Source organism: Mytilus californianus, unplaced genomic scaffold (assembly GCF_021869535.1).
Source record: "Mytilus californianus isolate M0D057914Y unplaced genomic scaffold, xbMytCali1.0.p SCAF_11, whole genome shotgun sequence".
NCBI classification, from domain to species: domain Eukaryota; kingdom Metazoa; phylum Mollusca; class Bivalvia; order Mytilida; family Mytilidae; genus Mytilus; species Mytilus californianus.
In genome coordinates, this window is record NW_026262593.1 from 39,801,820 (window position 1) to 39,873,908 (window position 72,089).

The window sequence follows — 72,089 nt, forward strand, 5'->3', positions numbered from 1 at the left end:
CGATATTAGTGCCAATGTAAACTATATTCAAAGATCTAATTACAACATTGGTAAGATAACCTTTACTAATAAGCCTGTTTAAATGTTCGATGAGTTTACACGGATCACATAGTGATTTCCGCGCTTTAAGTACAATATTACCGTAAAATTTAGGATGTGAAATACCGTTTTTGATCAGTTTTCTACAAGTACACCCAAATTTACTAATCAAATCTTTGTATCTATGAAAGAACTTAGCAAAAGTTTTACGTAATTTATGGTAACGAAATCCTTGATTTAATAATTTACCAGTGATGCATTGATTACGTTCGTTAAAATCTATGACATCACTATACACACGGGCATAACGAACGAGTTGGGATATATATACACCGTAAGGAACATCGCCGTCTAAAAAAGGAAAATTAACAATAGGGAATGAAAAATCGTCTCTTTTGTCGTAAATTTTCGTATGGAGTTTTCCTTTAGAGATTGAAATGTCCAAATCCAGTAAAGGACAACTACTGCTGTTTATGTTAGATTTAGTTAAAGTAAGTTCTATTGGGTAAATTTCGGTAGTATATTTAGAGAACTCTAGATTATTTAACGAAAAAATATCATCTAGATAACGGAAGGTATTGTTGAATGTATCAACCAAATGTAACAATGACGTGTCTTTACTGAGTTTGGTCATAAACTGAGATTCATAGCAATACAGGAATAAATCTGCTATTAATAACATAAGCATTTGCTATTACCACTGAGTAGAAACAGATATAGTTATATGGACTGGTCTTATTGAATGGCTTTTGCATATGAAGGATTAGTATGCAATTTTAATTGTCAACAAAGAATGTAAAGGAATTATCTAATGTAGGAAAATATTTAAAATACGCCACACAGATATAAAATTTTCAAGACAATCCTTTGAATGATTTATACTTTGTAGTCTTGCCTCCGATTGTATTTAAAATGTTCTGTTAGGATAAACATGTATATATTTATGATATATACCTATAAGCTGTATTGCTTCTGGTTTGAAATAATCTAAACTATATTAAATTTGCCTGCCTTGGTTTGACAGTACGTCAATAATGGGGTAGCGTTCTGATGGTACTTTTAAAAGTGTGCTATGAACTTTTTACACTATACTATCGTGATACAACTAGGAAATTACTCAATAAATAAGTATTGGGAATATGGTTGTATGCTTAAGGTAAACATGACCCATTAGTATTGATACACTACCTAACTGTAATTTTTGTGCAATGCTCGAATCAGAATGTGGTGCTCTTACACTAAGGTTGTTGATACTCAAGGGTAAGTTTTCGTCCCTTGGAAGACTCAAGGGCACAGGTATTTTACACATAGGAAGCCAAGTTAGTACGAGAGTTACAAGAGTTCAGAAGATAGTTCGTGTTTGCAAAATATTGTTACAATTTTCAACGGAAATTGAAAGTGTATGTGTAATAAAGATCTGTGTAAAAGGTCACTTTTAAAATCTTAAAGACATTCAGCAATATCTTAGGACTGACTTTTTACTTAATCAAAATTAAACGGATTCATAACTCTTATATTTGCCGAATCAGTGATATTCAAATCATATTGATTCTAAAATGTTATTATACCATAATGCTCGCTGCGGAAGCCTCTGTTGAGGACAATATTTCAACCAGAATTTAATTTGACACTTTGAACTTACTATGAAGTTTTCCGAAAAATAATAATACCCGTCATAAAAGGTATTTGTAAAAGACAATTTATGCAAACAAAATTATATGATTTTTATCTTTATCAATTCATTCCGATGGGTTGTCGGATGATTAATACATTTTGTATTTGTATATTTGTGGTTCTGTCTCAGTTGCAGTTGAAAGATCTTGATAATCAGTCCCACAAGCGGTGCCACAAAGTAAGGGTAAAATCTCGGCGGTTATCGAACATTTTAAATGGGGAGAAGGTCACTCCCTGATGATTTAACATGAATGACATTCAAATTTTACCCCAAAGTATGAAGCATTGAAAACTTTTTTCTTATTTTTATGAGTTTTTTTAAATTCTAATTTCTTTATCTATAGAAAATAAATAAACAAATAAATATGCTATTGGTTATACCCGTCATCACAATATAATGAATTTGTATTATTACTTGATATGCTTAGTTTTATTTTGCATACTAAACAAAGTCATTTGAAGAAGAAACTGGGATAACGGGGTATCCACAACATTAATCCATTCTATTTTTGGTAATATGTCAATAGCAGCAACCATATTAACCTACATATTTATTTTTGATCGTCAGCAAATTTAAATAAAAACCTGGGAAGAAATGTCTTGTTTACGTTTTGTAACTAAGTACTGGATGCTCTAGATATTTTCCATTCATGAATTAAGAAATGATTAAGCAGTCCGCACTATTATTTAAATCGAACACGTATACTGCACCCAAAGAGAACAAATCAAGGTTTGTTTATTGTTACGTGAACAATTTGATATTAATATTGCCAATTTATAGATGTATATAATAATAGTAACATCATTTTGAGTCTTTTTGTCACTTTAAATACTGATTCTTCAATTTATATTTTATTTAATGCAGAACTCAAATGTAAGTTCTGAGAAACCAATTGGAATCCTATTGGTATAGACAGACTGAGTATAGACGTTATGTATATGTGTTCATTGGTTCTACGGAATGTACCAACTTTAATAAGCTGAAGTTAAGATATAGTTGTTTGCCGTAAAGTATACAATGCGTGGCATAAACAAAAATCGATCAGCTCGAATATATTACCAGCAGTACAAGTCAAGAAATTGAAAAAGAAAACAAGTGTTCTGCTTGTTTAAATCATTGAGAGATAGCTCTTACTTTCTCTAAAATAGATGCAACTTAGATATTTTAAGGGGTCTTTTAAATGTTGTGCGTCATTATTTTTGAAATTCTATTCTATTCATAGAACCTAATGCATTCATTCTTTCAACGAATTCAATGTTTTAAATACTTTCACAGCGGATCTACGGATCTAGGAAATAGGACATAATCCCTTTATGTTGCCCCCTACTCCGCCACTGATTATAATACAAATTATTGGATCTTTAGACAAAGAAAATAGGACAATAAAGTAAGATATAAACTATGTTAAAATGTGAACTATATATTGAATGACTGACTAAATACTTGCGTGATGGGTCCAAGACCATTGCAATTCAAAGATATAGATGTAGACGAGACGAAACACAGGCTGAATCTAACTAAAAAAATAGAAGTTGATTGCAAGGAAACTGAAATAAGCCATCATTTTTTGTCAAAGAGCCTTTTCTGACTGTCCATCAGCCTCCATCATGTTCGTGTCTGTAAAAGGTCGATGTGAACAAACCTTCATGATTGTGTCTGTAACATCCTTAAAACATCAATTTCTAGTCCCACGGGATATATGAGATGTAATAACACAAAATTTGACATCAATTTGTCTTCCTAGTCTTATGATAAATAAAAAAAAAATCCATTTGACTAGCAGTTAGATTGTTCTACAGGAAGAATGTCAGAACAAGTGTAATGATTTTGTATGATATGCAGTGGATGTTCACTGTAAACTTTTACATGTGAATTATATTGATGAGTTTTGCAGGCTTTTTTCATGTTGATTATTGTGAAGGAATGTCAACCTTGATTTTTGTTTAGCATTGAAAAACAAAAACTTGTTATAAGGTACACCTTTATAAGGTACACCTTTATTATTTTATTTATTCTTTAAAACAGGATCTACTGTGCAAAAACAAAAAGTCAATATTTTTATTAATACAAGTGTTTCATTCAGAATAAATAGTTACAAAAAGTAATCAGTCCAAACTTAATTTATACAACTGCATATTTGAAGCCACAGTATTCTTCAGATGGGAAACTGTCCCTAATTTTTTTTCACAACACATGCAGGCAAGATCTTTCTGTTGTGACGTCCAAGGCGATGCCATATCCACTGCACAAATCTTCTATATGCCATAAACCTATATTTCCTACAAAACAAAACATCAATTATATTCATATACAACTTTCAGTAGCTTACTCTAAACTGATATGTTAATATATTCATCAAGCATACAATGTTAGTTAGAAAGAAAAATTTCTTAACATTTTTTTTTTTCATTTTCAAAAGACCGAAACATTTTAATTCCGTTGTACCTGTCATTTTGTATTGTATTATGGTTAAAAAGAAATATTTAAGATTGATAAATATTACCTAAGGTGTACTGCCATGTATATATTTTCTACCTATGTATATTATTATAATGACACGAAAGAACTTGGGCCTTTCTACATGTTCAATATGCTTTGAAATATATTATGTATAAACAAATTGTATCTGTGATATTTGAATTATGAATTTATCTGTGATATTAAATTATTATTTAATTCATGTTATTTTCTTTATTAAATGGTCAATGATTGTACTTACTCTATGTACAATTAAAAATGTTGAAGTCACTAGTATTGTCTCGAAAACAGTGAATGATCATCATGAACATGGATCAATAAAACAATAACTGATTTGAAATTGGTACATCATGAACAAGAACCTAGCCTACTACTATCATGACTTATTTCAAAACTTACTCATTGATGGGTTCATTGTCGTCAAAGGGACCAACATGCTCCATGTATGCATACATGCTGACTTGCAACACATGACGGTTTAAGCAGTTTGCAATAAAGATCTCATGCTCTGTGATGCAGTTTAAGTCATCTGGTTGCATTAAATAGCTTACAGCTGATATGTCTGAACAGCATACACATTCATCTGCTGTTGTCATGGAATGGCAGTTTCCACAATCACACCTATAACATGGAAAGAAAAAAACTTATTTATATGAAACCAGCAGTACACAAAACACAATATAGAAAATGTTAAAACGCAAGAGTATGTTTCACAAATAAACTTTTGGCCAAGGTTGATCATAAGCAGGTGCGGATCCTAACCCAGGATAAAAAAAGGGGGGGGGGGGCAACTATGTGTCCCCCATTCAAATGAATTGATTGTGGAGGTATATATATCTTGAATTAAACTCTATAAAAAAAAGCAATATATCATATAAATGTGGTAATGTCTAATGCATTTATACGTTGGTATTTTATGCTCATCAAATCTAATAATATATATATATATATAGTATATATGGACACTATTTTCTTCCCATTGCCAAAATTTTATTACTATTGACAGAACGTCTAGTGACTGGTTTACCCCAAAACTTCTTCAGGTGTTTTGTTTATACAATAGATAACAGGGATAATATTTTCTTCCCACTGCCCATTTATTATTTTTGACAGTTCGTAATGTCGTATATAAATGAAGCTGTAACTGTATTTCAGAAGAATAAAAACGTCGATCTATATATAGTGCCTGTGCGTTGTTCCAGGGCAGAGCACAGGGGTACCCCTGTGGGCAGAGTGAAACGAACTATTTTCGATGGATATATTCATCGTAAAAAATCAGAAATTTATATTTTCTTAATTGTTTTAAATGCATCTGCCATTAATAAAACACTGAAAGTGTTGGGTTTCAAATATATTTATTATACGAACCAATTTGTGTTTACAAGGCGATCGGCATTGCTTGAAAGATCGTCAATGTCGGACTCTTCGGATGACGAATTTATATCTTCTACTTGATTATTTTCAACAAGTAACGGCTCAAACTGATACGGTCGAATATCTAAAGTTTGAGAGTTGTCTTGAAAACTGCTGTCAACACCGTCCATTGTTTAATTATGCAGAAATGTGATCGACTTCGTCCATATTGAGACATTTTCTCAGCTTGGATCCACTGACGTCATCACGATCACCTATATCTAATTAAAAATCAAAGATTACGACAAGCGCTGGATTATTTGACCATAAAAAGGCCGTTTAATGAGGTTTTGACAAGAAAAATTTATTTAAATATGTTTTTTGACCAATATTAATTAATTAATTAAAAAAAAAAAAATTGTGTCACGTCTCCTTTAACGATACCAATCTTATTGTACCAAATGCGCATTTCGACAATTAATTTGTCTCTTCGATAACTTGAAAATAAAACACATTGATAATTTGTATATCGATAAGGATTTTGCTAGAATATTTTTCTTCTTCCCTACCCCATCAATCATTTTATTTGTTTCATCATTAATAATATTTTCAATTTGAATCTTTGCAAGTAAGGCTTAGGAAAACAAAAACATACATTCTTTTCTATTTCGGTAATTTAATCTATTTTTTTATTTCATATCCATGTTATATCCGGGAGTGTAAAAGAATAAACATTAGACATGCTGGTTACTAGGAAATCAGTGCTATTTTCAACCTATTCATAAATTTAAATTCCCCCATTTCTATTCATAAAGTACCTAATATTAAAATACTAAGTATAATTTATGTTTATTCATGATTAACTGAACAAGTCGGTCTGAAAAGGAAATAACGAATGTCATGCATGCATCGTGCTGCATAATAATGCCTAGACAAAATAACAATACTCCCTTAAAGTTATAAACATGGTAATATGATATTGAAATTATAATCGAGGGGATGAAATGTTCACTTCTAAAAAGTGTAAATTTGTAATTATCTTTTGAATTATGATAATACAATTCTTTGAAAATTCCCTTGCTTTTCGGGTATTTTCCGTCATCATGGTCATTTGGGAAAGTAAATTTTGATTTTTAGGGAATATTTTAAACTGATTTAAAATATATGATTGAGTTAGATCCACAGAAACACGGGCTGTATTTATTATACTCTATTCAGTATGTATTTATTGTTTATTTTTCATTTTTTATTTCATTTGTTTTCGGGATAGACGAGTTGTTCTATTAAACATTTTAAAGAAAAATGGCTTTTGCTTTTGGATTGCAAAAGTACCAAAAAGACAACATAAATGTTTACAAAGCTAGCTTTTCTTATTCTTTTAAATCAAAGATATGGACAAGAAGAAGAAGAAGAAGAATCGTTTAAGATTGATTGATTGATTGGTGTTTAACGCCACTTTCAACACTCTTGTGCTATTTCGTGGCGGTCAGTTTTTATTGGTGGAGGAAGCCGGAGTGCCCGGAGAGAACCACCGACCTTCGGTAGGAAAACTGACAATCCTAGTCAATTACGATTGGAGTCGATTGCACCTGCCCCGTGCAGGATTCGAACTCACAACCTCAGTGTTGACTGGCTAGTGATACAGTAGTTCGACTACTTAGACCACTCGACCACCGAGACCCCCGAATCGTTTAAGAAGATACAAATCAAGGCAACAAACAAAGATGATGGTATCAGAGGCGGATTATGGGGGGAGGGGGGCAGGGGGCCCGGCCCCCCCCTTTTGTTGGAAAATTTGGTTTATTATATAGGGAATCACTGAAGCATGACTGGAGCGGGCCCCCTCTTAGGCAGTCAGTGGGACCCCACTTATGAAAGTTTCTGGATCCGCCACTGGGTATCGCATGATCTTAAACATGAGCGAGATGGGTTGCTTCTTCGGCAAGACAAGCATCTCCTGTTATTTATGCATCACCCGCCATGCCAATCCATACTCAGTCAAAAAGTCACAATCGATAATAAATGGACACAATTGGTAACACTACAGGGCAGATCTAAAGATCTAAGACCGCATAAACATGTCGCTATACTGAGTGGAGACACAGACACATCGTATAGGTCAACCAATTCGTGGTGGTGGCAATAAAACTTATTTAGTGTTGATTTCAGTCGTTTTTCTCATAACTCTTTTGGAGCAGTTTTGTTTAAAGACCACACCCCTGTCGATGAAGTGCGTCGTATAGCGTGAACATGCACGATCATAACGTATTAATTGAGGTACTTTAACACCAGACGATTGGGCAGGGGGTATTTTGTTTAATTAAGAAATGACTAAGAAACTAAGGTATTAACTTTCTCAGGCAAAATCTAAGCTTAATTTGGCTATTCTTTTGGGTCCTTTTTGGTCATAAAGCCTCAATGTTCCTACGTTTTACACGTTCTGGGCTTCAAATGTTTGGTTTAGAGCGTTCCTGGTGAAGGCAATCCAAGAAAAGGGCTTAAATTTGGACCCATGAAATTTGTAGAAGCGTTATTTTCATTTACTGTTGAGAAATATAGAAATTGACAATTGGACAGTTGAAATCATTACGTTTGACATAGAATCTAGTTAGAAATCGTACATCTGTAGTAATATCGGGAGGGGGATCACGGCATCAAGCAGAGATTGTAGTTTCGGTAATATCCTTCATCTCAAGTTCATTAGGTATTAGACAGAGTAATCGGTCTCTTGTGTGGCAAGAGACAGATTATTCGGTCTAATTGGATATGAGATGCAAACACTCACTGATTGCGTTCGAAATGTGGGTTATTGGGTGACAGGACTGAACCTATATATCTCAAAGTGAAATTAAAGAACTTCACGATACCATTCTTTTTATTGTTGAGAGTATGAATTTTATGAATTCTGCTTCATTTGAGTACAAAAACAAGTCGGCTAGTAGAGATGCATAATTAGTAACCAACAGAATACCGACTGTATCAATTAATCCACAACACTCAACAAATATGTTGTCATCAAAATGCCAGCATTTTGGATATGTGATCTTTGGTTTATTTGTTGTTGGAATCAGTGTGGTCACAAAGTAAGTTTTTTCTCTCACAGAGGACAAGGATGTTAAAAGTCAAACGTCACTATACGGCATAGGAAAGGGAATACAACGATGCTTAAGATTTACTTATATCAATTGTTGTCACAAACACTTTCATAAGAAAGTGGTAATCTGATACACACCGTTCTCCACACGATATGTAACATAAAAAACTCAAGAGATCTTAAATTGACTGGTTATCAAACAACGAGTACCAAAACACAACTAAACTTGCAAAATGGTGGTTACAAATTAATCGGCTTCAGAACTTATCATGACTAGCATATTTTACATGTTTGGAGCAACAACACAAGTATGACCGATAAAATGTCTATTCTAATCTGTGTTAGGAGAATTGCTAACCTTTTTCATCTGCTTTCGAATATTTGCAAGAGTGATTAAGACATACCGGTATCAAGTTTTATGTTCTATTAAAATTTAAAATTCATGCATTCAAAGACACATTTAAAAAGTATGATGGAAAATGAGTATAAATATTTTTAATCTTTCAAGAACCCAGAGATTGGGGATAAGTTTTCCTCTCTTCATGTCAAATATGCCGTTGTTTCAGCAGAAAAAGCATAAAACATTTTTATTTATATGTAATTGATGCAATTTTCATGTGTAACAATTTAAGCTTTAGCTTGGAAATAAAGAAAAAACGATGTGGTAAGATTGTCCATAAATAAAAATAAAACAGAGGACAAATTTGTTAGCAATTAATCGTCACCATATGACACAGGAAAGAGCATACAACGATACATATGAATCAAACTGACTGCCTAATTCATCTGTTGTCCCATTCATTTGTTCATTCAATCTGTTACACACCGTTCTCCACACGATATGCAACATAACAAATTCAAGAGATCTTAAATTGACAAGGGTATCATACAAACGGTTACCAAAAACAAAACTAAACCTGCAAAATGGTGGTTATAAACTATTCGGCTTTATAACCTTTCATGACTAACAGATCTTACATCTGTGGAGCAACAAGACAAGTATGACCGATAAAATATCTATTCTGTTCTGAGTCAGGAGAATTGCCAGCCTTCTTCGTTTTCTTTCGAATATTTGCAACAGTGATTAAAACATATCAGTTTTATGTTCTATTAAAATCTTTAATTCATAAAAAAAACGTATATTTTTTCTTTCTTTTATTTTACACATTCTTGTTAGACAAACTATTTAGTTGTGTGTTACATCAAATTTGTTTTAGAAATAAAATCACCTATAAATAATTCCCGCTCTCGTTAAACTACCCATTGTTGCTGGTTTTGACCATGAATATTGCAAAAGAGGAAATATATACTCTTTCCGTGTTCTACGTCAGGCAGTGTTTTACGAATGGCCATCTTATCTGAATATGTGTTTAGTTTGTTGTTTGCATACTCAAATTCTGAGTTTGTTTGTTATTGTTTGCAGAGAAGTTTTCTCGTGCTTATTTTGTCATAGCAGAAAACATTGTATGCCACACAACAAACGTGACTGTTTTGCAAATGTTAAAGAGTTCAACAGGCTCAACATAATGGCTATTCGTTGCAATGTCTTATGGTTCATGTTTTTGTAATGTTATTGTGGGCTGTCTGGCTTTTTAAATGCATCCTTCACATTTGGTATTTCTTTCATTGTTAGTTATTTTCAGGAAATTGTTCTTAATAAAAAGATAATCAGAACTTCGGAAAAGAGCTTTATTTATGCAACATATTTCATAATGCTGACAGCAAAACACCCGAGAAAATGTAGAACCATATAGATATTTTCCTTCCCATCAAGTCTTAGTCCTCAACCATACTATATCACCTTGTTCCAATACAATCGGAAATACTTGGCTCATATTGGATTCATTTCCTCCTGATCCATCTGCGACTAGCTAAAATATTATGTTACCATTCACAACCAGATCCAATGCTATTTTTTGCCCAGCATGATTTTCTGCGAAAGTTGTCACAGATATGAGATAAATTCCCCTTTTCGGGGATATGAAATGTCCATGCCTTGCATCATACCCATTTCCTACATTTGTAATGACTTTGTCGTACTCAATTGTTTGCTGTGTTTCCAAATTTGAAATGGTGTGTGTAAGTGTTGCACAAAAGGCTACGTGATCTGTTGTAGGCGGGTCATTGGCTAAAATGATAAATGGATAGGTAATACAAACTATCATATGTTGTTGTTAAACAGTCGGTTTACCGTGGTTAAGCATGAGCCAGATGAACCAAAACTGAAAACTTAATCTTAATGTTACATGAGCACACGGGTTTCCTTTCCTTTCTAGAAGCCTGAGGTTATGGTGATTTATCACTCTTCAAGACGTATATTTTGTTTTTCCAGCATACAAAGCCAAAAATGTTTGGATTTTTTTGTTTGCAAAATCATTATTTGGAATGCTTAACAGAATAACTTAGAATTCACAGCAAATTTGGGATCCAAGACAAACCCCTACATCATTCACAAAAGAAGAGATCTAAGAAAATCGCACATCAATCCTTCTCTCCTTTGGTATCAACATCAATCAAGACGATGAAAACTTTATAAAAATACTTATAAAGAACGATATATAGTCGGTCGTCTTCATGTTCGACTAATCATCTTTCTAAAGTAATAATACCATTTTGACCACAGTATAAAATGGCCTTAAAAAATATTGTGCTGAGGTATACACAACCAGGTGTCAATCAGATGCAGATTCTTAAACAAAAAATATCTATTCCAAATCCTTCGATCACAAACAGTACAATTTTGCAGTATTATCAAAACTTGTTCTACGCTCTACACCAATGTTTTTCGTGCTCAATTGACAGACAGACTACATCTTCCCATTACAGAGTACTATAAAAATGGGGAAAATAATATTTGTTTTAGGTCATGAAAAATCTCACTTTGTGCGGAAACACGCTGATTCCAAAATGTTATGCACCGAAGATACTATCATCAAACGCTGGACATTTTGATCGACAATTTATTTGTTAAGTTTGGTGGATTGAAATTTTTACAATCAGTCGATTAATTGTGCACCCTAACTGGTATTCTATTCTAGTACTCACATGAAGCAGAATTCACACAAAACCTTCTCAAAGACAAGACAAAATAGCATATTGCCAGTATATAAAAATAATGAGATGTAGTGCGATTGTCAATAATATAACTAGCCTAATATGATTTTTGAAAAGGACGTAAAAAATTCTTCATTTTGGGAATATTTTAATTGCGTAATACATAAATGAAAAGAGTTTTCTCACAATACTTTAAATAAACGTTGTGTAGTGTCATGTTGACATATCAAAAGAGGGTCATCATATGCAGTTAACATCTCTTCCTCTGGAGATCAAGAAAAGTGTTTTCACATATCAATTAATATTTTCACACCAACAATGAAACGACACTAAACGCAAATTCAAATAAATGATGACATTCCTAATTTTAGCATTACAAATTTTGCTATTAATTGATAAGCTTCTTTTTTATATTTATTTTAAATCATTTACGATTCTGTCACCAAACAATAAAGTTTGTTTTCTATCATACCAATACATTTCGTGTATATAACTGTTAGTATATCAGATCAACATGTAAGAATCTAATGGAAGTTAACAAAAATAATACTGTATAAGTACAACTTAACATATATGCAACATGAAATGTTGAAATTCTTGCGAAACATATCTTTTCTTAATTCCCACCATGCATTATTTGAGCATAAGCCAGAAAAAAATATGCAAAAAGTGCTAAAAACTGTTATTATACTTCACGTAAAAATGCCATATTTTGATTGGCTATAATACGAGGGTGTTAATTTACTCTATCACATGGCTGAGCGGGTGGCAATTTTTTTGAATGTCATCCTCTCTTCCAGACCAATAAAAAAAATCGATAATTTAAAGGACAATGAATTGAATTTACATACAATCCTTAAGTTCTGCGTTTTGGCTCAGATTTTATTATTTGACTTTCAAATTAAAAAATAAAACATCTTGCCTCACTTTTGTAGTTTTTTCTAATACACGTAACGTTGTTATGTACGTGACGTCACGGAAAATACTTTTACAATAAAATAATCTGTAAAAGACAATAATGATGGGACATTCAGTATAATAAATTAAATAACACACAGCTGAGAGGGTGATAGAGCAGATTGGTACTCCTCGAAATAGCATTGTCAACCTTGGCTTCGCCGCGGTTGACAATGTTTTCTCGGGGTAACAATCTGCTCTATCACCCTCTCAGCTATGTGTTATTTATATATTGCTGTATGTATTATCCAAAAGGGCAAGTTCCACGATCAACTGAAAAATTGAAAGTAATGTATGTAATGTTGGACTGTTTTTAATTTTATACGATATCAATATAAATGGTTAAGATTTTAAAACCAGACAAATTGATATATAACGTGAACAAATATTAATCATAATTCAAATATAATAACATTTCAGAGAAGACAGAGAAGGAAGAAATTAGCATTACCATTAATTTCAGAAAACCCCTTTTCAATCAAACATTGAAACTAAGCTCATCTTTGAATCATATATCATGTCTCATAAAAATATATATCTAGTGTTTGAAATAGCCGTTTGCACTTATCTGGGTGTTCAGTTATGTTAAATAAGTACGAAATTATAATTTGTACACCAGACACCAGACATAACACTCATCAGTTGTACTCGAATTAAAGCAGTTGGAAGGTCAAATCAAATACAAAGAAGTAGAGCTTTAGAAAACGAAAATTTTATGCCAACATACGGCTACGCAATCTATACCTTTTTCAGATAATTTCTGTTCAGTTTGGTGGTTTTCTTTTGCTCAATCTTTAGATTTTTTTAAATCAAATTAAGAAATGTTTTAGTCTCCTCGTCTTTTTTAAACTATGGTTTTTCTTTCTTATAATATATGTACAATTTTGTCATCTTCAAATTGGTAGTTTTCAATTTTACCAGCATGCACGCATTGTTGACGTCTTGTTCGTGTTGTGCAAATTTTATAAAAAATTCAAAAACAAATCAATCGTTTTCCTTCTAATTTTTTTATTGACCTATTGGTGTTCAGATTACAGTGTATACATACATTGTTTCAAGACATAAGTTAGTAAAATATATGACATTGTTATAGTGTGACTAAGAAATAATAAGGATTTACAAGTCATCGGTGCATATACAGTTAGTGTATATAAAACTATCTTTAGATTACTTTCTTTCTGTTTGTTCATGTTATTCATAATGCAAATTACAGACCCTGCGTATAAATATCACAGTATTTTAATATAATAAAATGTGAATGAATATCAAGATTGAATGATAGTATTTACAAATTAAAAACATATTTAAATACATTAAATAATTGAGCCAAAACATTAATCGGCAGTTAATTAAGTTGTTAGTTAGTACCCTTGCAAATTGGCAAAAATAATAAACGGCAAATATAATAATGCTTTATAAAATTGATGATGCTGATTAAGTATCCAATTGGTGACATTCTTCACAATATTTTATTTATATGGTAGTGATGTCAACACAATAAATGCAAACACAAACAAAAAAAAGTACATTTAACTTGAATATAGCATGTTTGTTGTATTTGGTACGTATATTCCATTGAGGTTTGACATTTTACTTGAGGATTTTAATCAATCTAAACAAAATAACACTATTCATACAATATTTTATAAAAACATGTCGCTCTCTCTGTTTTATTTACGGGCGCAAATTAATTTGGTGTATTCTAACGTAATTCTTACTTTCGTATATTTTTTTTTTATTAACTTCGTTAGCTCTAGTGTCACTAGTATAGCAAATTTAGGAAATTAAATTAGATATGACATTCGATTTCATTTTGGTCTTTAGTGAATAAGGACACACGATACGGGCCTTATTTTGGTATTATATTTTACTGAAGTTTGAAATTTACATTAATGTTTATGTTAAAGATCAATTTATACAACACTTAAAAAACATCAAAGGTTTTAATCATGTTGCAATAAATTGAGTATGGATGTCATAAACAGTAGCTAACTGATGTTCAAATCTCGTAATATAAAAATAAGTAGATGTCCATGAGACAACTGTCCAACAGGGACCAAATGACGTAGAAGTTACCGTACGGTCTTGTGAGCTGAGCAAAACCCATAGCGCATACAAGGCCCCGAAAATTATTATGAATTTGTATAAATTTTCGAGTATCTACATAATTTATTTTATTAATTCGTACGTTAATTTCTTTCTTTTTTTGACATAACCAAACACGCAGATTAGTAAAAGGCTATACCAAACGCCAAATATTTATTTTTCTATGACGTACAATAATTTCCCTCTTTTTGCAATTGTTCATCCTTTCGTAAAACTATTTGATTCATAGATGAGTTTAGTTTCAATATTCGATTTGAAAAGGGGCTTTCTCAAAGTAATGGTGTCATGAATTTCTTTTTTTTTTGTCTGAAATTTATAAATATTTTAATTATGATAAATATTTGTTAGCTTTTGATAAAATGTCACATTTTTTTGTAATATTTTGTCCGTTTTGAAAATCTTAATTATCAACATACCTCATTATGATACATTACACGTTACCTAAGGATGTAGAAGAACCGAAACAGGCGAAGCGCTATATGACCAAAAATCCCTAAAAACAATAGCCATCTAAGGTCAACTTTGCCTGAGGACGTTGAAACCTTAGTTCTTCTGATTTCTAGATTCATTGTAACAATACAACTGCTATATCATCTTCAAATTTGTAGACTTTTTTGTTAGCATGTACGCTTTTTTGACGTTTTGTTGGTTTTTTTTCAAAATTTATAGAAAACTGAGCAAGAAACTGTCTAAATAGAAATCAATCTCTTTATAATTATTTGTTCTCGTTATTCATAATAAAAATTGCAGACCCCTATATTTAGAAATCACAGTATTTGAATATAAACAATTTTGAATGAATGTCAAGGTTGAATGATAGTATTTACAAAATAAATGCATTTAAATACAACACTTGCTTGGGGAAAAACCTAAATCGGCAGTTCTTTGAATTGTTAGTATGTACCCTTGGCAAATTGGCAAAAATAAAAAAATAAATAAAAACACCTTGTTAACTAGTTGTGCTTTATAAAATTGGGAATGCTGATTAAGTTTCCCTAAGGGGATTTTTGAAAACATTATTACAATGTTTTTGTATCTATGACCGTGATCTCAAATCAATAGATGGAAATAAAAACTAGTAAGTATACATAACTTAAAATATGGCGTGTTATATTTGACATATATATTTTGTTGTATTATTGATATTTTACATGTTGATTTTAATCAAACAAATAAAAAATATCGTTTTTCATACAAAATTTTAAATAAACAAATATCCCGCTCCATTTCATGTTTAGAAGGAAATGCAAGACGAACAACACATTAATTCGATGTGGCCTTATGTAACTCTCATTTTCATACGCTTTTTATTGATTGAACTCATTCGCGTTTGTGTCACTAGTATGACAAATTAAAGAAATTGAATTAAAAATGACATGCAATTCAATTATAGTCTTTTATGACTAAGGACATACAATACTGGCTTTATTTGAGGTAATAACTTATTTCCGATATGATTGAAATTTATATAGTAAAATATTCTAAAAAGTAAAGTAGTTTAGGATTCATCATGCGACAATAAATTTAGTGTTTATGTCTTGAAAGCCTGTCTCACTGAGGCCTGTCTACACGTTTTGGTGAAAAATATTCAACCACTAGGTCGATATCTTTGCTGTTGGGGTTTACCTCCCCAAGGGTATCACCAGCCTAGTGGTAAGCAATTTGCACTTTTGTGCTGACATTAAATATCATTGGTATTTTCATTTTCTGTAAATATTGAAATATTCAAAACACTAAGGCGTTTCTACCACAGGTCACATGATAGATTGCCTTCACCGAATTTACCACATCTATTCGGAATATTTGGTTATCAATTTTCTTCAACTTTGTTTTTGATTTGGCTTTCAAACTGTTTTGATTCGAGCGACACGTGGTCAATGATTCTTAGGTAGACGAAACGCCCGTCTGGCGTACCATATTACTTGCCTGGTCACGTCTGGCGTACCAAATTACTTGCCTGGTCACTTTGATGAGTTTATACATAAGTTTTGGGTTAATTTAGAGTAACCATTTTCCTTTGAAATTTAAATAACTGTCACTGCCACAATAATATCAACAATGAGAAGCTTAATTTGTTAAAACGTCAAATAGCATAGATACGATATACTTTAGTGAAGAGAGGGAAGCAATTATTTGGCCTGTGAAATCGCCAATTTTAATAAAACCTCCGACCCTTAAAAATTATGTTTATGGTATTGCTAAATGAATGGACTGATGTAATCTTGGCACTTTTTTTACATAAAACATTATCGGATGTCATTAAAATGTCGAAACGTGACGTTTGTGACCGAAAGTGGACATTTTACACAGATATTTTGGCAGAAAAAAAAATTAGTGTACCCTCATTAACTTCTTTGTATAAAACAACGTGTAGCAAAATATATTTAGGATTAAAACCTTGGCTTATATCTAAATGCATATGACAAGATCTTAAACAGTAAACTCACAAAAATACTGAACTCCGAGGAAAATTCAAAAAGGAAAGTCCCTAATCAAATGACAAAATCAAAAGCTAAAACACATCAAACGAATGGATAACAACTGTCATATTTCTGACTTGGCTATTTTTGCAGATCTTCTTTTTTTTTTTTTAGATTTTTGTTAAATTTAAAACGAATGCTTTAAGGCAAATTATAACTATACAATGTCATACTTATAACTGACGAACATCTTGAGGCTGTTATTTGATAAAAAAGACGGTTTTTTATTCAAACTAAAGGAGAAAAATATCTTATCATACTTTCTGCTTTGCTTAAAAAATTCTTCGATTACATTATATATATAAGTAGGATATGTGGTTATAACTGTCAATTAGACAACTATCCAGTAAGACCAAAGATTGTGAACAATTAATGAGGTCACCGCACAGTCTTCAACAACAAGCAAAACCCATACTGTAGGGAAAGCTATAAAAGGTCCCGGGATGACAAAGGGCGGAACAAAATGTTTATATTATTGAAAATTTGTATTGTGTTTGGAGATTTTGGAATATAGACCATTGGAATTTTAAAGAATGGTAGACCTGACCTGGTCTAGTTTATCCCATTACAGCGTTTTTGAAGGCCGTCTTTAACAGTACTGGGAATAGTAATAAATATTTTAGAAAGGTGGCATATCTAGAACATCATCTATAGATAAGAGTCTGATATGTCATGTATATTTCTAAATAAGGGTTTTTGTGGAGTTTTAGTATCCAATATCAGACAATTCCTATTGTGACCTTTTAGCCTCTTTTGATCAAAGTTTTCTTGAAAATGTAATTTCAAAATTTCGCAGGTCAATTGCTAGGAACGAAAAATAGAGTATAGTAAATAGTTGAGTCAGAAGTGTAACAATTACCATGGGATTCGACTAAGATTCCGTCATGGGTATTAATCATTTGTACATGATGCACAGTGCCTTACCAAAAAAAGCAACCTACACGATGATGGAACATACAAACGATATACATTAACACAAACAAATTTAAGTGGTCAAAATAACTAAGAAAAGAAAGACAAATGAAATCATTAAAAGCATTAAAATAATAAAAATAATAAAGTATTATTCTTCAAATTTACTTATTTACTGAAAACAAATGAACCATCATGATCTATGGAATAAAGTTGAAAACAATAATTGATTGATTGGTGTTTGCTTTACGTCCAGTGGCATATATTTCATGCGTGGTTAGGACGATTAAAACAATTAGGAAACAATCTTTTTGACTAGTAAAACATTTAGAACATAATTAAACAAAGTATTAACTAAATTAAGTTATCAATCGTTAACTGATAAGAGAAGGGAGATACAAAGGGTACATTTAAAATGATAAATGATATTCAATGATAAAACGGTTCATGATCTCGTATTGAAAAAAATGAAACGAAAAGACATAGAATACAAGTATTGAGCCGGACATTTGACAGTGAATAACCCTTTTCTTTTTTATGTACATGTAATAAAAATATAAGGTTACAATATTTCTAAAAAGTGAAATAATGTCCAAATATTGATCCTATCAGTAATACATAATTAAACAAACTAGTTATATTTCTGTTACGTTTGCATGTTGTGTAGCCTTATTTCAACATTATCCAAATTATTGAAAAAAATATACCACAATCTGTGTACATTTACATACATTTTTGTTGTAATTTTTTACAACTCAGTTAGTAATTCTTATATCTCAAAGTATATCAGAAGATTGTTGAAACAATATTATAAGTGGACTATCTTGTGAACTGGTTGTAGCCATATCATTCGCTTTTAAGATGTGGACTGCATTTTTATATATACATATATGTGTTGCATGCCTATAAAGCGCCAATTAAAAAGGTAACAGTTCTTAAACATTTATTATAAGTTTATTGAAAACGCAGTTTTGGTGGTATTTGTGTGTCTCTGTCTTTAGTTTTTATTCAGTGTGAAGTGTTCTGTCAACTCCTGTATTTCTTTTCCCCTTTTTTTGTTTTTGCCAGGATTGCATCGTCCCACTTCGGCTTTAAACGAGTTACGATTATCTTCCACCTCTTTATTTATACCGTGAGGCTGCAATAAAGCGGCAGGCGAAAAAAAAATAAAGTAACTTGAAAAATGTAGGCGGACATTTGGTTATAACAGTCATCAAGTTATCATTTGACAGGCTTTGAATGTTAAATCTGAATTTTATATTTGAAGTTATCTCAGAGAAGGATTTGTATAGTAAGATCCTATCTGTATATTAAGCCGGATTCTTACTTACAAATCCTTTCCCAGTCAGCCAACGGTTAAATTTGATTTAGCCAGGGACATTTACGTCTTTTATTTTTCCTGACACATATTTTCATTCATAAATAAGCGTATAGTTCTTTCGTTTTTAATGGGGTTTTCCACTCCCACACATATCGTTGCGAAATTGAACATTTCGGGCACCTGCCAAATTTCCCGGGAAAGTTATTCTCGTGTGTTTTCCTCGGTGTACAGAAAAGTCAAGAGGACTTACGCAGCAATGTTTACGCTGCTATGCGACTTCGTTGGGGGCCAAAAGCATTTCCGACAGTGATTCGTCTACTTATTCCGCCCCCTAAAAAAAGTAATTTCTTTATTCTGGCTATTTAAGAAGAATGTTTAAAACTTAGATTATATTCAGAATACTTGTTTCAAAACTGCAATCATTTAAATGTGATATTGGTTAATTCAGTTTAAATGTTAATTGTTTACAATCGAATATATTCATACGCTTGTCGAATGATGTGATACGGTTAATTAATGAAATCTAAAATGGCGGACTTAGAAAGCTCTCTCACAGCAATGGACTGGCTACCCCGTTTAACCGTCGGCGGGGCTATGGCTGGTGTTGTGGGTAAAGACGGTGTGTCAAATGGACCTTTAACTAAAACACAAGGTGGTAATATTGCCTTACGGAAGGCTCCTAATTCGCCTTTAGACACAACTGCAACACTTGATCAGAACGATGCAACAAGTCACAGAGACGGAAAGCCACCTTATAGTTATGCTAATTTAATAACATTTGCCATAAACAGTTCTCATAAAAAGAAAATGACACTTAGTGAAATTTACCAATGGATATGTGACCATTTCCCATACTATAAAGATGCAGGAAATGGTTGGAAGGTATGGCTTTGGCTTTACATATACTATTATACATGCTGATTATGAAAATATAAAATGTCAAAATTTAGAACTGTTACTTTGTAATAATTCTTTCATGTCTTTTGTACATTGATTTGTTAAGAAACATCCACAATCCTCAATGTTATGTATGTTTTGTAAATATCATGTATTATAACAAACTACTTTCTTTTAGTTTTACCCAGCCATACATGTACATGTACAATGTATCTGGTTACAAAATGTAATGTCCACTTTTTTTAAGTGAAGTTGGATCAATCTGAAAGCTTGGAACATTTACTTTTGAATTTTGACATGAGATTATCTAGCCAGACTACATGTTTCATAAATCACTTCATGGCTTTAAAGATAAAATGCATTTCAGCGACATGTACATGTACCTCTCTATGCAGAATAGACATTATCAGTATTTGGCAAACTGTGACACTTCTACCATTGATGTCATACAACAATTGCTTTTGCTTTGTGGCATCATTATTATGAGGTCAAATTTTACTGGAATTTCTGTTATTGCAGACAAATCTCACATGTATATTTTGACAATGTTTGAAGCGATAAGGTGTGTATTTAACCCAATTTAAAGTACAATGTACATAGTGATGCCAGGCAAACCATGTACAGGGGTCTTGGTGGCCGAGTGGTCTAAGTAGTTACTACTGTAATCACTAGCCAGTCAACACTGAGGTTGTGAGTTCGAACCCCACTCGTGCGGGTGCACTCGACTCCAATCTTAATTGACTAGGATTGTCAGTTTTCCTATCGAAGGTCGGTGGTTTTCTCCGGGCACTCCAGCTTCCTCCACCAATATTAACTAGCCGCCATGAAATAGCCCAAAAGGGGTGATTAAAAGTGGCGTTAAAACACCAAAAATCAAAATCAAATCAAACCATGTACAAAAATTTATTTATAGTCCAGATAAATACCAGTATGAAAAATTAAAATATTGCAATCAGTTCTTGACACAACATTGTCTTCTGCAACTATTTCTTGAAGGTGTAGATTGAGTTGTAGGCTATAATAAATGATGGTCGACTTTTCCATAATATTAAGGTGTCTGTGCTGTGTGTTGGATTCATTTCTTAATTCAATATGTAAGATATGGCCAAAATTATTGATACATGTTACTGCATCATAAAAGAGAAAGAAAATACTGAGGGGAATGGCAATAAAAACATACATTGCAAAGTCAAAGAAGGAAAGTACAATGTAACACTAGGGCAGTCATATAGCATTGTGGTCAGGTGGTATGGGTGCCAATAAAACAACTATCCAACAGAGTCCATGATGTGAATTAAAGCAATGTTTTCTTGGAGTAATCTCTCTTTTTATATTATATTATATTTAGCACTTGCTACATTTTTGCAATTTGGTGGGAAGCTATTAACATGATTAACTTTAAATTTATACTCACAAATTAGAAGCACATCAACAACTCATGGACTTAAAGGAATTTTTCCAATTGAAAATGATTACAGTCATTAATTTTATTTTTGGGAAAACATTTTCTAATAAGAAGTTATAAAATTAAAGAGGAAACACATGTTCCGCTGAAAAAAACATAGCTTAATTTTGTCTATTAGGAAATTGGTCTTTGATTATTGATATACATGAAGCACATGGTTATGACGATGATTAACTAAGAATTTCAAGATCATTGAGAATAAATCATAAATTTTTTTTCCTTGCAACACCAGTTTGATTTTTACAGTAAGTCCTACATGTACATGTGTATACTAACTGAGTCGGTTTATATGAGACGAGATAGAAAGAAAACATTGAATGTGTAAACATGGTAAATGCATTCAATGTAAAGCAAGTGCTCACTGTTTGAACTACATGATAATGATAATTCATATTTACATGTACATGCAATGACTAATTATAAAAATTAAACTATAGACAAAATATGAAGAGAAAATAGACAAACAAGATCATGACTTCTGATGAAAATGGTTTAAAGTCAAATCCTAAAAACATCTTTACGACAAAGAAAATTAATTTCATCAAAAGTGTATGTTTCCAATCAATCCATTGAAAAAAGGATGCATTTTCATTCAGTTCATGGAAAGGATAAGTTTCCATTAACAAATCAATACATGGAAAAGGATATTTTTACAAACAATTCATCATGTTGAGTAGATACAGTTTTATGCAGCTTAATTGCCATACCTCTGGAAAACTATTAGTTGTCTGTTCTTAGTTCTGGTGCTTATTTTTCATTTTCACATACATGTATGGTTAAGTCAAAGGATTCAACTCGTACAATCATCTCTGTAGAGTTTGAAAAGCAGAAGTGTACCCCTATTTTTTGAGAGTTTTCAAACTGCAAACAGGTGTTTCAGGCCAATTATCAGTTTTTGGTATGAAGGATATCAAACTGCATGCACTGTCAGCATCCTATGAGGCAAGCTGCAATTTCATGAATTGAATTAATGAAAACATAAACTAGTGTGTAAGGTAGAATAAATACTAGCTGTGTTGAAGACCCATTGGTGAACTTGGGCTGTTTTCTGCTCTGTGGTTGGGTTGTTGTCTCTTTGACACATTCCCTGTTTCCATTCTCAATTTTTTTCAAGATCATTTCATGAACACTGTGTTCCAGTGCATTAGGACAAGGAAAATTGGTATAAACATGATAAACCAACATTTGCCATGAAACAGTATCATCTGCTCACATCATTTGCTATGAAACTCTTTGATAGCATTTGCAGACAGTTCAATTAACAGATTAATCATGTTAATCACTCTTGTTTTTCCTTGACACCCTCGTTTATATCTACTTTTATGCCCCTCCTACAGCAGCATGTAGTTATTGGCATTATATTTCTTGTCTCTTCATCTGTCAGTTATTTGTCTGTCTGAACTTCATAAGGTTAACATTTTTGATTAAGGTTGTTTACAAATTATGAAGTTGTGGTCACATCAGGTTCAAACTAAGTCAAAATTTTCATAGCAATATGTACTTTTTATGCCCCCGCCGTAGCGTAGGGGGCATTAAGTTTTACCCTTGTCGTCTGTACGTACGTCCGTACATCTCGAAATTGGTTTCCGTTCTCAAACTTTAGTTTGCCTCAACCAAATGTTATGTATCTTATACATAATGCTTATTACCACAAAACACAGATCAAGTTTGAATTTTGGTGGCATCATTTATCGTTCTAGAGTTATGCCCTTTACAAATGGAAAAATTGCTGAATTTTTCGTTTCCGTTCTCTAACTTAAGTTTGTCTCAACCAAATGTTATGAAACTTAAACACAATGCTTACAAATGTATTACCACAAAACTCAGATCAAGTACGAATTTGGGTAGTGTCACTTTTACTACTCTTGAGTTATGTCCCTTTATAACATTATATGCAAGCGGGGGCATCATCTTTGTCCCATGGACACGTTCCCCATTTATTAAAATTTAATATATGCAAAGTTGAGGTTTATATCCAGATTTTTGAAGCTGTTCACTAAACATAGAAATGTGATATTTTGAGCAGGATATAGTGCCCTATGGACATATAATTCTTCAATCTTGTTATATGTACATATTGAGTAAAACAATCACTGCATGTTCATGAATCAACATTGAGTCTAAATCCCATGCCATCACTCTGTCTAATTACCACAATTGCAAACAGTAATTAAAAAAATCACTTTGTAAGGAGTTATAAATCAGTGGAGAAAAGAGCCATACTTGCAGTTTAGCGTATGTAAACATTGATTTATTGATCTGTAATTTTCAAAAGAAATTAAATAATTATTTATTTCACATGGGAAATAACCATCTACTATTTCTATAAATTATTAAACAGAGTAGCAATAAAAACAGGATGTAATTACACATGTTGTATGTGTACATTTGTATCTTTTAATCTGAAGGGATTGGTTCTAATTAACCTGTATTATTTTGTCATTTTCGTCAACAGAATTTAATAGAATTAAGTTTTCAAGCTATAATAGCACACAGCTCCATCTGTCCTTTCTTTAATTAACCTATCGAATTGTATAAAACAAGATAGATAACACATGTAGATGAAATAAAAAAAAGTGTACACATTTCATGTACATTTGTATATACATGATATAGGGTATACGTGTACATTGTACATTATAGTTAATAATCATTAAAATATTTTTTGATATGTGTGACATAAGGATATTTCAACTAACCTAGATGAGTAATACATGTACTCATCAATTTCAGATCGGACTTCTTTTTCCCAATTTTGACAATTGACTTTCACTAGCTAGATAAAAATCTTACAGATTTCCTAGGCCTGCAACAGTAAAGTTATAGAACAAAAATCTATAATATTTGCAAAGATTCATCACTTGCAGTTTTACGTGACATTCATGAAAACTGATTGCTAGTACTATTTGAAATCACTCACAGTTGGTAATTTAGAATATGTTTTGCATATAAAGTAAAGCAAATCTTCAATAAGCATGATAAGGGCAGATAAAACTTAATAGTAAATCAAAACCCACAAGTATATATAGTAAGAAAAAGCCGATAACACCATGGTCAAAAGAAAAAAGATGAAAAGACAAAACAACAGATAAAAAAAATCCAAACAGAAAACTAAATATTAATCAACACATAATACAAATGTTTATAAAAAGTTATAATTGAAAGAATGATTTGCCACTGGACATTAATAAAAAAAACCAATCAATTATTACCGTAGATGCATGAGTATTAAAATTATTTCTTATTTTACTTTCAGAATTCCATAAGACATAATTTGTCTCTGAATAAGTGCTTTTTAAAAGTGCCAAGATCAAAAGAAGATCCAGGAAAGGTAAGCTAGTTAAGGCTAAATATCATACTCCTTTGACAGTTTGAAAAAGAATTACAAAATATCTCAATCCCTCAAAAAAAGAAAACAGAAATAATGTGTAATTTCCAACCATTGGTTTCACAGTGTATTTTAAGAGGGATTCTGTGTAGTCAAAATAGTAAAAACCAAGGCCAGGAGCATAGTCATGGAGGGTGTTGAACAATTAGTTGATGGTACAATTCCAGAGACTCCAATGCCTGGAAAAAACTTTCTTTTTAACAGGACAGCCAATTATTCTATAGTAAAATGTATATTTTAAACAGTATTATTAAATTCATTATCCATTACACCAAAATTTGATGAATGAATAATTTTGAACTCCTCCAATAAGTTTTCATTTTGATTGAAGTTTCCTCCATATGGAGATCCTTGCTTAATGAATAAAATATTTAATTATACTAACTGAAACATTTAATTACAGGGATCATACTGGGCAATAGACAGTAATCCACCAGATGATCCACTTCCTGCCAGACATAAAAAGAGAAAATTCATAATCACAGATCGGGTAAGTTAAAAAATATGAGTTCAGGAAAAATAGGTACTGTAAATTCAGAAATTTTTGCATGCATTTTTAGTCCCCTACCGACAAACTTGGAGGGGACTTTAGGTTTGCACTTTGTCTGTCTGTCTGTCCATCCGTGAGACCGGCAAATCAGTTTTCCACACTTTTATTCTTCATGCTTGAAGATATTGATTTGATATCTGGTGTATTGTTTTATCTTGACAAGTTACAGATCAAGTTTGAATTTTGTTCCAGTCTGATGATTTTGTGCAGAGTTATGGTCCTTGGACTTAGAACATTCACTCAAATAATCAATTTTCCACTTTTTTTTCGTCATGCTTGAAGATATTGACTTGATATTTGTTATATAGTTTACAACATAACAAGTTATAAATCAAGTTAGCTTTTTGTTCCAGTACAATGAATTTTTGACCAGTAATACTCTCAGAATGCTTGTTTATTGTGATTTTTGGACAATGGACACAAATGCTAGATTTATAATTGTGATTTCTGGAAATACTTCATACAAATTATGCCATTCAAATTTGAAATGCAAGTTTTTATTTTTGCGTAACCTACATGTATCCCAGTGCAATTTTAACTAACCGATATTCAGGAAAATTGTATATGAAGATCACTGCACATTGTATGTTGCATATTTTTAAAAATGAAGCCATGATCAATTTCCCTTTCTAAGTTCAATAACTTACTAACATGGTAAAATGTACAAAAGAATGATGGTTTCAGATTTGTAACCAGTCACAAAATACACACCTTTAATGAATTGGTTTGAATGTACTTGTTTTAAAAAATATGAATTCTTCTTAATCATGTTAATCAGTTGAATTGCTTGTATAACATTTATAAATATAATTATTTCTTTTTATGTTCAGTGTTCACCATACAGTCCAGAATCTGGTAGCCAATCCCTTGGATCTCCACCAAGCTTGTCACAAGTTAATGTCCAGGTGACAACTTTACCTGCCCCGCAACCTAACCTGGTATGTATTAATTTCATTAACAGAGTATACATATAGAATAATGGCATTTTTGTTTTTGATACTGACTTTATCAGCAAGAATATCAAGCGAGCCCGCTAAGGCGAGCTAATATTAGAGCTGATGAAGTCAGTATAAAAAAATGAAATGCCATTATTCTTTTTATCGGCAATTTGTCTTAACTGTATGTTTTTTTGGTTGAGAATATGAAGTAAAATGAACTAATTAATAAAACTACTTTTACGCGTACAAAACCTCAAGATAGTTGTTCGGTTGTAAGAATGAAGTCGTGTGCATTTCATTGATAAAATGATGCGGATGGACGAGCATGTGACATTGCTTCACTGATACATGACGTCATTGCTAAATATTTTTGAGTATCAAGTCATTTCCATGATCTTAAAAATATTAGGCAGTAAGATCAAAGGGAAAATGTTCAAATTGCCGATAAACATTTTAACTAGTGGTTATAGATGTGTAATCTGAGGCGATCAACTCACAAACTGAATAATAGTCTTAATGACTTTAATGTAAAGTTTATAAGTCAGTGGCCTAGGTTTGTGAAATTAATAACCTATAAAAAATGTGTTTAATCCTTAAAATTCTCAATCCAAACATTAGTTATAATTTTCTTAGAACCCAAGGATTCACACAAAGTTAAAATGGATTAAATATTAAAATAAAGTGGTGTGATATGATGGTCAATGAAACAACTATCCATTAAAGACCAAAGGAATTATAGGTCACCGTTCGACCTTCAACAGTGTGATAAGTTCATACCATATAGTAATCTTTAAACAACCTTGAGATGACAAAATGTGAAACAATTCAACAGTGAAAATCAACAACCCAAAGATGGCAAAATGTGAAACAATTCAAGAGAGAAAATCAAGTGCCTCATTTTATGAACATTCCATTTTATGATTGAAATACTAAATAGATTTAAATGTTTACCTTGTAGGTCCAACATCAGACACAACAGCCGACACATCAGATGCCATTTATGAATGGAGGAATTGAAGATCTCAGTGCTTCTTTCAGAAGTCTCTATAAATCTATGTTTGATACACACCAAAGTAAGTTTGGTAATAAATTATCAATCATGTTTTAATATTGTTAGATTACTTCTTCATAATGAAGACATCTTTCAGCAGTTTTTATTCTTTTTTATTTCCTGTTTATGAATGCAATTGCCCCCTCTTTTTACAAACTGACATGACAATGTCATGGACTGTATGTTTAAAACAACCTAGAACAAATGTTTGGTACTTGAATTTAAGGAATAATGACTAAAATGTAGAACGTACAATATTGTAATAAAGCTGAAGTACACAGTAATTTTAAATATATAAATGTCTTTTTAGATATTTAAAGAAAAAAATTCACAACTGACCAACGTGAATCTTTCACATCAAAAATCTGTTAATCAAAAAAATTAAAAAACCCTGGTCTTGTTGTTAGTAATAAGAAAGCTGTCTTTAATTTGAGTTATGCCTCAACAGTTGTTGTCAATTCGTTTGATGTGTTTGTGCTTTTGATTTTGCCATTTGATTAGGGACTTTCCGTTTTGAATTTTCCTCGGAGTTCAGTATTTTTGTGATTAAACTTTTTCTCAAATTTATATAGGCTATTTTTTGTGTAATCCTGTTTATTTTGTAGATAACAGTACTAGTACTACTATAAATGATTGGGTGCAGAATGTAGATGTATTAAAGGAAAGTTTACGGCTGGCGGGTTCAGGAAACTTTGACTTAAATAATATAGATTTAACACAGTTTCAGGGTAGGTAAAATAGTTATTAATATAAGAAAAGCTATTTAGAAATACTTAGGAAATAGCCAAAGAGAACTCTTTATTCTAGATTCATCTTTGAAATGAAATAGAACTTTTGGCATCTTTTATTTTGAACAATTAAATCATGTCATGATAATAACAATCAACACTTATTGTACTTCAATCAAAGCACATTATGTAAAATTGTCCTGATGATGCAGCACTAATGGTGAAACATGTTGACATCATAAGGCATTTACCATAGAGTAACTAGTATCTTGTCTTTCTACAGTTTATGAAGTGTCATTAAATTAGAACCTGTGGCAACAACAAGTGTACCACAAAGACTCATTAAAAATTTACGCTGTGCACATTTTCAAAAACATTTAACGACTTTTCTCATGATTTATTTAGCACTCTTTAGCATATGATATGTTTGAAAATAAAAAAAAAACTTTTTTTTTACAGGTCTGATGGATTCCATGAAGAACTTGGACCAAACGAACTGGTCAGTGAGTCCGGAGCAGTTTTCAGATTTGGCATCATCTTTAAATACCTTCTTTAACCAAGCTGGTATACCATTACCTACAACACAAGATCCCAATTTAAGTAAGATTTCTTTACCACAGACATATAAGAAAAACTACACAAAATCTCTTAATTTGCCTATTAAACATACAGTGATATTGTTGTCTTTTTTCAGAACTACCTCTACCCTTTTATTTTGGGAAAAGTAGGGAAATTGGGAATTTTTTTAAACAGTTTTTTTCGCGTAATATTTTGAATTGTGAGACATTTTCAACCGGAAAGGAACTTTTGGGGGAAGGGAAGGAAATAAAGAAATTGACGGTACTTAATACATTGAAAACCAAACATTGAAACACTGCAATGATTCTAATAAGAAACCTGGATCTCAAAAGCACTTATAATATAAAAAAAAAAACATGAAATGAAATTTACGTACATTACTACCAGATGCCATCACCTTTTGGGGAAAATGTATAACTTTTTGGGAGGAATTTTATGCCAATTTTTTTAGTAATTGGGAATTTTCTCTAGGGGAAAAAGCCGTATTTCTGAGGTAATTTGAGGCAAACAATATCACTGACATATGATCGAAATGTCATCTACCTATAGAGGAAAAACATGGGAGATAAAAAATTTCCTCAGATTGCTTGCCTTATACTGATTTGCATGGGTCCTCAGTTAATAAGCTAAATTTTGTGCAAAATGTTAAAGACAATCATTAAGGAAATATTGAAAAGAATAGTCATAGTGTGTAATTGGTACTGAAAAAAAAAAAAATTTGCAAATATCTCTTAACACACCTGAACCTTTAAGAACCATTCAACTGTGTATAAAATATATATTTAAACAAATAACATAAGTTTTGTATTAGAAAAACCCAGACCTGACAGATACATATTTTTTTTATAATGTCAAAAAAATTACTTCCCTTTTTGGCTATGGTTCTAGTTGTATTTGAGGAAATTAAGTCATCATCAAAGCTGGTGAATAAATTCAACAGTTTTTACAATATATAACATTTTTGAGTTAAAATATATTAAAATTTAAGTTTAATATCAGCTGCAACTCAAATGATATGTTCTTTTGTGGTGATAATTGAATGAACGTACAAAAAGAAATGCATGAAAGAACAATAACAGTTAATTCCCTTTGCATATAGGTATTTATTTTATCAAGAATAGTTTCCTTTAGCATGTTAATTAGTCACACAGATATTCTGCACATCATCCTATTATATTTTTATAACATTTTTGTTGTGATCAACTCAGTAACCAATAGGCAAATTTTTATTCTAATTCAGAGATTTATAGTTTTAAATGAAAGAATAAAAAATTAAGCTGGAATCCTCTATTTTTCACTTAAAATCCCATGTTTTTTCCTAGTAAAAACATATGAAAATATCAAAATTTAAGCTTCTATATCATTACCTACTACACAAGATCCCAGTTAAAATAAGTTTTTTTTTAATAGGAAATAAAGGAATAAAAACATAATCTTATATTGTGTAAGGTTCAATATGATTCTTAAAACACTTTATCTTATATTATGAGAAATTGAGGGGGAAATGTTTTATTCCTTTCCAAAATATATAAGATATGAATAAAAAAAAACAACGTAAAATGACAAAAAAAAACTGATCACATCAAATTGAAAGCAAGTAGGAAATAATATATTTTTTCATTGGTGCATAAAGAAATTTATTTTAAACATTTTAAAAACAGTACTTCAAGTTTTAATCTTGAACTTTATCCTGCTAATTGTTGATTTACAATAATTATGAAGTTTGTTAAATATTCTGCTGTCTCCAATATTGAAATCACCATATTCTCAAAGGTAGACTAAATTAATATAAAAATGGAGATGTGATCCACCGAGATCAGTGGACGTGGATGTAAGCAACTAAATATCACTGTACCACAACAACGAGCAAAACCCATACTGTATAGTATGCCAGCTATTAAAGGCCCTGGCATGATTAAATGTGAATCAATTTAAACAAGATCACCAACCGCCTGGCCTGTTCTATGCTAAAACAAATTTTTAAAAAAAATCGCAGACAGCAATAATGACAACAACTGATTACAGGCGTCAGACTTGGGACAGTCTTATAAGAATGTTGCGGATCATTTCAAGTGCATCATGAATTTTTTAGAACACATTATTTAGTCTTTGTGGTGTAAATGCTTTGTTTGTAACCCTCAGTAACTAGAAATCTCCATTGAAATAATAGATATCCAAGATATAAAAGTTCTTCAGTGATATAATTTGTTATAAAATATCTGTTTTGTATTTCAGATAATCCAGGGATGTTTAATAACAACACAACACTGCCATCATTAAGTCCAGCATCACATTTAACCATACCAGACACTCCATCCTCAGTCAGCCCACAAATTAGTCCAAGATCATTAGCAGTAAGTATTTGATGACTTTTTTACTATTTTTGTCTCGCCTTGACGAAGTCAAAAAGCGTCAACAATGTATTAGTTTGTGATTAGGTCTAGTTCAAGGTGAACCACTAGTGGTAGGTCAATGATATTTGGTATGCAGTTGTATTAGCATTGGCACATCTCATTACCATGGAGATTATTTGGCCCTGCTCCCTCAGTCAAGGTCTATTGACTTTGAAACTTTGCTTAGTTTACATGTATTAGTTTGTGATTAGGTCAGTTTACGGGGAACCACTAGTGGTAAGTCAATGATATTTGGTATGCAGTTGTATAAGCATTGGCATATCTCATTTCCATGGAGATTATTTGGCCCAGCCCCCTCAGTCATGGTCTATTGACTTTGAAACTTTTGCTTAGTTTACATGTATTAGATTGTGATTAGGTCAGTTTAAGATGAACCACTAATGTTCAGTCAATGATATTTGGTATGCAAATGTATTGGCATTTGCAAGTTTCATTTCCATGGAGATTATATAACCCCACCCCCTAACTATGGTTCATTGACTTTGAAACTTTAACATAGTTTACAAGTTAATGTTTGTGTTTAGGTTTGTTTAAAGGGAACGACTTGTGAAAAGTCAATGGTATTTGGTTTGCAGTTGTAATAGCATTGGCACATCTTATTTCCATGGAGATTGTTTAGCCCTGTACCTTCAGTCATGGTTCATTGACTTTGAATATTTGCATAACTTACATGTTAAAGTATTGCTATTTTAATTTCAACATTTGCATTATCAAAATAACAAATAGGCGAGACATATCTCTGTGTTAACAGTTTATATGAATGGTGGGTTAACAGTCCACAAATAAGTCCCAGATCATTAGCAGAAAGTTTGATGACTTCTTTAGTATTTATATGAAGGACATGTTTTTTTAATAGGGCTTCAAAGGAAAGAGTCACATTTGGCTGCAAAAATAAAAGTAATGTGCATTTAAAAGCAAGGCCTTTCAAATATTAGGAATATTTACCAATGTTTTGAGATCAAAAGATTGCATAGATATATTTATTCTTAAAGTCTTTAAATTTTGATGTACTCTTCTTTTGATATATTCTTAAACATACCATAAGTGGCAATATAACCTATAAAATAAAATATACACATAACATACATGCATATGTATTTTACTCACAAAAAATGAAATTAAGCATATGATACATTTAACCATTTACATGTTATCTTGTCAAAAAATTTTATGCAAGCAACTTGGTTAAATACTATGGTACTTTTCCGTTTTTTATTATTATTGCATCAAAAACATGCCTTCAATAAAAGTTGTATTTTTTGGAATGTTTCTGAACATTTGATTAAAACATTGTTGGCATTGTCTCCCTTGATGTTACAATCTGTAAATGGTAATAATTGGGGTATTTAATTTTTTCAGGGTTTTAGTCCAGCATCAAATCAAGCCGTTATCGTCCAGCCTACACAATCTGCACCTTACATTGGTAAAGAAGAACTTGATGATGAAGAAATTGATTGGGATAAATTGTTGTGATTGTTATTGTCATATTATCATCACATGACTTATCATCTGACATGTTGTCAATGTATCACATGACTTTAGGGCACAAAATGTCAGAAACTTCATGTCCCAACTCTCATTAATGATTTTTGTTTTGTTATGGATTTTTTGTTAGATATTTTATTTTATTATTAATTTATTAAATATGTGAAAACAAGATGTATGATTTCAGGTGAAAGAAGTTTGACTGTTTCATTTAGTCCCATATGTCAATGAAAATTATAAGATCGTTATATGATCTCATGACTTTTTGTTCCCATTTATGTAATGTACTTTCAATATCATTGAAAACTTATTTTAAGTACACCTTTATAATGCTTTTTAAAATCTGTCAATATAATATTTCATGATAAATGAATAAGGCTACTGGATTTAAATTTTTAAGACGTGAAATGGATCTATAGGAAGATTAAAAATTGGTTATAAAAAGATAAAGGTAATAAAATTACGTATAGGCCCAAAAAATGGTTAAATTTCAAATATCAAATATGGAATATATAAAAGGTGTTATGGCTGATTTTTTTAAATTTCAAACCATTATGATTTTCAAGTACAAATTGAGCTAATTTTGGATAATTCCCTCTGGATTAGGGTAACAACAAATTCCCTCTAGGTTGGGGTAACAACAAATTCCCTCTTGAATGGGGTAATAGCAAAAATTTCCAAGATAATATTTAAATTGTTGTTAAAATGCTGTATTGTATACCCAAAAATAAAGTTGTTTCTAATATGAGGGGACATTTTTTTAACCCAAAATGGTACAAAAATAGTAAAACATTTGAAGACAATAAACAAATATTATTTTATGGTTCTTTGTGTTGCCATGAAAACTTTCTACATGTGAAAATATAAAAAAAAAATCAAATATTATGAAAAGTGTTCGATGTTTTGTAACAAAATGTTTTGAAAATTTTGCCATTTTAGGTACTGTATAAGGTCATTAGTGCCCTTTTTCCATTATTAAATTCCTGTTAAAAGGTTCAACCGATACTGCTGAATTTCAATTATCAAAACCGTTGTGTACATTAGCTTTGTAAATACTTGCTACAAAGACACATTCCTATTGGGATGAATGATTAAAGTTGTGTTTTACTGAAAGAATTTTTTTCAGATTTAAGATGAATAGTTTATAGAACTCAGGGTTCTGAAACAGAAAATTATGTATTGTAATTTATCTGTTGAGATCCGTCCATTCAGAACAAATTTACTCGTTCTTTTGTCCTATTCAGATAATAGCATATATGTAAAATCTGTCCATTGTTGTAATGAGATGAATAGGTAATTACTACATTTACACTGTTTTGTGAATATATACTTTTAAACTCAAATCTTTGTCAAATAACAGCATCTTCTGATAAGAACAGCTTGTTGTGAAGTTGCAACAAACTTTTAGAAAATTTATGCTTTCACTTGTAGAAAAAGCTTTTTAACTTTGATTGTGAACAAAACTTTTATAATGCTTTTATAGTTGTATATTTTATTTGTATATTTATTTATATTATGTAATATTTGTGACTTTAAAGTGCTCAAGACATGCTGGCATGTCAATTCTTGGATGTCTTATAGACAATCATCTTTTAATGTTTGTTTTTTTTTTATTTCTTGATTTCACTTGTGCAATTCTTTCCTATATGATTAGTTTAACATTATATTTTGATACTTTTCAATATTTCTCAAACAATAATATTGGCATGACATATCTTCTACCTTTACATTTTCAGACTCCCTCCATACAAGAATAAGTCCATTTATTTTATTCTGAAAAACTCATTAAAGTTAAGATATTTTTATAGTTGAGCTTTACCTGAACAATATTTCTCAGACAATGATATTGATATGTGTCAAATATCTTTTAGGTCAAATATGTTGATAAATGTCATAGTGTAAGTTCAAATGCCATTCTTATACAAAAGTGACTGAAATGTTATCATTTATCAGTAAAATAACACACTTTTGAAAAATTTGAAATATTTGGGTTTTTTGGCAAATTCATGGTCCAGATGTGTGACTTTTGTCATATATATTTAGTTATTGACCTTGTTTGTACAGTAAAAAAGTAGTTTGTTTATTAATAACTTTCACTTTGGGGAGCAAAGATTTATTATAGACTTTGAAAGTTACTTCCTTACACCTTTTAAACTTTGAGAAGACCTTTTATTTATATTTTAATATTATTGAAATAATTGGTCAGAGAACTTTTTAACAAAGGGACACAATATTTTACAGAGAAATCACACCTTAAAATGTTTATACATGATTTTATTGTTGCACTGAAATTCAATGAAATGTTACAAGATTTACCATTGCTGTATGAAACAGGTTACCATGTGAAAAATTCTAATAAAAGACTTTTGCTTTCATGTAAAGTTGCTCCTTTACTATAGCAATTTTCAGTTGTAAATGTTTTAAGAAGACTATAGGGCATTAAAGATGAATAAAAGGAAATGGTTAATTTGTTTTATAAAAAAGAAAAGCATTAGTTTGATATGCATACTGTATTCGTATGGATTATGAAATCAAACAATTTCGATAAAACTATTAAATTGAATTAATAAATGATCATATAGTTTATTATTTGAAGTGGTTTTTATTATTCTGTTAAATTTCTTTAAATTGTTGTGATACAGGTTGCTATTTATTTTCATTAAATTTAGATCAGTGTCTGTCATATAAACCCGGTTTTATATCATGATTTAGAAAATATAAATAACTAAGTCAGCTTGTATTTTGTATGAAAACTTTATTTTTAATGCAATTTTATCCAAGAAGGATTTTTTAATTTTGATTTTAAAATCAATTACTACACTGCACATCTTGTATCTTTATTTCTCAATAATTGATGTAAAAATTTCGTCTACCAAGTTGGCCTAAAAAACATTCCCAGAAAAAGGGAGAAAATTAATGAACCTTTATAAGTCTTTTGTAAATATGCTTTCTCTCAATATATATTTTAAAACAAGTGAGCTTTTCAACAGTTAAAAATGTGCTTGCTCATATTTGAATGGCATATACAATTTTCATTGTATTTGTATTGGCTTGGCTTAACCAGGTATGTACGGAAGAAGAAAATGTACATGTTAGTATGTTCTAATCAACTTTTTACTATCCTAATAGATCTGTTTTTCAGTTAAACTGAAAATATGTGAATAGTTAATGTTAATCCTGCTGATAATGATAAACATATTTTATATACTTCGTAGTTGAGTCCACCAATATTGAGCAAAATTGATTTAAGTTAAATACAAAATCAGTTGTTGAAATACAAATGTACATTTCTTGTGATTGGTTGATATTACAAGTGCTTTCTTATACAGGGTATAAATTGAATTATTTTTATACTGATATAGTGATCATATAAAACAACACAACTTTATTAGCATAAAAATTAGATGTGGTATGATAATTTTTTGGCTTGTGTATGAGTTTGAAAGGGTAGGGAGAAAATATTTATTTTTAGAAATATGAAGTATGTACAATTACTCAACGTATGCAGGTTGTTGGGAGTTTCAAAAGTTTTTTTCTATCCTCCTTCCATTTTAATCGAATAGCCCAAACAGAAATTGTAAATTACATATCTAATATTGTTTTCAACGTATAATAATATTGAGCTGTTCAACATTAAATTAGCTTTTGTTCCGATTTATTGAAAGAATGTATCAAAGATTTTATTATAAAGTTCTATGCATGCTTATGCCACAATTTAGTGAAAAATTGTCCTTATGAGAGGATTACAATGTTTTGCAGAGAAAATTTTATACCCTTTTAAATCAGTTCTGAAATGCATACATTGAATTGACAACATAGAAGAAAAAAATATTAAAAAGGTACAACAGTTTAAGGTGGTACCCAACACCTTGACTAATATTAATTTGGCTCGTTTAATTTTCATAAAATTTTGACAAAATGTTTACTTTGACCCTTTGACAAAAATATAAAAATTTCAAAAAATTTGAACCAACCACTTTATCAGAAAAATTTCATTGGTTATATAGCAGTTTGACAAACACTAATTTTGATCATTGAGAAGCTTAATATTTCCTTAACAATACAACGTAATTAAAACGTTTAGCTGATTTTTACAAAGTTATCTCCCTGTAGTGTTAGGTACCACCTTAAGCATGATATTTGATTTTTTGATGCAGATGAATTTTAATTTCAAAACATTTCATTATTAATAAATGAAAGGAAACATTAAACAAGGTATAAGCAAGGTGAGATGATAATTAATATACTGTAAATTAGAATTTAATTAAATTTTATTTTGTAAGTGTAATGGCTCCAACATTTAAACAAAAACTTGTTATTCAAGGGAAGTAATGCAAGCACTCTTCCATTGATTTTTTTAGACCTAAAATTACTGAATATTAAGTCTTAACATAATTTTTAACATCAGTAGTGAACATGTATGTGTGAATGGTAATAGCTGAATTATGTTTGTGCATTCAAGGCAGCTGTTATATGATTAATTTGTAGAATCAGGGCAATACACTAATTTTTCGATTTTGATTTAAACATTTAATTTTTTGACAGTGTAAATAATTATTTAAACCATAAACATCATTTGTATGATATGTTTGCACACAAAAATGTTCAAATCAACATGTCAAATGTTAATTATAGAATGAAAACTGTAGTAGTAAAAGAATATATGCTTGCAACTGGTCAGAACTATTCAGATTTTATCAAGTGTTATATCTCATCAATCATAATTGCTTCACCTTTCACCTATCTTTAAGCAGTCATGATTAGTTTTTAAATTCCTGTTGTGAATGGCATATGCTTTTTACTTAAAGTAAAAGAATATTTCAAACAGTTTCACAAGGTACTGGAGAATTTTGTTAAAATTTTATGATGGACCCTGTTGCTTTATGATTATTTCATAACCAATTTTTTTTTCATGTGCTTTAACATTAAGGGCCATTAGTTGTCAAATTCATGTTCACCGATTTGACTAAAATTCTCATATTTGATTTATAACATACAAAAATGTATATCCAATATGAAATAAATTTTTTGAAGTTTTTCATGAATTCAAATATGATTGCTATTATGAACCATTTTCTGATTATTTTTTTTTGGAAATTCATTGTGTTTTAGTTAGTTTTGTTTTTAAAAATATGCAATGTGATTTAACTAAACTTCAAATACATGTAATAAGCAGATGAATCGACAAATGGATACGGAAAATTGCACTGCATGTTCTCATTTGCATATTTACATTGTGTAGTTTAGTTGATAAATTAATGAACTAAAACTGCTTTTCTACTATAATTGCTATGTATATTACACATTAAAACAATTCCTTAATTTTACATGAAAATGAAAGGCAGTCATTTCTAAATAAGATATTTTTAATGTGGATGGAAGTTGTATTGATTTAACTAAATTCAAAGTTTCTTAGAATTTCAAACTAAGTGAGTTGTCGAAAACAAAATGGTTTGAATATTTGTTCATCTTAAGGTTGAAGTATTAAATTGGATTTGAAAATTAATTATTTTTGATAATATAAAATACTTTTTAATAATGAGTTCTAACTTTTTATTTATGAGACATTTTCAGATCAGATACTTTAGAATTCCTTAACATTATTTGTATTTTCTACTGATATGAGATCTAAATGAAGCATCTCATTAATCAATGACCACAAAATTATTTGATGCATTAAAATGCACGTATACAAAACCATTTAGCCAACACATTTGTATTATAGACAACAGATTTGTACTATAACAGCCGTGTATTACATTTACTATATAAAACATTTACATGACTCAGATTGACCTTATTTGTTATATTTAAGTTTATGACTTAATCTTATAGCATAATTGCATAGAAATCCATTACAGAAATGTTGTTATATGTAATTAAATTTTATCTATCATGACTGTTGAAAAATTTGTTTTCTTTACAAAAAAAAAACGGTTTATGGATTGTTTTAAAAATTGAAATAAAATATGGACTGTGTAGTCTATTTATAAATTATGTTGTTAATTATAACTGGTTACCAAGGAGACGGCAACATATGAGCTGCGTCAGATAGAAATCAACCTTATGCAAGTGTATGTATACATGTACATGTATAAGACTTTGATTGATTTCAGAACATTCAAAAACGAAATTAAAGATGAATTTAGTTCTGTTTTGTTGAGTTCTTTTATCATCACAATTTTCAAACAGTAACAGAATTTGCATAGAGATGTTATGCAACCCAAAATAAGTTAACAGATGTATTGATATTTATTTGCACAAGGTTGATTTCTATCAGAGGCAGCTCTTATATTGTATCCCTTGCATTCTGATGTTTAAGTTGAAGTGTTCCTGATGAAGGTAAATCCAGAAAAGTGCTTCAGACGCACAAAATGTATAAAGAAAAACAAAGGATATAGGATATTCATCCATTACACAAAATCAGTACATACACACCAAAAAAAACACACAAAAAGCAAAGGAACAGCACTTTTATTGCTGTTCTTCATGAGCGGAATTCTTTGCAAAAATAGATAGACATTTTACAGTAACACTACTGTCCCAGGCTAGAGGGAGGGTTGGCGCCTCTAACATGTTTAACTTCGCCACATTCTGTATGTGCCTGTCTAAAGTCAGGAGTCTAATTCAGTGGTTGTCGTTTGTTGCTATATATCATATTTGTTTTTCGTTCATTATTTTGTACATAAATCAGGCCGTTTGTTTTCTCATTTGAATTGTTTTACATTTGTCATTTTGGGGCCTTTATAGCTGATTATGCGGTATGGGTTTTACTTATTGTTGAAGGCCGTACGGTGACCTATAGTTGTTAAATTCTGTGTCATTTGGTCTCTTGTGGAGAGTTGTCTCATTGGCAATAATACCACATCTTCTTATTTTTAAATATAAGAAGTAGGTATCAGACAGATCCAAACGTTACAGCTCATCACCCTTGAAAATATTTGTTGGAATGACAGCAGGAAAAGAGTTTCCAAATTATAACTTTAGAACCTTACATGTGATTGGAACCAAACAAAAATGTATGGTCACATATAATTAGTTGAAGAGTCTTATTCATTTTGAGATCACTTTGTCGAAGGTCATTATTACTAAAAATAAAAATGACTGAAAATATATAAAGAAAAGGGGTAACTTGATAATTACTTTAGAACTTGACATTATTTAGCAATGCAAAAAAATTAAAACACGTTATTAATTTAATGCGTCCGAATCGCTTTTCTGGATTTACCTTCATCAGGAACGCTCAAAGTCGAATATTTGAAAGCCAAGGATGTATAAGAACCGAAACAGTTGAAGAGCTATATGACCAAAAGTACCTAAAAATAGCCAAATTCATCTAAGGTCAACTTTGCCTGAGGGAGTTGAAACCTCAGTTTCTTTAAAATGTCAAAATTTATAAACGGACAATTTTAGAAAGTTTGTTATAAATCATGTCAGGACCGAAGTACTGACTACTGAGCTGATGATACCCTCGGGGACTAACAGTCCACCAGTATGCATGCTTGTTTGGACCTCTGTATGTATATGTTGTAATTTTGTGTTATGAATTAATACACCATATTCCTTCTTTTCCAATACATGGTCACATAAAAGAAAAGAATCCTTACTGAATTTGAGATCATTGGTTCCAAGGGCAAGGTTATAGCTACTTACAGGTTGCACTTTGTAAATAAGCTTCTGTTTCACAAACCACGCCTCTTTTGGGGAGATATATAATAATCATAGATATTTTGTTTTGTTTACCTACTGGTTCCCATATATGATCTCTATGTTTCATCTCAAAGAGACACAACTTGGGAATTTCACAAGTATAAATACACACGAATAGCGGCCAAATTGAATTCTGAGGAAGACCTAAAGTGAAGGGAGGGGTAGTACAGAATTTTACTACAAGTTTATACACTTATAAGTTAGAGGCATATCAATGTTGAAAATATGCCGCACAGCCCTATGTTTTGACCTTTGAAAAAAAATGTAGTGCATATGAACTTTCCATTATAGGATATATTTTACGAAACTTCATAGTAAAAGTGGAATAGTTTTACCCGTAAAAGGAGTTTCTATGGGAAATTGCATTGTCTATTTTTACAGACGTGCAACGTACGATAGGCTGACATTGAATATTGCATTAAAGAGGTCTCCTGATAACATCGGAACCTTATATGGCATTGAAACCAAACTTCCATGTATGGTCACATATAATGAGAAGAAGATCCCAATAGTTCTAAGGTCAATAGCTCAAGTTCATTGTCACTGAAAATAGTTGAACCTATATAAATGCAGAAAAGGGATTTCCCAATGATACGTCCAGTATATAACATGGGATTTGAAACTCAGTTTTATATATTGTAAATAACGGCAACAGTAGTATTCCGCTTTTCGAAATTCATAAATCGATTGAGAAAAAACAAATCCGGGTTACAAACTAAAACTGAGGGAAACACATTAAATATAGGAGGAGAACAAAGACACAACAGAAACACTAAAATGCAACATACACAGAAACGAACTATAAGATAAAAATAGCTATTTTCCTGACTTGGTACAGGACATTTTAAGAAAAAATGGTGGGTTGAACCTGGTTTTGTGGCTAGCCAAACCTCCCACTTTAATGACAATGCTAAATATAACACTAAAATGACAACATTACATGACAGGACTACAATACAAATAAATGGAAGAACATACAGGACAGAGAAACATACAAATAAACAATACAATAGAACATTACGACAAGCTAATAGTTATCAAAGGTGCCAGGCCTAAAGATGAAGAGCAATGATGACCCAAAATTCCAAAAAGTTGTGCCAAATACGGCTAGGTTATCTGCCTGGGATAAGAAAATATTTAGTATTTAGAATAATTCATATTTTTGCAAACAGTAAATTTATAAAATATAAAAATGACCGTATAATGTAACATACAAGGAGAGGGAAATATTCAAATATTATAAATAATAAAATATCAATACCAAGTCACAGAACAATTATTATCAGATTATATGATTGTGAAAAATAACAATATCAGCCCAAATCAAACTGCCAATGTTATATTTATTTGGTGCTAATATTTCTCGGTCTATCGTGAAATCAATATCAAGGGAAACAATATACTACATATGATAAAACAAGTTACAGGGAGATAGATCAATAACTAAAACTAGCTATTGAATATTACAACCAGCCCCTTACATACTTAAATAGAGATTCAAGAACTCCACATATTGCACAAGGTCGAATCATATCTGCAAAGAAAAAGAAACTGTCTCATACCAAATATCAAGTCAATTGCAATCTGTTATACGAAGGGAATCACCCAAACGTCTTGTATCACGTTTGTGGATACATCGATCTATGAAAATGCACGATTACTGAAAAGTGAGTAAATAAGGGAATACCTGTTCACAATCACTCTCCGTATATGGAATCTATCTCTACAGAACTCTGGCTAATGTCACATGTGATTAATTACTAACATTTGTTTTATTTTCTAAAGCACAGATATTTATAAATAGCATAAATATTTATTCACTAATCCACTAATAGTATAGTTTTAATTTCAAATTTGAAGCTATATATATAATAACTTATAAAAGCAATAACTGCAGTAACTGGAATCTATATATTCGCCAAGATCAGATTTCAGAAACAGGACACGATAGCGTTTCTATTAAATAAAACAACTTAAAAAATAAAACTACTTAAAATATCAAACTGATCATTGAGTAATGTTTTAAAATTTAACTATTCCCTATTTTAGATTTTAAAATCATATAATATCAAAAGGTAAAGCTAAAATCTTAAATAAAATTTTAAATCTCATACAGTTTAGGAATATAGACAGGACAAGTTTTTAGTGTTTTATGGTGTACATATATTTCACATGTAGTAAACTATTAAAATGAAACACTGTTCTAAAAAGGAATTCACTTTACTCAATTATCTTTTTTACACCAGCTCAGGAACCAGTGTTTCGGTACTGCCATGATTTATATCTACTTAAGAAATTACTAAGAAACAAAGGTTTAAACTCTCTGAGGCATATTGACCGTAGATGAAAAAGGCTATTCTTCTTTTGTTTGGTCCTTTTTGATTATATAGCTCTCAACGTTCTCCAGAAAAGCGCATCGGACGCATGACATTCAAAAGTTATTTTCTATATAACGGAACTATAAACAACTGTCATATAGGTTTATCGAACTATAAGACAAGTTTAACTCCCCATTTTCTTGGAAAATGCCTGCAACAAGTTAGGAATATGACAGGTGTTTTCAATAACAATTCTGTCTCTGTGATGGTGTTGAGACTTTCTATTTACTTCATTGAGAGATGTTTCTTTTTTAAAGGTTAGTGTGGAAACTGATTTTTTCTAAAGTACAACTAAAGTTCATCAAAAGATTCCCCACAGTCTGAAACCTTAAAACGTTTCATGTAAGCATGTCATGAAATTGTTGTTCTTATCTAACTAAACTGTATTATTTATTCATGAAAAAGCGATAATAAAATAAATAAATTGGATAACTGTATCATGGCATGGTACAATTGAGTTAATTTTTGTCCCCTGCTTACATACATTTAAATTCATTCATCAGGAGGATTTTAATGTGTTTGGTAATTTGTAAAGTAAAATCTAAATTTCTAGCAACTTGCCAAAATAAAATTCTGAATATCAATAAACGTATTGTAAGGATATACATAATTTGATTAATCGAACTATAAGAACAGGACGAATAGCGAGGCACGCCGATTTTTATTTATTTCATTAAAAAAACACCATGAAATATACAAAGCTTACAATTTTTACGCCAGATGCACGTTTCATCTACAAAAGACTCATCTGTGACGCTCAGATAAAAAAGTTAAAAGGTCAGATAAAGTTTAAGAGCATTGAGGACTTAACATTCCGAAATGTTTTGCCAAATACAGCTAATGTAATCTATTCCTGGGCCAGAACATCCCAAGTATTTCAAAAAATTCAAAGTTTTGTAAAGATTCAATTTATAATCATTACAATTTAATAATAATTCATGTCAATACAGAAGTGTTGACTACTGGGCTGGTGATACCCTCGGGAAGGAAACCTCCATGAGAAGTGTCATCGACCAAGTAGTTGTAAATAAACACGCATAACGTTTATTGTTTCTTTATTCCCGAAACGCTGTCTATGAAGAGGGTATCGAAATGAGCTGTGACATAAACAGTGAAATTGTTGCCTTTCAGTCTGGAAATTTTTGTATTGAAAACAAAATTGAAATTAGAAAAAAGTATAAGAGCATGTTTTGTTTATGGTGATAACAATTTCACATATTTACATCTCGAAGAAAAGGCTAAGGTGTTAACCCTTTTGATGCACAGAATAAGGGTTAAGGAAACTTTCAAGATAGAAGGAAATACAGCTCCCTCATATTAAAACGGTGTTGTAACAGTTAAAACCCGTAAATATTCTTTAAGTATTCTACAGTAATGTATTACATGTCAACAGAGTAAGAATATTTACAGCTGAAATCAGTTCTAACCTCTCTACAAATCTTCCAGAAATTGCCAATAAAATCGTTCTTTAACAGTATCCAAAACTGTCTCATGATCCTTTAGAACAATTTTTAACACAAGCTGTTCTACCTTTGAACAGTTTTGGACATTTTTAACCTAGAACTTAATACCAATGTATATTTATTTATTTATTTATTTATTTATTTATTTATTTATTTATTTATTTATTTATTTATTTATTTATTTATTTATTTATTTATTTATTTATTCTATTAATCTAATTTATTATCTTTCATATTTCTGTCTTTATTTCCTTTTATCTATATCTTTTTTTTCTCTCTCTTTCTTTATCATTACATACAAAATAGTATTTGAGCTCGTTTTAGATTTTCATGATTATCTAATATTGGTAATCATTTAAAATTGTTATTATTTTTTATTTCGTTTATTAGATAGATAAACTATTGTTATTAGAGAGGCGAAAGATACCAAAGGGACATTCAAACTCATAAGGCGAAAATAAATTGACAATGCCATGGCAAAAAATGAAAAACGATCAAAACACAAACAGTATACAAAACACATAAAGACTGGGCAAAAATATCCCCACCACAAACTTGGGAAAATGTCCGGTTCTTGGGAAGTGTAAGCAGAACCTGCTCCACATGTGGCACCCGTCGTGTTACCTTTGTAAGTATAAACCCGGTGATAAGCCTTATTTGGACAGCTGAAATTATCTCTTTTCTCGTAAAGTTTTGTTCTCAACCGACCTTAATTATAAATATCTAGATGTAAGTAAAGACATGAGACAGACTTAAGTGTATCTGTTGTGTCCTTTATTTCAAATTTGATGGGATATTAGCGCGTGCCAAAATTTAAATAATATCAAACCGATTTTTTCTTTCCATAAAATTGTAAAAAATGAAAATTACACGTTAAATAATTTCATGCGTCCGAAAATGTCATAAGATTTATTCATGCTAATTAGAGGCTACAGTTGTTTACCGATGTTCAAATCTCATAAATTCGTTAAGAAGATATAAATCCAGGTAACAAAAAAACCTAAGGGATTCTCAGGCACTCATAGAGGAACAAGACCGGCTGCAGCGACAGATATATAATCAAATGTGTAATTCAAATATTTGACCCGTTATAAACCCAAAGTGCTCCTCGAATTGTATAATTGTCTTTCCTTACTCTAATTATAATACGAAACTATTAGAAGTATAATTCTTTTAATGCTGAAACATTTTATATACAAATAAATATATGTTGGATTACAAATCGACAACATAAACAAAAACAGGTGTTTTCTATTCGTTTGATGTGTTTGAGCTTTTGATTTTGTCATTTGATAAGGAACTTTCCGTTTTGAATTTTCCTTGGAGTTCGGTATTTTTGTTATTTTACTTTGTACATTACTAACATACATAAAACAATGTTACTATTAAACCCTTTTAGCTAAAATATGCCTTATAGGGAAAACCAAATAGCTGCCCATGACTTCCTCACCAATCAGGACTGTCCAAAACCATGATTAGGGAGCTGCGCTTATTAATTTCATTCAGAAATGTTTTACCCTAGAACAGATTTTTAACATTTTTACTCTAGAACAAATATAGACAGTTTGACAGGATAGAACTGATACAAATTGTACTTTTGGTGAAAAATCGTTCCGATCTTCTACAGCTACCTTGTGAAACAGTCTTTCGGACAATTTTAGGATGAAAAATTGTTTTTCTCTGGAAATTACGCACGTGATAAAAATGCATTTATAAAATAAATATTTACTGACACATACATTTGCTAGGTAATTAATATCATGGAATATCACTTTGAATATGCTTGCCTGTCGTAGAACAATTATTGCGACTTTAATTCCAGGAATTTCACACTAAGGAAAAAAAATTACAATTGCATTTTTCATATAACTATGGCGTGATTTTCTCCACTTTTTACAACTTTACAATAATTTGATTTTTTATGGTTTGTTCCAGAAAAGAAAACACGACATAAAGTAAAAGTAAAAGTGTGCATCATAATATTTTGACTGCATTTGATGGTAAAACAATTATATCTTTTATCTTTTATAATGTGGGGGCGTCTGTGTCACGACCGTAAAATAAAACAGTCTTTTCGATTGGATAGAGATAGAACGGTAAAACCAGTTAAACAATCATTGTCCAGCGCTGTTGAAATCGTTGTAATGTGCGGTTTTTGTGTTAAAATGTTTGAGTAGGGGTATATCTTAAAACAGTCTTTTTTGGGTTGGTGTTTAATTTTCAACTGGCTTAAAATGTAACAATTTTCGTCATTTAACCAGATTAAGCAGTTTTAATTTAAAAATCATATTACAATGTTGCTTTTTTTATCTGAAAAAGGAAAGAGTATGGAAACGGATAATTCTCAAATAATGAAAAAAAAATCGTGAATAACTCTTGATAAAAGTAAAAGTGTAACTACCAAAGAAAATCAAATACAAAACACATCATTGGAAAATGATGATGGGTGTTTGCTGTATTATCTCCTTTTATGACTCATTCTAAAACTTAAACCCCTCTTCCGCTTTCATCCAAAATTGGAAAAATAACTTTCAGTACTTAGCATTTTATTTAAATAGAATAATTATAGACTATTTACGTTTTATTAAACGAGATGCATTTTGTCATCCTCATCTCATCAAAGGACGATATATCACGTTTTAGGTTTATATATAGGAATTACAATTTTCATCAAAGCTATCATACTTTTAGTGTGACTCTTAGTCAAAAGGACTTACCACAACGACAAGAAGCGCAAAATAAAAAAAACAACAAAAAGACAAGACGCACATATCTGATCTAAGAATACTCGCAGTTAATGAAAGCTAGTAATTTGTGGTAACGAAATTCTTGATTTTATATTTTATCAGTTACCTAGATTATGTTAATTAAAAATAAATCGTCACCACAGACCCAGACATATAGAACAATTTGAGAAACATACACACTGTAATATTAACAATAGGGTAAGAACAGTCGTCTGTTTTGTCGTAAATGTCTGCAGAGTTTCCCGTATGAAACTTTTGAAATATCCAACTATAGAAAAGAACAATTATTGCTGTTTATATAAGATCAATTCAGTAAATTCATTGTAAAACAATTATTTGTTATATGAAGCAAACTATCATCAATGTTAGTGTTTCTAATACATGCGGTGACTCGGCGGCAGAGTGATCTAAGTAGTCCAACTACTGTATCACTATCCTGTCAACACTAATACTGTGAGTTCAAATCCCGCACGTAGCAAAACATGTACTCATAGAAATAAATATTTTGAAAATAGACATATAAATGTATAGTTGTATGTATCATTTATTGCTTCCAATTATTTTCCATCTGCTGATTTTCATCCCAGTGGTATCAATTTCCTACTTTGACTGTTCTCATGAAAATCTCATCATAACACTTTCTTTGCCAACGACCCTGTATTGAACTGTCCTTTGTTGATCGACTGCACACCTTAATATTGATGGCGTCATTTGCTCTAATAGTGGTTATCTCATATGTGACATAAAATGGCGAAATAGATTTTCAAGTATATTAATGAAATTCTTCAAGCAAACTAATTAACATCATGTCAATATTTACAGTTCATTATGAGCATCTTAATAAAACCAATTGTGTTGGTAATCTAAATATCACAACCACAATATTCTTGAACGTACATCTTTTAACCGTAATAAGATGAATTTATCATGATCTTTGCATGAGCAGTGTCATTTAATGAATGATCATACAATTTGAAAGAAAAAAAAACGTCTTTTGTAAATTACAGGTAAGATCATGGCCAGTAAGACAGAGATAACTCACGAATACACTGGAAGAAATCCATTTGCAACAAATGTGTTCTTTTGCGTCACTTGTTTTTAAAATACCTAATATCATTTGCGCCATAAAATAGACTAAAGTATACGATTGCCAATACATTCACGTTAGTTTTCAGTGGTGTTGTTTCGTCGATTGCTTTCACACATCTTGATCTTGCATTTTATTCCTGGTTTTCAAATGCTTATAGAGCTGCTTTTATACACGCTTAATTGTTAACAAAAAGACGAATCGATTCCAATGACTATCTTTTTTTGTTTTGTTTTAAAATGTTTTTAATTTCTTTTTGTCCTCTTCCCCATGTTGGTTTCTTTAAGTTTTCTGTTGATTCTAGACTTCTTTTTTAAAATTGTTTTTCTTTTTACAGTTCTAAGACCGTTATTCTCGAAATAAATTTTCACAAACAAAAAAAAGATCGAAGTAGCACCAATTGAAACAACTGGTATAGCCTTTGTATATCATATTTGTCGTCGCGAAATTTTGTCATGCCATGTTAATTCCTGTATATTAAAAATGTTAATGTTGTTGTAATAAACAACTGCATGTCAAAGATCTAATGCTGAATTCTAACAAACTAGTGGCACCGTAATCTGTTATTTTAAGAAATCTTTTCGGTATTTGTATATTGATTAGTGATTGCGGAATGATATATTTCTGTTAAGCAATGAAAACATAACTTAAATTTGAATTTATTCCAATGTAGCTTAATACCTTGTTATTAAAAAAACACATTGAACCAATTTCGAACATTTCAAAACTAAAATATAACCATTTTTTTTTCAATTATTGTAATATCTAAAAAGTAATTTGTCAGCTTTATTTAATTATGTCTACCACTTTAAATAAATCGGTACAAAAAATGTAAAAATATATATATATACAAGATACAACAATAGACACCCGATGTTTAAACATCGTAATTCCATTTATATAAACCAACAAAAAGCAACAATTAAGGATTTATAAGTTTCAAAACGGAGCGAAACCAGTGGCGTCAGAAGGGACTATATCTCCTGTTTTGCATACATCAACCGCCATGCGAATTAAGACTAAGTCGAAATGTCACGAACGAGAAAAAGGACAAAATCGGTATTCACAGATTAGACGAATATTCTTGGAGGGGCGTAAAGGGGGGTATCTGCACGGAAGAACGCGAAATAAAATTGCCATTTCACGATGAACGATCTATTAAAAATTTCTTGCACGTTGATCTTTTTACCGATTTCACGAAACACGGTGAATAACGAACCTTTTTCACGGCTACACGTGAAATAAAAATGGCAAAACACGTTGCACGTTAAATAACCCTTTACCACCCTCTTCTTGTATCTTAAGATCTAACACTACGAAAGCATGGTTGAGACATAGATATTGTATCGATCAACCAATTTGTGATAGTGACCGTAAAACGTGTGTAGGGTCGATGTTAGTCGTTCTTTCTCGTCACCTTGTTGGATATACATGATATTTACTTTGTCAGATGTGCGCGAAGTCTGACAAAAACAGAGTCTTAGTAGCCTGATGTATTTATACTTATATTTATATTTTCTTATAACCTTTAGTTGTTTAAATGTCAGTTGTCAGATATTTTTACATTACTTTTCTTTTTTATCTACGACATTTACGAAGTGATATATATTTTAAAAGTCAATTGCATTGCATTTTTGAACTTTGATAATCATATGTTTTAGTGTTTGCTTTTCTTATTTTGAAATTTTTCTTCCTTTCGGATAAGTAAATGTACATGTCGGATGGATTTTTTCACCTTGACATTCATTTTTATTTTTAAAATTCAAATATTGTGTGCAAATTTCCGTTTCGACTTTAAATTTGAAATCAGGTGGGTGTAATATTCCGCTTTTTGTTGATTACGTGTACATTGAACTGCGCTGATGCGATAAGATCCACCTACAGCATAGGATGCTTATGAAGAATTTAGCATTTAGCATTTTAAATAGAACATCACATAAGTAGTCACTGATCGTCTGACACACATCATTCTCTCAATTTTAGGCCAGTTTGTGTACTAAAATATTCAGCAATAAAAGCGCTGCTCCTTTGCGTTTTGTTTTGTGTTTTGTGCTGTGCATGTACTGATTTTGTGTCATAGATGGATACTCCATATCCTTTGTTTTTCTATTATGTATACTTCCAGGTCTTTCCTGGTTCCAGAGAGAAAACAAACCAAACCATAATAATTTTCCAGAAAATTAGGGCACATAACAACCAGTTTTTGAACTTTTTCATATCTGTAAATTAGAGCAGCGTCATGTCTTGAGAGTTGTAGTTGAAAGCAAATCGGATACAAGAAGAAAACAAATTCACTTGCTTCAATCTGAATTTTCAAAAGTCAGGCCTTTACGAAGTGATTCCTGATATGCTACATTTTATTGTTTATATAATGAAGCAATGTTTCACCTTATTACAATATTGTTATGTTCTTTCTATATATTAAGATTATTTTCTGACACTCTACATTTTATTTAAACATTTCTACTGATGTCTTCTTCATTTCATTAGACAGTATTTGTTTCATCAATCTAATTATAGGCCCCGTTTGCCAATGGGCGCCAAACATGTCAAAATGCTGGGTATTTCTGGCCGAGTTGCAACATACTATCTTTGTCACAGACGATAAACAGTTTTTGTTTAACACAAAAGCCGAAAATATACTTTAACAACAGGAGGAGAATGTGTTTTTTTAAAGAAAAATGATTGCGTGAAATAACATCCTTTAACACTTCATTGTTTTTACGGGAAATAGGACATGTCATGAAAGCCTAGTATACTAAGATCCAAGCTAGCAATACCTGTGGTGTTATTAAAGTATATAAAATGATAAATGACAAGATAAAATAAAATAAGAAAATCAGTATCTTTATAGTGTTGTAACGTCATTCATTAATCGTACCTAATAAAAGCTATTCCTAAACATATTTGTCGTCCACACAGTTGGTTTATAGGTTTATTTTTCTAAGAATGGAAGGTCAATGACCTAAAGTAGTCAATTATTCAACATTTGTTCTCTTGTTATTTCTCTACGATTGAACGTTGAAATGTAAAACTGCTTAAGGTCACTGGTTCTCTATTATTCTCTGGAAAAAAGTTTGCTTTTTGTATAATTATTTTTCTTTGATAATATATGTAGCGCAATCCTTTACAGTTGAATTTATTTGAGTTTAACTGTGCCGATATCAATTGGAACAGAATAAACATCACTGTCTTTTTAACAGAAATACTTTAAAGGGGCACTAGCTGTCAAATTCGTGTTCACCGATTTGACTCAAATTCTCATATTTGATTTATAACAATGTAAAACATTTATCCAAATTATAAAAAAGTCTAAAATAAACAATTTACAGGACATGGGCTCAGTTATATGTAGCTTCGTTTCGTGTGTATTTTAGTCTAGACGCCATCTAATTAACTATTGAGTTGACCTCTGACGACGTCCGATGACCATATATGCGATATAAACATAAATAGAGATATAAATAGATATCAAAATCGTGCAATTGGATTTTTCTATGTCTGTTTAATTTCATTCTAAAGATTAAAAATATATGTTAATCATCGTTTTTACCTGTATACGAATGATTTTTTGTGAATCAAATCAGTCAGTCAAATGATTTACCTTTGTTTCACTTTCAATGTTTCTTTTCCTGTAAATAACTTAACACGCACGATTCATGCTTTATCCATTTCTAGCTAAGGGGTTAAATTGAAGTTCACATGAATACAGATTCAATGGGGTCGAATTATTCATTTGCAATGAAAAATTCATCATCAATGTTTCTTAGCTTATTTTGACAAAATTGAAGCAGACTGGCTGCTAAAAGCGATTTATTATTTCACTATTTCACTTTCATTAATGATTGAACAAAATAAATCATATTTTAGATTTTTTATATATCTCGTAGCTAGTGCCCCTTTAAACTGAAAGCGTCATCGATACTAGTTTTATTTATCAAGACAATGATAATAATAAAACCGATAACATTGAATAGGCGAATAAAAAAAAAATATTTTTTAAAAATAAGGAGATGTGGTATGATTGCCAATGAGACAACTATCCACCAAAGTTAAAATGAGGTGGATGTAAATGTTATAATAAAAACTATTAGTAGAAAGCTCTCTCACAAGCAAAAAATCCATAACTGTAAACTATAAGGGCATACACTACAAGCATGTATGTTTGTAGTATATCATAGACAATGTAGCATGATTCTCATATATTTTCATGACATGATGTAGAACCCTATTTTCTTCATTTCTTAAAAATTGTAGTAACAAAAATACTATAATAAGCAGTCAATAAGCTTCAGAAAAAGAGATATATGGCATGATTGCAAATAATACAATTATCAACCAAAGAACAAAAGACAAGGATGCAGACAACTACATAACAACTTAGGGCCTTCAACGAGCAAAACCCATGGTATGGACTGTACAACTAAAGAAATGCATTTTTCCTTTAATTTTGATCGATAATTACTTCAACTTCAATTACGTCTGCAGTTAAAATATCAAGCTTATTTTTGGTAGGATTAATCATATATTTTAAACTAAAATATATATTACATATTTCTCATTTCCTGCAATTATCTATTTCACTGATTATAATATGCTTTTATTCAATTTCCAATGCCTTGTTCTATTCAAATATTTCTTTCGTTGTTTTTCGTTGTTGCCATGGTTTTGTCAGTTCCTCTTCCCTTTTTGAGTTTTGATTGCCACTATAGTATCTTCCGCTTCTATTTCATGTATGTTTGAAATACATTAATATTAATTGTACCTCGAAAAGTTACACTGACTAATCTTTTAGTGTACATTTAATGATTTGATTTCATGCAAGCCATGTATTCATTGCGATTTTCTGCTTATATGTTGTAAGGAGAACAATTTTTTTTCAAAATAAGTTTTCGCATGAACAATGCTTTTTCACAATTGCCTTTACCATAAATGACTTAAAGATTACTGAAATAAATTTATTTCTATTTTTGTAATAAAAACTGAAATAATTGTTTTTTATCAAGGTTAAGTACGTGTGAATCCTCAATAAAGTCTACCTACACTTGTTTTTATTTCTGTAGTTGAAGTATCTGACAATCAGAAAATGACAAAAGATAATAGGTTGTTCGAATGACAAAAGTGGAGTTACTTCTCAACTTTACTTTTACCAAACGGATGGGATTTGCATAGAAGATAAAATGAGAATGAAGTATTAGTGATGTAACGATATGCACTGGTCTGGTTTTATTTCTCTATATCCTAATGTATAATCACCACTTGTAACACGAGAATTATTGCGATGTTTTTATTACAGCAAACAAATACCACAGTATCAATTGGCAATAATACACACTCGCATTCATTATTTCAGTAGTGATTCTCCTTTATAACATTTTGTAATCGCATTAATTAGATTTCGCATTTTCCCCAGTAGTCAAGGATTCGCCATAATAAATGCACGTATACAATTTTTATTTTACAGCATTTAAAAAAAAAATCTAAATTTCAGATATAATTTGCATCATCTTTACGCCGCTAATGTACTCCTGATGATTTTCTAAAAAAAACTATGATACACGTATATAAGACAATAATATTTCATATCTATAAACTGCTAATAGTTTTGGATGTTTATTACTTTTTCGGAATTTAAATTGCAAACGCATTAGCTTAGTTAAAAGAAATCAATCTAGCCGACAAAGTATGATTAAATTTTCAAATATCTTTTGAATAACTAATTAGCTGAGAATGCTACTCTACAGTTTCCTTTTTTTGTTGTTTCTTTGTTTCTTGGATATGCACGATGTTCCAAAAGGAAAAATGAACAGAATACTTCATGACATCAGCATTTTTCTTTGTTTTTGATTAAAAAAGCCCAAAACAATGACGCAATAATGACGTCATAACATTGAAAATCTCTATTTTCATGCAAATTAGAAGAAGTTTTGAGAAGCTTCATTTTGGGGACCAAATACGGGTAAAGTCTTAAGGAGTACGTAATTGAAAGCCTTAAGCGGAATTCGAAATAAAAAAAAGTTAACGTACGTCGTTAGTTACACGAGTTATCTCTCTTAATTTATGAAATGAATCGAAAATGAATGCGGGCGGTTTATTATTAAACATACAAATATGATTGTGTAGTGTAAAAATCGCATAGAAAAAAATTCTGATTGAAAATCTGTGAAAAGATATAAGAAGATGTGGTATAAGTGCCAATGAGACAACTCTCCATCCAAGTCAAAATTTATAAAAGTAAACCATTATTCTATTATGCTTATTCTAATGAACTTAGCCATGAAACCACTTTAGAAATGAGTGAGAGTGTAGACAATAGACTAGCTGGAATGGGCATTGAAGATCTTTTCCATTTCCGAAAAGTGTTTTTCTGATTTCTTTTTATTTGTGGACTACGGGAAAACCGTGCACATCCAGTGTGTAAATACTAAATACTATTACAAAGGATAAGAAACATCGAAAGGAGTGGAGAGACGTTGGAATTATGATATTTGGCATCAATACAAAGTATAAGTATATCTATGCTATTAAAAATATGTGTGCATGTCTCATACTCCATAAAAACTGACAAAATCAAACTTTAGAATCGCGATTGAAAAAAAACTATGTGAAAACACAGCTTTTAGCTCGATACAGAAGCCAACAAGACCAACATACATCTTATATAATTCTATTAGTCAGGGTTTTACAAAAGTTACTGACCAACTATTCAGAAGTTTCAGAAGGCTTTCTAGATAGAAAGATCGGCCAGTATGAGGCAACAAACCAGCGACAAATGTATATCTACCTACTTTCAGAAAATCCAGCTTGTTCAGGGCATATTGATATGTTTGGCTATGAGCCAAAACCTAGTGATTCTACATTGATTCATCACCGTGGTCATTACCAATTATTGATAATATAGAAACTTAGATACAAACACACGATGACTCATTATTTGTACCTGTAGTAAGAAAGTTCAAATCTTGTTCAAGTTTAACAATTGTAAAAAAATAGATAACAAGAGATTTGAAATACATTTTTTACAAAACTTGAAGAGGAAATAATAACAGAAAAAAAGATATGAAAGATTCAGTGTGTGTACGATAATTAAACATGGTGTCAGACAAAAACGAAAGTGTTTACAAAACAGAAAAAAGGTAAATGTAGTGCATGGGGATGCTTTACCTCATAGGAGGGTATCCTACAAAAGTATTCCCATTTTCCTTTATAGAACTTCCTGATAGAAATCTGAATAGTCTCAAAATATTACTAAAATTAGGATGCCTCAGAGATCTGGCGTTAGAAAAAGATTATTTTTATCTAGTAAAAGAAGAGTTCACTTGAAGAAGAAATAAATATATCTTTTACATAAAATTATGTTATTTTTTTAGAGGTATTTTAATGTTTTGTACTAACTTTTATTGTGTAAATCATTACTTAAAGGTGTGTGGCAAATAAGCTTGAACAATACTTCATATATACACATAACAAATAGGACAAGACAAAAAAATATGGTTTTAGGATTTTGCAAAATTACAAAACAAATTGAATGCTGCCCTTCACCTTATATGGTAATTTATTCACAAACCTTTCAACACCATATCGGGTGTTGTAACACCTAACTTCTTTCACCAAAATACTCAACAAAAATTGATAAACATTTAAACAATGCGAATTTGTTCATACAAAGATTGTTATTTTCTGAAGTTCTATTACAATGGTAATATGTATAATATTAGAACAGGACTCCCTGAAAACATAATATCTTTTTTTTTAATTTCGACTAGATACAGGCATGACCTACAGACCATATTATTTAAGGAAGGAATCTTTTGACACATATTATATGTTGGCCGAACAATAACCATCAGAGATATTGAATATGCAGCCGACCACTCTGTCCAGCAACAACCAACGCCTTTGACAAATAGAACATTGACACAAGAACAAAAACAAAACATAGCCAAGATAGCATAGCCTACTGCAGCTTTAAAATGTAGTAGAGTCACAGATTGTATCCACCTGACACAATTCAAATAATTACTCAATTGCACTTCTCTTGAAACTGACAATGGAACTTTCTTGAGGGAAATGCCTAGTTTACATTACATTTTTCTAAATAAACCTAGGTATTTTGTTTTGTCAAAACTTGCAAAAACATTACTTGTTTTGCAAAACAGCAATGCTGACAGTGAAAGAGCTTTTTCTTTTGTTAAAACAATTGCAACAAAATTTGGAACGGATCTTAACAAGGATATTTTATGTGCTTTACTGTCCTGTAAAATGAACACGCATTAGAATTAGTCTGAAAACAAAACAGGTGGTGCATTTCTTTTAAAGAATGCAAAGTTAGCTGTAGTTGAATAAAACAATCGTCTGAAATAATGTTGTATATGACCTGTTTAAAACATATCTTGACTACACAAATTATATGTTAATATAATTTTGTTATTGATTCGACCTGAAAAAATGTCGTACACGTTATGACGCGAGATTTTTCACTCAATGCAGGTCATGACCTTTGTTCATTTTCACATTCCCAGATTGACAGGTATGTAAAAGGCATTAATTAAATTACAAATTCATGCTTTGAAGACAATGGTGTCTGGATTTTTAGAGCATACAACATTGGAGATAATGTCAAAAAAAGAATTTCAAAAACTAGGGACCAATGAACAAATTTACAAATATCTGGCTTCAGTGCACCACATTTAACAGTTGGCAACATTTCTAATCCAAAAAAGACTGTGAAAGAACAGATAAATGTGAACAAAATGATGAGGGATTAGAAACTTCCGAAAATGATGAAAATCAAGATCAGGTAATAGAAATATCAGGTCCGACATTATGGTGAAATTCAAGATGATGAGATGGAATCTTCTGAACAGAATGGTGATTGTGAAAGTGACCAAAGACAACAGTCATTAACATGTTATGCAGTGAACCAGATTGTCCAAAGATATATCAGTCAAATCTTCTTCTTGAAAACCATTATATTCTAACTTAATTTAAGAACACAACATCAACCTACTACACCATCAGAACAAATGTGCCGAAAAAATGCAAATTGATGTCTAATGAGACGCTAATTTGCAGATTAAAAAGAAGCAATTGCTATTGGCTGGACATTTTAAAAAGAGAAGAAAAGCATACGATTTAATTTTTTCGGTGATGTGATAGCTAATTCAAGGATCTTTGAATTAGGGTCAGCAGAAGTGTTCTAAAGGTAATTCAGTTGATGTTGCTAGAGAATAAAAAAGGCAATAGATGAAAATGACATGTTGATTTTTTTTCAAGCAATATATATTTTTAAAAGAAAATAAATTACTCTGGTCTTCTGAAGGTTTACAATGCTTGCGTAGCAAAGTGGAAAAAATGTTTTGACATACATGGGTTGAATTGTGTGAATTCGCATGGCGGGAGATACTTGCATAGTAGTAAACGCTTACCCTGTATTCTAAATTGACTGTGATTGCTGTTAAATGTTTTTATCATTTTAACAAATACTTTAAACAAAGATTGTTATTATTTTTAAAAGTTTTAGTTTGTTCGGTCGAAATAATTTTTAGGAGCATGACATAAAAAAAGACAAACGTTTCTGCATTGCCGCTACTCATATTCATAAAAAAATATTGCCCAGTCAAATATTTATCATATACAAGTATTTGGCATGATTGATCCTTCAGATAAACATTGCACATTCCATCAATAGATTGAACATTGAGAAGGGTAGAGAGGCGAAAAATACCAAAGGGATATTCAAACTCATTAAAGTCGAAAACAAACTGATAATGCCATGACTTTCGCATCACATCAATGAAAGACATAGCTTCATTCTTTACAAACCTATTACTCGCACAACATCTATACACCTTATCGCTACTTCCTGTTGGGGTCATGTGTCGCAAAAGCAACTGTCATTAATATTGAGGCGAGGAGGAAAATGTTAAAAAAGAGAAAATTTGAAAATTTTATAGTTTAGGAACTAACTTGTTAGGGGTATCAAACGGAGCCAGTTTTAACGAATTATAAGAAAAAATGGTGGGTTGAACATGGTTTTATGGATAGCCAAACCTCCCGCTTATATGGCAATGTTAAAAATACCACTAAAATGACAACATTACGTGACAGGAATACATACAACTAAACGCAAGAACACTCCGGACAGAGACATACATTAAAACTGACTAAATTTGAAAACCATAAACGACAATATTTACAACGGAGCGTCCAGAAAATAATTTACTATCATATTCCTGACTTGGTAAAGGCATATTTCGAAGAAAATGTTGTGCTAAAATTGGTTTTATAGCTAGCTTAACATCCCGGCACTTGTATGAAAGTTGTAGGTAGTTCCGTTATATTGACAAAACTGTTTGAGGAACCTCAACAGACAAAATTGAGTTTAAGGGCAATATCGTGCATGTAAACATACATCATAGATATATATTTGTACAACATAACTACATAAAATAAACCAATCAAACATACAATTAAATATAACAAAGACGAAAACAAAAAAATTGTTTGTAGTTGATGGTAAAAATAATCTAGTATACAAGAGTAATACAGAAAGACATATGCACACTTTTCCGATATTTAAAAGAACAAATTAAGTAAAATACAATACGAGGATAAACAAAATGAAAATCACACAATACAAAATTTATGCGTTAGAAGCGCACATCCGCACACATATTAGGAACGCCAAAAACTCGAAAGTCGGATGCACAAATACCGAGCCACGTCAAGAGTCATACGACCAAAAGGAACATGATAGTACAAAGAAAAATAAAGGGAAATAAAATGAATGTATGTTTGTTCATAATTCTGTCAACTGTATGTATCCTAGAGAAACCAGACTCAATCAGTCACTCAGAATACTGGTATTTGTTTTATAAAACAAATCGGGTAAATATCTACAAGCACGACAAAAAAGGAAGGGCAATTTGTTTATTTTGAGAAACATATCCCGGTCGGAAGGATACTAAAAGTTGTCATTAACGAATATACATAAGAACTAAACATGAAGGAATTGATAGTTGAAAATCGTTGACGTCCCCGTTCCAAACGGACATTGCTGCGTATGTATACATCCCGCATATCTAAACGGACGCCCAACTTTAGCATTGGTTTACTTATCAGATGGGAGACAAATATGCAACCTGACAAAGTATACCATATAAAAGTAACCAGAAAAATGTTTTTTTGCTAATTTTGCAAATGATCGGAGATAATCTAGAACCCCATTTTGCTAAATTGATTTATGCATGACTAGGTGAACCAACTGTCACAGCCATTCGGCAATCAAGAACACTCTGACTTATGGTTATGCCATACTGAAGCATTGGTTATAATGAGGTGTTAGTTTTACTGCATTTTTATAAAAAAAAAACGAATTTGACGTATCTTCGGCCTTTTTTGTACATAATTGTATTTTATTGACCAAGTCAACAAATATACATGGTGTTAATGAATGTGGATGTTAGTTAAATTGATAATTAACTATGCGGGTAATTCATCAAGGGATTGAATACTGTCAAGAGGCTATTAAACTTACCACGTCCAAATGCAATAGAAAGCAAGTCATCATATTCTATATATATATATATTATAAAAAGTGTACAAGAAAAATACCAATATTGAAAAAGGAAACATATAGATAATTACATTTATTGTTTCCTTTTTTAATATTGGTGTTGTTTTGTATACTTTTTCAGGCGTAAATACAATTTATTTATTGTGTATAGAATCGTTTCTCATAACGATCCAGCGCCTTCGTGAGAAAGAGCGTTGACTAATATCAAGACGTTTTATATATATATATATTATATATATACAAGTCTAAATTGAAAACAACGTTCAAACCTATGATTGCGTTGTATAAAAACCGCAATTTTTATACGTGTGCATGCAAAATAAATTTCTTGGTAGAGGGGTCTAAATACAGCACAAACAACATTTTCCAAAAGACCAAATGAGTGAAAAAGTATATTTTAACAAAACGCATTTGACTAGCAGGTCGAACAACTGATGTTCTTAAACCCTGCTGACGGCCATTGGCTATTGCCAAACAAACGGATCACAAGATGTAACAAAATAGATCTTATTATTAATTTATTACCAAACAGAAAACAATAAACTTGCGGAAAAGATGGTATACCGCAAACATGAGGTGCAAAAATTTGTACACCATATCCGGATTTCGACAATTAATGTCTCTTCAGTGATGTTAGGAATCGAAACGGTATTTGGAAGGCCATATAATTTACCTCAATTTAGGATAGACTCTTGAATTTTGAAAGAGTCAAAATTGGATGAACGGATCATATAAACCCGAAGGCAAATATAATACAAGCCCAAACGAAAAAATATAAACAAGTCTAAATTGAAAACAACGTTCAAACCTATGATTGCGTTGGATAAAAACCGCAATTTTTATACGTGTGCATGCAAAATAAATTTCTTGGTAGAGGGGTCTAAATACAGCACAAATAACATTTTCCAAAAGACCAAATGAGTGAAAAAGTATATTTTAACAAAACATATATATATATAAACAAGTCTAAATTAAAAACAACGTTCAAACCTATGATTGCGTTATATATATGGATTGTATACCATATGCAAGCATCTGATAGAAGTGATATTAAACACAACCCAAGTATGATTTAATTTAGGTCCTTGTAGTTACAAGCGAATATATATTACTAATAAATGTTATGATAGTAAAGCTTATCAACAAACACGTGAAAAAAAAATTATTAGATTTTCTAGCGACAGTCTTTTTCTACTATTTGTCTCTTGTACATGTTATATCACTAAAGCTTTACTGTATACTTTGGACATGCTCGGGACGAGATATTTGTACATGCTCAGGACGAGATCTTTGTATATGCTCAGGACGAGATATATTTGTACATGTTCAGGTCGAGATCTTGGAACATGCTCAGGACGAGATTTTTGGGGGTAATCCTTTTTTCATCTTTATACGTGACATGGTTGGGGTGAATACTCAGATGACTTCACACTGAAGTTAATCTTAGCTAAAGATTTACACCTGTTTCACTGAAACATGTGTTATAATGTCTATTTTGAAACAATTTTCTACAAAATATTATAGTCATGTGGCTTTATTTTTCGAAATTTTCAATATATTGAATTGCGCATCTGGTGCAATGAAATTGGTACCGTTGATATTATTGTAGATGTTCACACTAGTTTCTGAATGAAAACTACAAGTATCCGGAAATTCAACGGTGAAATATTTATCTCGATCAATTTTTTTCTAAACAATTCACCTGTCATACTATATTTGTAGCATCATCTTTCTATCGTACGTCCGTTCAATCATTAAAGTCCCGCAACGGAACAAAATTATGAGATAATAAGAACAATTAGTTAATTTCCATGAAGAGTGGTTGTAGAAATAGATAATTGAAAAGGAGAAATGGAATGACAAACCCTACACTCCTACGGCTTAACCAATAATATATAAATATTGTTCATACATAACTATTGTCCCATTTACTCACAATAATCAACATGAATCATATCCCAAGTACAATTCTAATTACGTGTGTGATTTTATGTTTGGTAAATGGTGATAGTTCACTTCGACCTCTACGAAGTGGTTTCTTTCGTAAGGTAAGTTTATGAAATAAGAATATTTTACTTATTTATTTATTTTGATGTTGTAAAGTAGATGACAAATCTCAAGAAGTGTGAAAACAACAATCATTCGGCTTTTTTTTTTTATAAATGTTCCTCATAATGTTTCAAACAAATCATTACATTAAAAATACCTTGAAGTTGTTTGACATTTACTTTTTATGCAATTTTTATATTTATATCACAACTTTTTTAAGCTTCTTTTTTTTTTTGCATCTTTAAAAAGAAATTTGAAACTCTCAAGAATATAAAAATTATTTCAAACCTTAATTTCGACGCAAAACTTTGCTACAAAGCCTATCTTAAACTTACAATTGTGTTTTGAAAATTACATGGAATATTTTTTTTCAAATCGAATTGAAAATAAGTTCAAAATTACAAGCAACAATTGGCTGGTTTGTTGAAAAAAAATATGTTGGATGTTAATAAAATTAGTTACTTTTGCTGTACTTTAAAGAGTTTTTTTTAAAAGAAATTAAGATTTTTTTTATGTTGTACCGAAGTTAAATTGAATTAATTATATTGCAAAAAAGAATATGACTAATTGAAATCCAATCTGGATATTGCAAGTCAATAATAAAAGCAGGAAATTAAGGTTCTTTCAGAAGGATTTCTCTTTGGACCAACAGTTTTCGGTCGTTGGTCGTTTAGACTTTTGTGAAACAAGGCATGTTTTTTTTTAGATAAAATACAAAACAAGTAGATCTTTGAACTTTTTTTTAACTAAAATCTTATTTAAGTGAAAATTTTTTATTGTAACTCATTTGTTTGATAATCGTGCAGATGTATTTGAATCAAGCGAACAGCAATAAAAAGCGTAGGGCGGCTGATACACCAGTAACTAACAGATCCCCAGCATACATATCGTACAAGTGCTAGAATTATAATAAGACCTTCAAGAACATACAATGCCTCAGTGGGGCATGTCATCAGTGCTAGTAAAATATTACCTTCAGGAACATACTGTGATCCATGCAGCAGGGCACAGATCATGTGCTAGTAATAAAAACATTACCTTCGAGAACATATAGTGTTTCAACAGGGGTATCGACCCAGAGATAGTAATGTAAACAACACATGTATAACGTCACGTGATCAATCCGGGGTATCGACCCAGTGAAGTAGTACAAACATCACACGCATAACGTCACGTGATCTATCCGCGGTATCAATCCAGTGTAGTAATACAAACATCACATGCATAACGTCACGTGATCAATCTGCGGTATCGACCCAGTGTAGTAATACAAACATCACATGCATAACGTCACGTGATCAATCTGCGGTATCGACCCAGTGTAGTAAAACAAACATCAGGGACGTAACGTGATCAATCCGGGGGTATCGAACCAGTGCTAGTAATTAAAAATATTACCTCCTTGAACGTGGTATCGATCGAGCACAAACAACAGTAATGTACTGTAATAAGTGTGGGTGCGATGTTATAACAAACTTTCTAAAAAAAATCAGTATTTTCGCAATAAACTATACAAATTCGAGTAAATCGTTTTACTAAATAGCATACGTGATGAAAAGATTTGTTTCTTTGCCTGTAAGAAAAATATATAATACCATATACAGCGAATGAGCTATATGCGACATTTAGTTTGATCGTTACTTTTACAAGTTAAATATGAGGATATCGAGTTATCGAAAAGGTAACGGCAATTTTGATTTGTCTTGAGATATTTATCCTTAAAGATTGAAGATGAGAATATATTTTTTTTTAAATTTGTCAACATCATGTTAGAACTAAAACAAATTGAAATCGATGAAATCCAAACTGCGTGCAATGACCTCAAGTTTTGTTTAGGTAATTGCTTGTATTATTACATGTCACCTATTGAATCTGAATCATGACCTCAAGTTTTGTTTTGTCTTGTGTCTAATGAACTACTGAATCTGAGTCTGTCTAAATCACCTTAATTCCTCTTTGTGATGGTTTCGTATTTGTAATTATGTTGTTAGTAGTTTGTTCGTCATAACAATCCTCAATATACAAAACCATGTACGGAATATTATTCCAAATACTCGAACATCGCTTTACATCTGAGTATCGGATATTAACTTAGGGCAACTGCTCTTCTATGCAGAATATATACACGAGTAAATCAAATGTACCTGTTTTATTATTGTCCGATATGAGTTTCTGCATAGACTTTCTTTCCTCGGAAACTCGGGCCAATCACATGGAAAGGTAATGAAATAAATTGATATCTATGTAATGAGAGGGCAAAACAAAATTACCAAACTGTTCGATTTAGGTTTTTCTGTTCTTCTTTTAATACCAGGAAAAAACCGAGTTCTTACATTCAATATACACTCAAGATTTAGACCTATTTGACGCTTGACATATTAAGGCTTGTCTATTGTTGAAGACAGTATGTTGACCTCAAGTGTGGCATTGGTCGCTGTCTCAAAACACTACTTCTACATTTTTCAAATCATGCAAAAACTTTTTGAAAAAGCTAAATGATTCTTTCAGTGATAATGCCATGCAATGCGTTGTTTCGAAATTAAAAGGAAATCAGTCCATTTATATTATTAACAAAAAAGTGTACGACATGAATTTAAGACAATATTTTAAACAATAATTGACTTTGTTGTTATGTTACTTATTTCAAATTACATAACAACAAACTCTCAATTCCATGTCTTAAACGAATATTTCAAAATTAATTAACTGTACCTCAGGTCATATGCATAAATTGAAAGATTGTTATTAACGCACTAAAAATTACACTGATTCCATTTTTACATTTCTTCACAAGATTTTAAGGCTAATATCCTATCAAATATTCTTTAGTTCCAAAAAATGATTTGAAAATAAATTCGCTGGTGCGTTAGTGTAATGCCCCGCAAGGAAACATATTCATGTTCGTTGTGGTTTGCACAGTTTTAACGATCACAAATTAGACATTAATGTATCTTCTAACGTGTCGATTCTTTAAACTTTTCAATCCAAATTAGAGAGGATAAATTCATTCTAGCTAATTGAGACTTGAGAAAACAACTTACAATGTAGTTAAAGCAAACCTTAAATCTTTTAAGCATCAAGAAATAATTGTATACGAACAAAATATATTTGTAGTATACTTGAATGAAACCTTAAAAACTAAAAACAAAAATATATGTCCGTTGGACACCATATAAAAATAAGAAGATGTGGTATGCTTGCCAATGAGATAACTCTCCACAAGAGACCAAATGACACAGACATTAACGCTCTTTGCACGTTAAGAACCTTTGTAGGTGACCTGTTGCAAGGCTAAATTTCAGTCCCCATCCAATATATCCTCGTTTTCCCGTGGCAGTCCAAATTTCCACGAACTTCATCCCGGACGACCTCTATTACAGGACCTACCTATTGCATTTATTGTTAATTTCTCGTCCTGAACATGCATGGAATATTTGCCACTGGACGTTAAGCAACCAACAATCAATCATATAAATCAGCAAGGAAAGGAAACGGAAATGGACAGTCGCATTAGTATATTTTGTTATGGTTTTGTGGTGGGGACTGTTTTCTGATAAATGCAAATCCGGCAGGGTCCATGTGTCATTTCATGCAGACTTGTGTTTGGTTTTATTTTACAGTATTGAGTACTTCATAACAAATATCACTAACCATATTATCTAATAATTATACTGACCATCAAGGGAGCAGATGTTTACTATATTATTGATATTATAATAATGCAGTGACCACAGGATTGTAATTTGATCTATAATTCGTGACTCATTATTATAACGATGACCTAACATGGCCTTTAAGTACATAATTCGTGTTTATAAATATTAATAATATCATCGAAATAAATTAAGGAGACGTGGTTATGATTGCCAATGAGACAACTAACCATCAGAGACCAAAGGACAAAAATGTAAACAACTATACGGCACTGTACAGCTTATTGAAATCATCCCTTCGTAAATTTTACGGACGCCATCACGAGTTGGTTGACCGTTATGGAGTATACGTTCACATATGACAACGGATATGTTCCAATTGTCGTAACTAAATGTACAACCCGTCCCCTTTTCTCCGAATGTGACGTACCGAATTAAACTTATCACCGGGTTTGTATTAACATGAGCAACACGACGGGTGCTACATTTGAAGCAGGATCTGCTTACCCTTCCGGAGCACCTGAGATCACCCTCAGTTTTTGGTTGAACGCGTTTTTTATTCCCGTAATTTATTGACGCATCTTCTTTGTTTTTGACAACTTAACATCAATTTCCAAAATTATACCGAAATGTGATTATCAGGTTACAGATTATTATGTTTGTACTTTTGGTCCTTATAATTTGCTATAATGTGGTGAGATTGGACGATTTTATTCTTGTTATTAACGATTTCTATTTCTGTTAAGCAGAGATTGAACGATTTATTTCTGCTATTTTGTTTCATCAAACAAAATTTTACGCGACTCGCCGAAACGCGTGTAACAAAAGACGAAAAGCTAGGAACAGGTATCATCAGTTCAGCTAAGATAAATTTAAAAATTATTAAAACTAAGGTTCCAATCCAATCAGGCAAAGTTGACCGTATATAGATGAATTTGGTTGTTCTTTTAGGCCATTTTTTGTCATAAAGCTGTGTTTAGGTAGTTATACATTTTTGGTTTAAAGTGTTATTTTCTATTTTTTTGTTTGTTTTTGTATTTACTGATTCGAAAATCAAATGATAGCTTTCATAAATCGTCTAAGATTCTTAAATTAAATTATATTTTTGAACTGGCTGTTGTATGGAAAACTATATGAAGTGAGCATTGCAGGGGCGGATCCAGCCATTTTTAACGATGGGAGGGGGGGGGGGGATTCTAACACTCGCAAGTCATGTAAAAAAGGGGGTCCAACCATGTCGCCAAACAAATGCATAAGTTGTCAACATAAAAGGGGTGATTCCAACCCCAAGAACACCCCCTGGGTCCGCTACTGTATTGTCATATTTTTTTAAAGTAAATATTACCATGATGTAAATTGTGGATTTTAAAAAAAACCACTTTCTTACAGGGCTCAATAGAAACAATCCTAGTATACAAGCAATGTATCCATGATAGGTTCCAGTTTTGCTAGAAAAAGAACCAGACAAAAAGTAAAGCAGTACAAAAACTGTGAATCTCGGTTTTTTGAAGAAAAAATTATCAATAGTACTTTTTACTTGATACACATGTATTAAATAGAATTTTTCCATTATTTGTTCTTGCAAAAATACATATACAGATTACTTTTGTTTGAAAATAGCATTTTTTCAATCTCTAACCAAATTAGACTCAATGTTTGCTTTATTTTCGTTAAAAGAAAAAAAATCATTACGTTTTCGTTTTTTGATTTTTGTAGATAATACCACTGACATTCGACTTTCCAGTTTGTGAACCCAACAGTATATGTAAATGGGCAGTATGTGAATGGAACAGGGACCCAAATTTGATCTTATCAAATTCAAACTGTTACTTTTACAATAATCATCAGTAAGTATACTATTTCCCTTCAATTAAATGCACAGCATCAACTTGGAATTGGCTAAATTAAATTGTTTATTTCATTGCAATAACCAGTAATACAATATCATTATAAGACAGTGCTTTACAACGTAGCTTAAAAATGTATCAAGTTGAAACTTTAATGATTTATGAATGTTTATAACTTAAAGAAAAGAGGACTTAAAATATCATATTTTGAGAATATAAAATTATTTCCTTTTCCAAATGCTGTCATTGGTTTTGTTTTCCAAATTTCAGCCTTTTTAGAAAATAACATATTAAATGGTTTATTGTATTTCAAACTCGCACGGCTATTTAGATAGATCGGCATCGTTTTGAAGTGACACATATTCAACTTATCAATTTATCATAATCCCGGATGGTACTCACTTTAAGATATAACTTTGAAATCTTATTACAGGAGATCCATGCGTATTTGAGGATGCTTAACTTGTAATTAAATTTTTTTTTTTAATAGTTTTTTTTTACTCTTCAGTATCCATAGTGCATAGGAATAAGACACAGGTACAATGAAAAAATGTTTATATGAGTAGTCAATGTCGTTAAAGCCCCCCCCCCCCCTCGTCGTCGATGTTTATATTTATACTAGGAAACTAAACTTCCCTCTCCCTCAGGCAAAGTTGACCTTTAGAGGAATTTGGCTATTCTTTTTATGTCCCTTTTGGTATATACCGTTGCTGCGTATTTATACTTCCTTGGCGTTTAAGCGTTCCTGTTGAATGTAAATCCAGATAAGCACTCCGGAAGCACGAAATTTTAAAGTGTTATTTTCATTACTACGGATGAAGTTTTCGTTACTATTCGAAATAATCTAATTTTGGATGTAATACGTCTTCTGATTAAAATAAAATTGAGAATGGAAATGGGGAATATATCAAAGAGACAACAACCCGGCCAAAGAGCAGATAACAGCCGAAGGCCACCAATGGGTCTTCAACGCAGCGAGAAAATCCCGCACCCGGAGGTGGTCCTCAGCTGGATAAAAAATGTGTTCTAGTTCAGTGCAAATGGACGTCTTACTAAATACCAAAACATATAAATGGATTAAATAAAAAAAACATACAAGACTAACAAAGGCCAGAGGCTCCTGACTTGGGACAGGCGCAAAAATGCGGCGGGGTTAAACATGTTTTGTGAGATCTCAACCCTCCCCCTATACCTCTAGCCAATGTAGAATAAAGAAACACACAGCGATACGCAATTTAAAAGAAGTCCGAGTCCGATGTCAGAATAGGTAACAAGCTGAAAGTTCTTGTCTATCAGCTCATAGACATAATTTTGTCTTGTGACCGTAACGTCATCAACGTTTTTTTCATGATTTACTCCTTAAAAATGGAATTTAGAATTAAATCATAAGGAATGACTGTAATATTTTTTCTGTCTATTTAAGGAATGACTGTAATATTTTTTCTGTCTATGAAGAAATAACATCAAACATGTGGAGCACACTGAATAACGCGCGAAGCGTGTTATTTAAAAGTGTGCACCACATTTTTGAGGTTATTTAGAATGAGACAGAAAACATATTACAGTCATTCCTTTTAATTTAATTCTGAATTCCATTTTTAAGGAGTAAATCATGAAAAAACTTTGATGGCGTCACGGTCACATGACAAAATTATATCTATGAGCTGATAGACAAACAACTTTCAGCCAATCAGAAGACGTGTTACATCTAAAATTATATTATTCGAAAATTACATAGAAAATGTGGTGCACACTTTTAAATAACTACGCGGGTTATTCAGTGTGGACCACATTTTTGTGGTTATTTCTTCATAGACAAAAAAATATTACAGTCATTCCTTAAATAATGTAATATTGTTAGATAAAAGAAAAAGAAAAAATGGAAAAAAAAAGATAAAAGATGTGGGCTAAACACTAAGGAGAAAGAAAGAAAAACGAACAAATATAACCAAATACAGCATACGGTATCCGACATTAGCATCCAAATCCATACAACTAACTTAAAATCAAAACGAGTCTAGACCAGTTTTTAATGAAATCAAGATGTGGGACAAACACAAAATTTATCAAAAGAAAAAATTAAATACGATATATTTGGAAACAGGACAAGCACTGTAACAATTCCTGACATGAGATTAACACATTAACATGATGCAGAATTGAAGTAGTTCTCTCATAATACTCTCAATAGTTTTAGCTTGCTTAAACTGTTTTAATGCATTGCAATATCTTTTTTTTATTAAGTATTTCAAAAAGTCACTTCAAAATAAGACGAATATGGAAGTGACAAAAATGGCAATTTATTTTACTAAGTTTCGGGCATATTTAAAATAATTGGTTTTTATATTTTTCTGATTTTTGGTTCTACTTTGTCGTTTCGGATTTTAACCCGTTGCTACGTGATAGTAACAATCATTGAAAGTGAGAACAAGGGTGTTTTTTCACGGAAAAATGAAACTAGAAATTGAAAAAAAATGTCGAAAATAAAAAAAAGACTGATTATTTGTATAACCACTCTACCAAATACGAATTCGATATCGTAGATCATGTACCGTAACCAGGTACTTCGTTGCCTTTTCAAAATAGAAACCCCAAATGGTGTCTGGAGTATTCTTACGATCGGAAGTAAAACCCTTGCAAAAGTCGGGTGTCCGTTTGGCTGGGCGGGGTGCATAAATACGCAGCGACGTCTCGTCAGAATGGGAACGTTAAAACGAAATCTCGTGTAAAAAAATTGCCACGCTTAGTGTATGTTAAGAACCCCTACAACAAGTCTTTTATGGGTCTGTAGGTGGCATGTCGAAAGGCTAAATGTCTGTCCCTTTCCAATATATCCTCATTTTCCAGTAGTATTCCAATTTCCCCCGCCCGTCATTCCGGTAGACCCCTGTTCAGGACCTAGCTATTGGATTTATTGTTAGTTTGTTCTCGTCCTGAACATGTATGAAATATTTTCCACTGGACGTTAAGCAAACATCAAGCAATCTTTTTAAATGATTTCTTCCAATTATTTCTAGCCTTTCAATCGCTTGGAATTTACTATAGAACAATTTTATCTAGGTCATAACAAAATCAGACTAAGTTTTTTTGGCAACTGCAATAAGTTTAAACATGTTAATTCGTAACCAACAATCGTATATTGCGTGTTATTGAACAACAAGATTAACGTGACAAATCTAATCCAGTCAAGAATCTCGATTCTACAAATCATTAAACCCTTCAAAAATGTTGACATAGATATGAAAGGTTAAAATATCTTGGTAAATGGGAAAAGGGAAAATCAGTTTTCGATTGTTGGTTGCTTAACGTCCGTCTAGTGGCAAATAGTCCATGCATGTTCAGAACGAAAATCAGTTTTTAACTATTATCAAACTTTGTTTCAGGTGTAATAGATGTCCAGAAAATTATGAATGCCAAAACACCAATGACAAAGAAGTGGAAGCCAATTTTGTGACATATGCTTATAGATGTTTGCCTTTGTAAGCATAAACATTCGGTTATTCCAGCATTCAGACAACTTTTGGGGACAATATTGAACAAAGATGTTTCTTTCAATTACTTTACTAAATGAACTGAAATGCTTTTGATAATATGATAAAATTATGTATAATTTACTACATATCGATATGAATTTTCTCCTGCATTCCTGCAGGCATTTCCCATTATAATAACTTGTCAGGAAGGATGTTAGTCATTTTGAAAGTGGGTAAGAGAGCGATATGTTTGATTGTATGCATTTATTGGAATAACATTATACAAAAATAAACTTCTATTTGTAAATATAAAAGTTATTATTAGTGATTATGAATTTTCAATTTTTATCAATGGATTTGGAATAATTCTTAAAAGATGTTTTATAATTCGTTCCGATCATTGAAACTATATAAAATCAAAGTACTGAAGTACTGAACATCGGATGACCGCAGGTTCTTGTGGATGGTCAAAAGCACATGTCACAGAAATAGATCACATCTCTATACCTGAAACTGAGGTTAATTTACAGAGATATATTTTTTTCTGATACAAGTTCGTGCATGGATGATGAATAAATGACAGGAAATTCAACCGCACCGTAATAACTATTATATTGTAGTGATACAAATCAGTATACCTGGGACTATTATACTAATATAATACTACTCCCAGAGTATACACTGGTTTGTTGTTATATATTATATTAATATTACGGTTGCATGTAAATATAATTTTCATCTATTTGTATATCATTCTATTCTACTATTCTAATTATAGTGCAGTGCAAGTGCATTGTGGACACTCTTCTGTAAAAAAATCGATTTTTTCTAAAAGATTGGATGTGCGAAGCCATTCATATTTTCCCGCAAAACAATAACAGAGTTATCGGTCCTTGCCGGGAGTGTCGCAAAACGTTCTTGAGATATTCTTCAGTAAGCTTTAACACAATTTTTCGGTACGTGTGCATGGATATCATCAATGATTTTTTACTTTTATATATATATAAAACTAACGACAACACATTTTCATATTATTAATTTGTGTTTTAATAAAAATATTTATAGGAGTATCCATTGAAAAAATGAATTTGAAACAAGCGATAAGTAATGTTATTTTGCACTAGATAATGACCGCGGATC

General features: G+C 31.3%; 2 protein-coding genes and 1 pseudogene across 3 annotated transcripts; 2 read left to right on the forward strand and 1 right to left on the reverse strand.

The window, feature by feature from the left end:
• Positions 1–3,446: 3,446 nt before the first annotated feature.
• Positions 3,447–5,814, reverse strand: LOC127720089 (P2X purinoceptor 7-like; annotated as a pseudogene).
• A 14,145-nt stretch (positions 5,815–19,959) lies between these two features.
• On the forward strand, positions 19,960–38,958 carry LOC127720078 (forkhead box protein J3-like). Of its 2 annotated transcripts, XR_007990611.1 has the most exons (10): positions 19,960–20,351; positions 25,088–25,162; positions 25,623–25,709; positions 26,600–26,707; positions 27,666–27,780; positions 28,364–28,486; positions 28,946–29,086; positions 31,301–31,419; positions 32,839–36,818; positions 37,097–38,958. XR_007990611.1 is itself a non-coding variant. In XM_052226485.1 (9 exons), exons 1-9 carry the CDS (start codon positions 19,986–19,988, stop codon positions 32,950–32,952), a joined length of 1,248 nt encoding a protein of 415 aa, XP_052082445.1. In that variant the 5' UTR covers positions 19,960–19,985; the 3' UTR covers positions 32,953–38,958. The 2 variants fall into 2 exon arrangements, 1 of the variants encoding a protein (XP_052082445.1); XM_052226485.1 differs by having other exon boundaries at positions 32,839–38,958.
• Positions 38,959–61,864: 22,906 nt separating this feature from the next.
• On the forward strand, positions 61,865–71,229 carry LOC127720093 (uncharacterized). The gene is made up of 3 exons (XM_052226502.1): positions 61,865–61,975; positions 67,346–67,476; positions 70,860–71,229. Exons 1-3 carry the CDS (start codon positions 61,874–61,876, stop codon positions 70,957–70,959), a joined length of 333 nt encoding a protein of 110 aa, XP_052082462.1. The 5' UTR covers positions 61,865–61,873; the 3' UTR covers positions 70,960–71,229.
• Positions 71,230–72,089: the final 860 nt, after the last annotated feature.

What these genes read in the sequence shown, in the direction of transcription:
- LOC127720078 (XM_052226485.1), top strand. Translation starts at nt 19,986, where the DNA reads ATGAAATCTAAAATGGCGGACTTAGAAAGCTCTCTCACAGCAATGGAC. An exon ending in AATTCATAATCACAGATCGG is followed by an intron (nt 25,710 to 26,599) that starts GTAAGTTAAAAA and finishes TTTTATGTTCAG; the next exon opens with TGTTCACCATACAGTCCAGA. An exon ending in TATGTTTGATACACACCAAA is followed by an intron (nt 27,781 to 28,363) that starts GTAAGTTTGGTA and finishes TTTATTTTGTAG; the next exon opens with ATAACAGTACTAGTACTACT.
- LOC127720093 (XM_052226502.1), top strand. Translation starts at nt 61,874, where the DNA reads ATGAATCATATCCCAAGTACAATTCTAATTACGTGTGTGATTTTATGT. An exon ending in GAAGTGGTTTCTTTCGTAAG is followed by an intron (nt 61,976 to 67,345) that starts GTAAGTTTATGA and finishes TGATTTTTGTAG; the next exon opens with ATAATACCACTGACATTCGA. An exon ending in TACTTTTACAATAATCATCA is followed by an intron (nt 67,477 to 70,859) that starts GTAAGTATACTA and finishes ACTTTGTTTCAG; the next exon opens with GTGTAATAGATGTCCAGAAA.